Source organism: Entelurus aequoreus, linkage group LG25 (assembly GCF_033978785.1).
Source record: "Entelurus aequoreus isolate RoL-2023_Sb linkage group LG25, RoL_Eaeq_v1.1, whole genome shotgun sequence".
In the NCBI taxonomy this organism is placed as follows: Eukaryota; Metazoa; Chordata; class Actinopteri; order Syngnathiformes; family Syngnathidae; genus Entelurus; species Entelurus aequoreus.
In genome coordinates, this window is record NC_084755.1 from 32,192,488 (window position 1) to 32,264,576 (window position 72,089).

The following is a 72,089-nucleotide window of genomic DNA, read 5'->3' on the forward strand; positions in this document are numbered from 1 at the left end:
GGTGCCTTCACAGATGTGTAAATGTGTAAATTACCCATGTCTTGGGCACTAATACACCCCCATACCATCACAGATGCTGGCTTTTCAACTTTGCGCCTATAACAGTCCGGATGGTTCTTTTTCTCTTTGTTCCGGAGGACACGACGTCCACAGTTTCCAAAAACAATTTGAAATGTGGACTCGTCAGACCACAGAACACTTTTCCACTTTGTATCAGTCCATCTTAGATGAGCTCGGGCCCAGCGAAGCCGGCTACGTTTCTGGGTGTTGTTGATAAATGGCTTTCGCTTTGCATAGGAGAGTTTTAACTTGCACTTACAGATGTAGCGACCAACTGTAGTTACTGACAGTGGTTTTCTGAAGTGTTCCTGAGCCCATGTGGTGATATCCTTTACACACTGATGTCACTTTTTGATGCAGTACTGCCTGAGGGATCGAAGGTCACGGGCCTTGCCACTTACGTGCAGTGATTTCTCCAGATTCTCTGAACCTTTTGATGATATTACGGACCGTAGATGCTAAAATACAAAAGTTAAGTTACAAAAACTTAGGTACAAGCTGGCTCATTGGATTCCACACTTTCTCCTTTTTCTTTTGTGGATCACGCATTTTTATTTCAAACCACCTCGGATACTATATCCTCTTCAAAATGAGAGTCGAGAACGCGAAATGGACATTCACAGTGACTGTTATCTCCACGACAATACATCGGCGAAGCACTTTAGCTACGGAGCTAACGTGATAGCACATCGGGCTTAAATGCAGATAGAAACAAAATAAATAAGCCCCTGACTGGAAGGATAGACAGAAGATCAACAATACTATTAAACCATGGACATGTAACTACACGGTTAATGCTTTCCAGCTGCTGTTGCTAACGATGCCATTGAAGCTAACTTAGATACGAGACCTCACAGAGCTATGCTAAAAACATTAGCTATCCACCTACGCCAGCCCTCATCTGCTCATCAACACCCGTGCTCACCTGCGTTCCAGCGATCGACGGAGCGACGAAGGACTTCACCCGATCATCGATGCGGTCGGCGGCTAGCGTCGGATAGCGCGTCTGCTATCCAACTCAAAGTCCTCCTGGTTGTGTTGCTGCAGCCAGCCGCTAATACACCGATCCCACCTACAGCTTTCTTCTTTGCAGTCTCCATTGTTCATTAAACAAATTGCAAAAGATTGACCAACACAGATGTCCAGAATACTGTGGAATTTTGCGATGAAAACAGAGCTGTTTGTATTGGGATACAATGTGTCCGAATACTTCCGCTTCAACCATCGACGTCACGCGCATACGTCATCATACATAGACGTTTTCAACCGGAAGTTTAGTGGGAAATTTAGATCCCCAGAGAATGAGAGCGCAGAGGGCACAAAAGAGACATCAGATCAAGAGAGATCAGAAGAGATTGAGGACAGTAAGGATGGAAATGTAAAAGAAATACAAATTTGGAACACAGAGACAGAAGAGAACATAGTGGAGATGAAAGTCCACAAGGGAAGAAGCAGAAGGCCAAGAGCCATCTACAGGTGCACTTTTAGAAATAAGTGGAGCGTAGATATGCCCTTCATCCCTGTAAGCACAGCCACCTCCCACTGTTGGTGCTCTACATGCAGACAGGAGGACAGCTGTGCCCATCAAAGAATTGCAGATGTCACAAGGCACATAAAACGCAAAGTACCAGAGAAGAGTCTACAGCCAGCATTGCGGCACATTACGGCAGCTCAGGAAGTCAAGGTAATGCATACTATTCTACTATACTATATAGTTATAGACATAATATAATATATCTGTATATATAATATACTCTACATATATTTATATATTCGCATATATTCGTAAATATGTTATATTCTATATCGCTATATTTGTTACAGCAGAGCATACATATACATATATATAATTTATATATATATACACTACCGTTCAAAAGTTTGGGGTCACATTGAAATGTCCTTATTTTTGAAGGAAAAGCACTTTAAACTAGTCTTAACTTTAAAGAAATACACTCTATACATTGCTAATGTGGTAAATGACTATTCTAGCTGCAAATGTCTGGTTTTTTGGTGCAATATCTACCAGAGGTGTGGACTCGAGTCACATGACTTGGACTCGAGTCAGACTCGAGTCATGAATTTGATGACTTTAGACTCGACTTGACAAAATGTAAAGAGACTTGCAACTCGACTTAGACTTTAACATCAATGACTTGTGACTTCACTTGGACTTGAGCCTTTTGACTTGACATGACTTGCTACTTTCCCCAAAACCTAAAGCTTAAAAAGTTATTTGGGAGCGCTCCGTATCTTTCATTTTATACGTGTCTGTCTATCAGTGTGTGTGCTGCGTGTCAGCTGGTGTGCTGTCAGTACAACAGCCAATCAAATTAAATCTACATTGTTTTCATCACACAGCATTCATCCAATCAAATTGCAGGACAACCAATGAACAAGAGTTGTCAAACAATGCGCCAGTGAGAAAGATTTATACCAAAGTTGGTTTCGTTCGGGTATAAAAACTACGACTTGGTCAACGAATTGCCGTATGCAAATCACGCAGTTGGAATATTACAGACGGAGACGCAACACCTTCCAACTTCGTTCGACATTTGAAGTTGCCCAAAGAAGGGTAAGTTTTGAATGTAAGCTAACGTTTATTGGCTAAGTAACATGACTTTTATTTGCTGTGTAGTTAAATCAGTGAGGCTGTAAACTCACTGCTAACGTCATAACCATAGACATCTTATAAGGGTACACAGCATCGAGCGCTACTGCCTACTGGCGCAGACGAGACGCGGGGCCGCCATCTTGGAGTGGTGATCCGCTCCACTCAGTGCAATTCATTTGGCAGGAGCAATGAACTGTCAACGCATTTAATTCATTTTACCTCACTGATTACCACTCATTTTCACGCGCTTTTTGTCATACGTGTAGCTATGATAACGGACACATGTTTTATTATTCATAGTTTGCTTAACAGTAATAGAATATTCTTATACGCTATAAGTGACCAGACGTCCGAGATTATAACTGGGAATATAATCCCAGAGAAGGGGAAAAAACGGTCAGCTATTTTTAAATTGAAGAAACAATATGATGACGTTATATATACATGCTACATAAACAATGTATGAATACATTAGATATCTATATATCTTATAGACCGTATCTCTGTTGCTGCAGCAGCAGAGAGTTTATTCTGTCTTGACACTTTGTATTGATATGTTGTATTACATTCTTCCCTTAAATGATAATGTTTACAGTGATTGTTATATATGTATTTTTTATGTATGTCGCTTTGGATAAAAGCGTCTGCCAAATACTTAAACATATATAAACACCTGAAAGTCTTTATATCGGCTAAAACCACCAATCTGTTTCACTGGATTCAGAATAAAACCAAATTCTGTTTTACCCAACAAAGTTAGTATTTGAATATTGTTACTTGAAGACTTATTCCTGGTTACAATTATACTGTTAAGAAAGTATTGTCTTATATTTTAATGCATTATAATCAATGGCGGCTGGTGAATTTTGTTTTAGGTGGGGCTGAAAGTTTGTAAACCAAACCCCTGTAGGGGCGTCATCCTCCCCCAGAAGATTTATTTGTGATTTTCACATACAAATATTGAAGATCTTTGCTCCTTCTCAACTCTGTGGTAATGTTAATTTCATAAAATACAACCAATAGTACATTAATGTTAAATCTTACTTGTGAAAAGTAATCCCCCGATTCCTATTTTCAACAGTCCGCTCATTTGAGCAGGAAAACGAAATCTTTGTTTTCTACCTGTCAACTGTCAGTTTAGGCTGCTCGCCGGCTCCTCATCACCACTTCAAGATGCAAATTGCTCGCGTCATAGCAACCAATATTGCGTCTACTTATAAGATGTTTATGGTTATAACGTCATTTCAAACACGGCAATATGTTGCGTCCACTGCAGTTTGCTACCTTATTCATACTTTTTGTCAAGTGATTTTTTAAGCAGGGTTGCATGAGGTACCTACAGGTAACGTTACGTTAGTCAATGTATCACACACAGTAACATAACGTTAGACGGCGGTCAGCAGCACCGCGTATTTTAGCCACCTACAAAAAGACAAACATAGTCAAATAAAGGTCAGTTAAAATATATACTATATTAAGAATATGTGTACATATTGCATAGGGCCCTGACATCTAAAAAGTACAACTCTGTTCATTGTTATGTTCATGTATTTGTTATGTTTTTCAAGTGTACGCACACATCAACACACATACAGTATGAGATGAGATCAATGAGATAAGGTAAGAACAGAATAGAAACTGCTGTGGAACTAGTTACAATGCAATATGCCATGGAAATACAATGTTAACACTTTTGTACAAATAAGTACAGTTGCACTTGTTTTTGCAAATGTGTTTATTCTGTAAAGGAATGAGTTAAATGTTTAAAATTGTTTAAACTATTAAAATTACTGGTTAATAGTGCTATTATGAATTGCAATGTCAGTACTATTTTCTTTCCTGCTATTTCAAATGCACTTGTTTTAATTAATAAATACAGCGGTTTAAAAGCATACACAATCTGTGTAAAAATATTAGTCTGTGGTCAAAAGGACTTGAAAGGACTCGAAACTCAAAATGCAGGACTTGTGACTTGACTTGAGACTTTCCAGTCTTGACTTTGGACTTGACTCGGGACTTGCCTGTCTTGACTCGGGACTTGACTCGAGACTTGAGGGCAAAGACTTGAGACTTACTTGTGACTTGCAAAGCAATGACTTGGTCCCACCTCTGATATCTACATAGGTGTATAGAGGCCCATTTCCAGCAACTATCACTCCAGTGTTCTAATGGTACAATGTGTTTGCTCATTGGCTCAGAAGGCTAATTGATGATTAGAAAACCCTTGTGCAATCACACATCTGAAAACAGTTTAGCTCGTTACAGAAGCTACAAAACTGACCTTCCTTTGAGCAGATTGAGTTTCTGGAGCATCACATTTGTGGGGTCAATTAAACGCTCAAAATGGCCAGAAAAAGAGAACTTTCATCTGAAACTCGACAGTCTATTCTTGTTCTTAGAAATGAAGGCTATTCCACAAAATTGTTTGGGTGACCCCAAACTTTTGAACGGTAGTGTATATATATATATATATATATATATATATATATATATATATATATATATATATATATATATATATATATATATATATATATATATATATATATATATATATATATATATATATATATATTTATATATATATATATATATTTATATATATATATATATATATATATATATATATATATATATATATATATATATATATTAGGGCTGCGACTAACGATTAATTTGATAATCGATTAATCTGTCGATTATTATTTCGACTAATCGATTAATAATCGGATAAAAGAGACAAACTACATTTCTATCCTTTCCAGTATTTTATTGAAAAAAAACAGCATACTGGCACCATGTTGTGGACATTGGGGGTGCAGCATACACCAATAATAACACAGAAATGATCAGATCAGAACTGAATCAGATATTGTACACGTTTCTGTTGTGAATAATAAAGGATTCATTTTAGGCTGCCTCTGAATAATAGCATGAAATATTCCAGCACCTTCATAACGTTTAGTTATATTAAAGCGTCACTCAAATCTAAATATATTTATATAGCTTTATCGGCCCGGCTACATTGATCCATTATGAAACCAACCTGAGATATTTCTGTCCGTTACGTTTATTTCGAAATTGGTAAGCGTGCGTTTTCTCTCTCGAAACAGAGTCAAATGTGCCGGAGAAACATTATCAGCCCCGCGTTGCAACAAAGGCATAACTTTAACGCTACTCACAAAAAAGCTGAACTCATGAATGCTTGTTGCCACTATGGACTTAAAAAGTTACGTACTGTGAGTTCTTCCCTTCATCCATGGCTCCAACATGTTTCCTTTTCAGGTGCTCCTGAAGCTATGTTGTACTTCCGTGCCATTTTGCAGGAAACGGTCTTCTTTGAAGTCTTTAAAGTAAAGTGTTCCCACACTTTTGACGACTCAGGTCGTACACTTTTCTCCATTGAAGCAATAACCTCAAGATGTTTCTCCGCTAAACTATCGGTAGTGTTTTCCTGCGCCATTTTTCGAATGTTTCCAGACGGCGTGGTCACGTGAGCTGCACATGACACATCATTGGCTAGCTTACGCCAACTCATGAGACGTAGCCTCAGCACCGTCCTGGCGCTGTTTTGTACTGTTTTTGATTATTGTTTCTCAGCTGTTTGTAAATGTTGCAGCATATAAATAAAGGTTTATACAAAAAAAAAAGAGCCTCCGCGCATGCGCATAGCATAGTTCCAACGAATCGATGACTAAATTAATCGCCAACTATTTTGATAATCGATTTTAATCGATTAAATCGATTAGTTGTTGCAGCCCTAATATATATATATATATATATATATATATATATATATATATTATATTTACAATACAATACGACAACAATCACAGGGCGAAACAAATGGTGTTATTCTGCACTAAATGTGTCACTGTATTCACATTCAACTCAGTATGTCGTGTCTCCAAATAGCCGACAATAAAATGATGAATTCATTTTAATTGCCACTAATTGTCTTCACTGAACAAATGACGGACTGAGCACAGCCCAGTCTTGCCCAGGCGGAAGAAAAAGTAGTTCCCATCAATCGTGTTTCACGTAGACCAGATCTCAATGACTTAGTTACTTTACACCGTGTTCTTCATAATGTCGAACTGCATCAGGAGCCCCCATTGACACGTGGTTGAATTGTGGATTATTGATGAGCCTTTTGTTTGCTGTTGTGTATTGCTGCACCATGTCGAGGCAATTTGGAAGTGCAGTTGGACGTGGCTTTACATCAACATTTACTTGTACGTATTTCACTGCTTTTATTTTGTGTGTGTGTGTGTGTGTGTGTGTGGGTGGGGAAAAAAGAACATTTCATTTGAATTTTGTTGTATTTCTGTGAACTGTGTTTAAAAAAAAAGTCAAGAAACAAATGTTTAAAAAAAAACAAAAAACAGTTGGGACTCAAGAAATAGCTAATCTCACCTGATAGTTGACAAATGTCAAGTTACGGATTGTAGTTGAAGTATAGTAAAAAAACGGCTTCTGTTAGAATACAACATTACATCTGTAACACACACACACACACACACACACACACACACACACACACACACACACACACACACACACACACACACACACTTGGATTTGTTACTTTCTTGAGACCTCCGAAAAATGCCTACATATTTAGGACCACCCTTTCTACATATATAAAGTCTTTTGTTTGTTTTACAACAATAATAATTTATACATACTATGCAAATATAATAAGATAAGCTTTTAGTTAATTAATTTTTTTTAAATTTTTTTGTTTGTAATTGGTTGTTAATCTTCATTATTTACTTCAAGTTATTACAGTATGTCTGTATATACATATTTATTTAATTTTTTTTTAATTAATTTTGGCCAAAGGGGGCGCGTTTCAATTTCTTACACACACTTGTTATTACATATGTTGACCAGTGGGGGAGCACTTCAAATTTTTACACACACTTGTTATTTCATATGTTGACCAGAGGGGGAGCACTTCAATTTTTTTCACACACACTTGTTATTTCATATGTTGACCAGAGGGGGAGCACTTTTAAAACTGACCACAGTCAATTTGAAAAAGCCCTCCTTTTTGGGACCACCCTAATTTTGATAGATTTCACCACCAGGGGTGCAAATGAGACATTATCTATGATGGTTTTCCGTATTGGGACCATGATTTATGTCATCACTTGTTCACACCTCCTCATATGGAAGGTACTTTTCCTTGTTGATGTAGTTAATTAATTTTTTTTAAATTTTTTTGTTTGTAATTGGTTGTTAATCTTCATTATTTACTTCAAGTTATTACAGTATGTCTCTATATACATATTTATTTTATTATTTTTTTAAATTAATTTTGGCCAAAGGGGGCGCGTTTCAATTTCTTACACACACTTGTTATTACATATGTTGACCAGTGGGGGAGCACTTCAAATTTTTACACACACTTGTTATTTCATATGTTGACCAGAGGGGGAGCACTTCAAATTTTTACACACACTTGTTATTTCATATGTTGACCAGAGGGGGAGCACTTTTGAAACTGACCACGGTCAATTTGAAAAATCCCTCCTTTTTGGGACCACCCTCATTTTGATAGATTTCACCACCAGGGGTGTAAATGAGACATTCTCTATGATGGTTTTCCGTATTGGGACCATGATTTATGTCCTAACTTGTTCACACCTCCTCATATGGAAGGTACTTTTCCTTCTTGATGTCTCATGAAGGGTAGAAATACAAGAACACACACACACACACACACACACACACGCACACACACACACACACACGTATTCATTCACAGGAAAATCACATCAACAGATTACAAGTCCACATGGACAAAGCTTAGCACATATCGTGGGTGTGAGTGATTTACTTGAAATGTTTACCCCTTTTTGAACTCTGTGAACCTCTGGCTAGGAATAAGTATCAATTACATGTTACCGGATACCCAAACACAGACTTTTGAGACCATGCCAGTGCTTAACTGTGCCCAAACTGATACTTTTTATAATAATAATGATAAAATACGAATAAAAACATTATATAGAATACATAACAATTAATATAAATGTATTTAAAAATGTGGCATGCAAGTTGAACAGATTAGTAATTGAACCACTTCATTACATGATATCACCGGTACCAAAATACCAAAATTATTTCGATACTTTTCTAAATAAAGGGCACCACAAAATATGGCGTTATTGGCTTTATTTGAACAAAAAGTCTTTACATATGTTTCTCTTTGCAAGTTTGTCCTTAAATAAAATAGTGAACATACTAGACAACTTGTCTTTTAGTAGTAAGTAAACAAACAAAGGCTCCTAATTAGTCTGCTGACATATGCAGTAACATATTGTGTCATTTATATACCTATTATTTTGTCAACATTATGAGGGACAAACTGTAAAAATAGATTATTCGTCTACCTGTTAATTTACTGTTAATATCTACTTACTTTCTCTTTTAACGTGTTCTATCTACACTTCTGTTGAAATGTAAAAATCACTTATTTTTCTGTTGTTTGATACTTTACATTAGTTTTGGATGATACCACACATTAGGGTATCAATCGTTACAGGATCATACATTGGTCATATTCAAAGTCCTCATGTGTCCAGGGGCATATTTCCTGAGTTTATAAACATAATATAATTTTTTTTTTTTAAACAAAAGATGATGTTGTGATGACAAATTATTGCTGTAATCATAGTAGTATTGACTACATACGCTCCTGTACTTGGTATCATTACAGTGGATGTCAGGTGTAGATCCACCCATGGCGTTTGTTTACATTGTGACGCCGGTGAGCTACGGTGTGTAGTGAAGCATGTTTAGCTATTCCTCTTCTTACAGGGATGATACTTGTAAGAAACATACTTTATTTGTCGCCATGGAGACGAGGATTAGTGATTTAGAAGTAGCTAAAACACTGCAGACTGCGGCTGGTCTTTAAGCCATGTCTTAAAGCACCTCTTCCTGAGGGCGTTTCAGTGTTATAACTTCACCTTTCTCGTTAGTTTTTAAGCCAAAATGCGTCCGTTCTCCCTTTTCTGTCTACACACTGTGTCTGCTTGTAAGTACTCTGTGATTGTGCGCTGCCGAACATGCTCCTCTGCTCGTAAAACCAGCAATGACACGGCGTGACGACGACGGGGGGGCGCCTTTTCAGAGGCGGTAAAGCACCGAATATGATTCATTAGTATCGCGGTACTATACTAATACCGGTAAATTACCGTACAACCCTAGATTCAAAAATATGAAATAAAATCCACCAGCAGGAACACAAAGCGTGTGCAAGAGAAAACAACATTGCATGTGTTGTAATGTCCACGTTCAGAACTTTGGAGTTTGTGAATGCACCTCTTTAGCCGTGATTGGTGTAGCAGGGGTCACCAACGCGGTGCCCGCGGGCACCAGGTAGCCCGTAAGGACCAGATGAGTAGCCCGCTGGCCTGTTCTAAAAATAGCTCAAATAGCAGCACTTACCAGTGAGCTGCCTCTATTTTTTAAATTTTATTTATTTACTAGCAAGCTGGTCTCGCTTTGCCCGACATTTTTAATTCTAAGAGAGACAAAACTCAAATAGAATTTGAAAATCCAAGAAAATATTTTAAAGACTTGGTCTTCACTAGTTTAAATAAATTCATTTATTTTTTTACTTTGCTTCTTATAACTTTCAGAAAGACAATTTTAGAGAAAAAATACAACCTTAAAATTATTTTAGGATTTTTAAACACATATACCTTTTTACCTTTTAAATTCCTTCCTCTTCTTTCCTGACAATTTAAATCAATGTTTAAGTAAAAAAAAAATTTTATTGTAAAGAATAATAAATACATTTTAATTTTATTCTTCATTTTAGCTTCTGTTTTTTCGATGAAGAATATTTGTGAAATTTTTCTTCAAACTTATTATGTTTAAAATTCAAAAAAATTATTCTGGCAAATCTAGAAAATCTGTAGAATCAAATTTAAATCTTATTTCAAAGTATTTTGAATTTCTTTTAAAATTTTTGTTCTGTAAAATCTAGAAGAAATATTGATTTGTCTTTGTTAGAAATATAGCTTGGTCCAATTTGTTATATATTCTAACAAAGTGCAGATTGGATTTTAACCTATTTAAAACATGTCATCAAAATTCTAAAATTAATCTTAATCAGGAAAAATTACTAATGATGTTCCATAAATTATTTTTTAAATTTTTTCAAAAAGATTCAAATTAGCTAGTTTTTCTCTTTTTTTTTTCGGTTGAATTTTGAATTTTAAAGAGTCGAAATTGAAGATAAACTATGTTTCAAAATTTTATTGTAATTTTTTTCGTGTTTTCTCCTCTTTTAAACCGTTCAATTAAGTGTAAATATCATTAATTATTAATAATAACATAGAGTTAAAGGTAAATTGAGAAAATTGGCTATTTCTGGCAATTTATCTAAGTGTTTTTAAACTGGTAGCCCTTCGCATTAATCAGTACCCAAGAAATAGCTCTTGGTTTCAAAAAGGTCGGTGACCCCTGGTGTATAGTGACACATGTCCTGATGGACTAAAGGTTTGCATGTACTAAAACACTTGCAAACGTGATAGAACACGCCAGGCTGATCTACTAAACGTGTGCAAAGTGGATTGCGTCTCATAAGTGAGCAGAATAAGGCGTGCAATCCATTTTGTGTCTCGGTATTCATTAATATGCAAAATATGTGCTGACCATCAAAAGGCCCACAATACTGGGAGGAGAAATTGCAAATACAATTATATACAGCAAGCGCAGTGTGATTTATAAACACTCATTACCGTTTTTGGGAGCACGATTTTGCGTTTTATTTAGCACGTTTGAAGAGGACGCTCAAACTGACATAGTTCCGCACACACGAGAGGAGAAAGGAGTTCTCCATACGTAGGACGGAGAATCTTCCGTCCTACGTGTACGTTTTAGCATATTTGGGCGGTCAGAAATTTAAAAAAATATTAGACACATTGTCTATTCAGCAACATCCTTTTATAATTGTATAGCTGCAGGATGACTTCATTTAACCCTTGTGTGGCGTTCGGGTCCGCAGGACCCGTTTTCGTTTTTTATTTTGTGGCTTTTAATGCCTCACAATCAAACACGTTTATGTTAAAATACATATGTTTAGTATTTTTAACTAGGGCTGCAACTAACAATTAATTTGATCATCGATTAATCTGTCGATTATTACTTCGATTAATCGATTAATAATCGGATAAAAGAGACAAACTACATTTCTATCCTATCCAGTATTTTATTGAAAAAAAACAGCATACTGGCACCATACTTATTTTGATTATTGTTTCTCAGCTGTTTGTACATGTTGCAGTTTATAAATAAAGGTTTATTAAAAAAAAAAAAAAAAAAAAAATTATTAAAAAAAAAAAAAAAACCTCTGCGCATGTGCATAGCATAGATCCAACGAATCAATGACTAAATTAATCGGCAACTATTTTAATAATCAATTTTAATCGATTAGTTGTTGCAGCCCTAATTTTAACGTAAAAGTGTTTGATTGTGAGGCATTAAAAGCCACAAAATAAAAAATTAAAACAAAAAATAGTCTCAGGGTACATTAAACATATGTTTATTATTGCAATTTTGTCCTTAAATAAAATAGTGAACATACAAGACAACTTGTCTTTTAGTAGTAAGTAAACAAACTACTTTTAAAAAAATTCATATTATGTTTATAAAGTCAGGAAATATGTCCCTGGACACACGAAGACTTTGAATATGACCAATGTATGATACTGTAACTACTTGGTATCAAATTGATACCCTAATGTGTGTTATCATCCAAAACTAATGTAAAGTATCAAACAACAGAAGAATAAGTGATTATTACATTTTAACAGAAGTGTAGATAGAACATGTTATCGGTAGGTCGTGAGTTCATACCAAAGACTATAAAAATGGGAGCCATTTCCTCCCTGCTTGGCACTCAGCATCAAGGGTTGGAATTGGGGGTTGAATCCCCAAAAATGATTCCCGGGCGTGGCCACCGCTGCTGCTCACTGCTCCCCTCACCTCCCAGGGGCTGATCAAGGGTGATGGGTCAAATGCAGGGAATGATTTCGCCATACCTAGTGTGTGTGTGAGACAATCATTGGTACATTTAACTTAACTTAGAGAAAGTAAGCAGATATTAACAGTAATGGAACACGCAGATTAATAATTCATTTTCTACCACTTGTCCTTAATAATAGGTAGATAAATGACACAATATGTTACTGCATATGCCAGCAGCTAAATTAGGAGCCTTTGTTTGTTTACTTACTACTAAAAGACAAGTTGTCTAGTATGTTCACTATTTTATTTAAGGACAAACTTGCAATAAGAAACATATGTTTAATGTACCCTAAGACTTTTTTTTGTTAAAATAAAGCCAATAATGACATTTTTTGTGGTCCCCTTTATTTAGAAAAGTAATAATAAAATAATAATGAATTACATTTGTAACGCACTTTACATTTGTTGAAATCTCAAAGTGCTACAAAGTATAAACATTTAAAAAATACAAATAAAAATAGAAAGTTAGAATATATAATAAAAAATTAAAATAGAAATGAAATCATGACACACACTAGATCAGTGGTTCTCAAATGGGGGTACGCGTACCCCTGGGGGTACTTGAAGGTATGCCAAGGGGTACGTGAGATTTTTTTTAAATATTCTAAAAATAGCAACAATTCAAAAATCCTTTATAAATATACACTACCGTTCAAAAGTTTGGGGTCACATTGAAATGTCCTTATTTTTGAAGGAAAAGCACTGTACTTTTCAATGAAGATAACTTTAAACTAGTCTTAACTTTAAAGAAATACACTCTATACATTGCTAATGTGGTAAATGACTATTCTAGCTGCAAATGTCTGCTTTTTGGTGCAATATCTACATAGGTGTATAGAGGCCCATTTCCAGCAACTATCACTCCAGTGTTCTAATGGTACAATGTGTTTGCTCATTGGCTCAGAAGGCTAATTGATGATTAGAAAACCCTTGTGCAATCATGTTCACACATCTGGAAACAGTTTAGCTCGTTACAGAAGCTACAAAACTGACCTTCCTTTGAGCAGATTGAGTTTCTGGAGCATCACATTTGTGGGGTCAATTAAAGGCTCAAAATGGCCAGAAAAAGAGAACTTTCATCTGAAACTCGACAGTCTATTCTTGTTCTTAGAAATGAAGGCTATCCCACAAAATTGTTTGGGTGACCCCAAACTTTTGAACGGTAGTGTAGGTACCGGGACAACATTAGTCCCAAATAAACTCAACTCAACAACACGCAGTCCATGTAGAACGAAAACACGCCTCGTAATAGCACGTGCTATTTTATAGATAGCACACAAGGTATTTAGACCTTAGTAGATCAGACCCGACGTGTGTTGCTAACGTGGCAACATCCAAGGGCGCATGCTGTGTTGGAAGTGTCGGGGTTGTCGAGCTCGCCAATCCGGTTTAAAAAAAAAAGAGCGTTATATTCTGCACGCTTCTGTCGGGACGCCAGACGACTTACAAGACACGACTTGCACGGTGTCATCTTCAAAACTGAAAAAAAACCCCGTGGCTGCATTTAGCACCCCCGGTGAATGATGCATGTCCACATGATGAAGATGTCAATATTTGCAGAGTGAAACCGGCCTTCCTATATTACCATCCATATGACCCGGAGGCGGGTGATTATGCAAGCAGGCTACATGAGGACACGGGCAGATACACGGCAACGCACACGTGCCAACAACACCCACTAGGTCAAGGTCAATGCAGTTTTATGGAGAAACACTATCCCACGTATCGCACACAAACATACACATGTTCCGGCCAGACGGCGAGCATAGCTATGTGAGTGACCTTGTGCGCCGCACGCTGTGCCAGCAGCTGAGCCAAGATCAGAATATTGAGGAGGACAGTGGGAGGCGGCATGGTCAACGTTTGGGGGGGGGGGGGGGGGGGGACGGAGAGGCGCAAGGACAAACGCATGAATCATTCTGAGAAGGGAAAAAAGTTGGAACGCGTGATATTAATGTATCACACATTTGCTTGCTCTGCAAAAAAAAAAAAAAGATGTACAAATGTCCAAAGTTCCAAAGTCCAGTGGCCAATATGGAGAGAAGATAGCTGCGGATGTAATAGGCAAGTGTTCTAAGTCAGTGGTTCTCAACCTTTTTTCTGTGATGTACCCCCTGTGAACTTTTTTTTTTAACTCAAGTACCCCCTAATCCGAGCTAAGCATTTTTGGTTGAAAAAAAGAGATAAAGAAGTAAAATACAGCACTATGTCATCAGTTTCTGATTACAGAAGCTACAAAACTGACCTTCCTTTGAGCAGATTGAGTTTCTGGAGCATCACATTTGTGGGGTCAATTAAACGCTCAAAATGGCCAGAAAAAGAGAACTTCTTTAAAGTTAAGACTAGTTTAAAGTTATCTTCATTGAAAAGTACAGTGCTTTTCCTTCAAAAATAAGGACATTTCGATGTGACCCCAAACTTTTGAACGGTAGTGTATATTTATAAAGGATTTTGAATTGTTGCTATTTTTAGAATATTTTTAAAAAATCTCACGTACCCCTTGGCATACCTTCAAGTACCCCCAGGGGTACGCGTACCCCCATTTGAGAACCACTGATCTAGTGTGTGTCATGATTTCATTTCTATTTAAATTTTTTATTATGTATTCTAACTTTCTATTTTTATTTTTATTTTTTAAATTTTTACACTTTGTAGCACTTTGAGATTTCAACAAATGTAAAGTGCGTTACAAATGTAATTAATTATTATTTTATTATTACTTTTCTAAATAAAGGGGACCACAAAAAATGTCATTATTGGCTTTATTTTAACAAAAAAAAGTCTTAGGGTACATTAAACATATGTTTATTGTATAACAGTGCAAAATATTGCTAATTTGTTATGGTCTTTCTTGGACTATTTGGGGAAAAAAAGATATAAAAATAACTAAAAACTTGTTGAAAAATAAACAAGTGATTCAATTATAAATAAAGATTTCTACACATGGAAGTAATCGTCGACTTAAAGTGCCCTCTTTGGGGATTGTAATAGAGATCCATCTGGATTCATGAACTTCATTCTAAACATTTCTTCACAAAAAAAGAAATCTTTAAAGGCCTACTGAAACCTACTACTACCGACCACGCAGTCTGATAGTTTATATATCAATGATGAAATCTTAACATTGCAACACATGCCAATACGGCCGGGTTAACTTATAAAGTGACTTTTAAAACTTCCCGGGAAATATCCGGCTGAAACGTCGCGGTATGATGACGTATGCGCGTGACGAAGTCAGAGTAACGGAAGTTATGGCACCCCGTAGAATCCTATACAAAAAGCTCTGTTTTCATTTCATAATTCCACAGTATTTTGGACATCTTTTGCAATTTGTTTAATGAACAATGAAGGCTGCAAAGAAGACAGTTGTAGGTGGGATCGGTGTATTAGCAGCGGACTACAGCAACACAACCAGGAGGACTTTGTTGGAGCGCTAGCCGCGCTAGCCGCGCTAGCCGCCGACCTCACCTTGACTTCCTACGTCTCCGGGCCGCCAAACGCATCGGGTGAAGTCCTTCGTCCTTCTGCCGATCGCTGGAACGCAGGTGAGCACGGGTGTTGATGAGTAGATGAGGGCTGGCTGGCGTAGGTGGAGAGCTAATGTTTTTAGCATAGCTCTGTGAGGTCCCGTTGCTAAGTTGCTAAGTTAGCTTCAATGGCGTCGTTAGCACAGCATTGTTAACCTTCGCCAGCCTGGAAAGCATTAACCGTGTATTTACATGTCCACGGTTTAATAGTATTGTTGATTTTCTATCTATCCTTCCAGTCAGAGGTTTATTTTTTTGTTTCTATATGCAGTTAAAGCACGATGCTATCACGTTAGCTCGTAGCTAAAGCATTTCGCCGATGTATTGTCGTGGAGATAAAAGGCACTGAATGTCCATTTTGCGTTCTCGACTCTCATTTTCAAGAGGATATAGTATCCGAGGTGGTTTGAAATACAAATCCGTGATCCACAATAAAAAAAGGAGAGTGTGGAATCCAATGAGCCAGCTTGTACCTAAGTTACGGTCAGAGCGAAAAAAGATACGTCCATCACTGTCTCTCAAGTCCTTCACTGTAACGTTCCTCATCTACGAATCTTTCATCCTCGCTCAAATTAATGGGGTAATCATCACTTTCTCGGTCCGAATCTCTCTCGCTCCATTGTAAACAACGGGGAATTGTGAGGAATACTAGCTACTGTGACGTCACGCTACTTCCGGTACAGGCAAGGCTTTTTTTTTATCAGCGAGCAAAAGTTGCGAACTTTATCGTCGATTTTCTCTATTAAATCCTTTCAGCAAAAATATGGCAATATCGCGAAATGATCAAGTACGACACATAGAATGGATCTGCTATTCCCGTTTAAATAAATAAAAATCATTTCAGTAGGCCTTTAACATCAATATTTATGGAACATGTCCACAAAAAATCGAGCTGTCAACATTGAATATTGCATTTTTGCATTTCTTTTCACAGTTCTTTTTGACAGACATTTTAGTGAGGGTCAAACCGTCATGGCATGTTTGTATGGAGGAAACGCGGCCGTGACGACAGGTTGTAGAGGACGCTAAAGGCAGTGCCTTTAAGGCTCGCCCCCAATACTGTTGTCCGGGTGGTAATCGGGAGAATGGTTGCCCCGGGAGATTTTCGGGAGGGGCACTGAAATTCGTGAGTCTCCCGGTAAAATCGGGAGGTTGAAACCGATACCGATAATTTCCGATATTACATTTTAAAGCATTTATCGGCCGATAATATCGACAGGCATCTCTAAAAGAAATCATCGAAAAACATGACGAGGCTAACACAAAAGAAGTTCCAAAAAGGATATTTTATCTAACCTTGGCATGCGCATAAGAACACCAACTTGAATGCTTCCAACAGCAGCTTTTTTTATGCAAGTCTGTATTGGTGTATTGAAGTGTGCAAATGTACCTAATGTTGTGACCGGGTGAATCTATGTAACGTTTCTGAAGCTTATTTTCGATCTTGTCCGTAAAATAAAAATTGTGTTGATGACTTACAGATATATATTCAAACAGCGTACATTTTAAAAAGATACTTTTGAAGAGGGTGGGGCGTGGTTTCATTTGCAGGCAGACTCCAAAAACAGGTTACAAAATCTACACCAAAGTACATCCGATACATATTATCTAGACCAGTGACTGTGGTACGCCAAAGAACCACTTAACGTGCAGGGTTTTATTTTCCTATATTCAAACACAGTGTTACTGTTCAAACTGTGCGTAATGTTACAGTGGCCGAAAATATTAAATACACTTGTTAAATAAAACCCCTGCCTTGTTTTTAATGAATACTTAGGCCTACTGTGCAACTGTATTTCAATGATAGTCATGGCATTAAGATAGTGCATGCAGAGCCACGTCTTTTCTGAGGCGGTTCTTGGTGAAAAAGGTTTGAGAACCACTAATGTAGACCAGTTGTCCCCAACCACCGGGCCGCGGCCGGGTACTGGTCCGTGGACCGATTGGTACCGGGCTGCGGCCGCACAAGAAATGTAAAAAAAAAAAAATAAATAATTATTTTTTTTAATTAAATCAACATAAAAAACACAATATATACATTATATATCAATATACATCAATACAGTCTGCAGGGATACAGTCCGTAAGCACACATGATTGTATTTCTTTATGACAAAAAAATAAAACAAAATAAATAAATAAAAAATCCCCCCCACCCCCGTCCGTGGGACAAATTTTCAAGCGTTGACCGGTCCGCAAGCAAAAAGGTTGGGGACCACTGATGTAGACCACTTTAAAAGCACGATACTTGGTAAAACGGTGGTGTTTTTAGCAGAATAATTTGATTTCAATCAATCAATGTTTATTTATATAGCCCTAAATCACAAGTGTCTCAAAGGGCTGATTTCAATTCATTTTAACGGGGAAGATTGATTTGAAATACGAGTGGTTGGGGTTACGAGCTGCATCCCAGAACCGATCAGAGTCGTAAGCTGAGCTACCAGCGTAACATACAGTATGTGTACAGTACACGTGGTAGTAAAACCCCCCCCACCGCCTTAGTTGGCTCCTCGCACAGTCAAGGCAAAGCCACCATTGACCCCGAGCTGGTGATGACGGCGAGTTCAGGACGCGGTCACACGCAGCTGGGGTGAAACCACTCACCCGGCACCGACCGGCAGGGAGAGCCGGCAGAGGGACGACTTCAAATCATGAGTTTGGTGCTGGTGGTTTTCGGGTACACTTTGATATGAGAAAAGTCTCACTTGGCCTCGTTCTAGGTCAGTCAAGCATGCCCAGTGTACTTTTATATTTTCCTCAAGAAATCAGCGTGTTGACTGCAGAGGGTATGATCAGAATGCAGACACATAAGAATCTATTGCACTCAGCAGTAGGGATGCACCGATCAATCGGACACGGATCAGAATCGAACAATTTTCGTGAAAAAGTACGTGGCCGGCATGGCCGATTAATGCCTTTCAATGCCGACCACCAAAGCCTATACTATACGCTACACTGCAAAAACTGAAATCTAAGTAAGATTAAATATCTCAAATAAGGGTGATATTTGCTTATTTTCTGTCTGATAAGACAGTGGTCCCCAACCACCGGGCCACGGCCCGGTACTGGTCCGTGGATCGATTGGTACCGGGCCGCACAAGAAATTAAAAAAAATAAAATAAATAAAAACAATTGTTTTTTTAATTAAATCAACATAAAAAACACAAGATACACTTACAATTAGTGCACCAACCCAAAAAAACCTCCCTCCCCCATTTACACTCATTCACACAGAAGGGTTGTTTCTTTCTGGTATTAATATTCTGGTTCCTACATTATATATCAATATAGATCAATACAGTCTGCAAGGGATACAGTCCGTAAGCACACATGATTGTATTTTTTAAGACAAGAAAAAGAAAAAAAAACATACCCATATATAGGGATGATGTTTGATAAGAAATTATCAAGTTCGAGTCTATTATCGAATCCTCTTATCGAACCGATTCCTTGTCGATTCTCTTATCGAGTCCAGATAGGTTGTTGTATATGGAAAAAAACACACAATATTTGGTTTAACAAAAGCTCACTTTTATTATATAAGAAAAAAATAAAATCTAATAAATAAATAAATATTGACTGTTACCCCCCTAAAAAAATAAAAAAAAATAAATAAACATTGACTGTTGTTACCCAAAGTATATTAAGTGGGATGTTTCAGAAAAACAAATATATACAGTAACACAAAAACAACCTGTCTCTGTGATCACTATAGGTGTATAAATAATAATATAGTGTTAAATAAAATCAGTCCCTTGGGCACAAAACTGAAAATAATACAACTCTCCAAAAAGTGCACTTCTGCTGCTATTTGACATAACTGTTTGTTATGATGCTTTGACATTTTTGCACTTTATTTCTTTATTGAAAGAAAATTCTATGAAGAGAAAAGTTGTTTGCAAATGTGGTTACAATGCTAAAAAATGAAAAGTTAAAGCTAAAAAAAGAAATACACTTTATTGAGTTAACATTATTTCTTTATAGGGGGAAAGATGAGATGTTATGAGCTAGGAATATAACAACTACACTACCCATCATGCAACGGGAGTGACGAGCATGCGCGGTAGCCCCGAAAAGTGTTGTTGCATGTCGTCACCCGGCAGCTAAGAATGAGGTTATGAGCGCGCTGTGAAAGTAAACGTCAAGAACTCAGCCAACACGCCTCGTCTGCATTATTTATAATTAGACAGACAACACATATACAGTGTGATTGTTTTGTTTACAAGGAAAGAAAAACAAAATTTAAAAAAGGGAGATGTCATATACTGTATGTACAGTATGTGCTGCGGTTGCTTTAAGAACGTTGCGACAGCTGCCGTAAAGGAGGTGCGTTGCTAGCCTGGTTGCTATGTTTCCGGTTGGTCGTAAAAGTGTTGGTCATGTGTTTGTACCCTGCTCAAATCTCTCAGTAAAGTTATTCATTGGATTATACCTTTTGTTTTGAACTATATTACACCTTGGAGCGCTTTTTCCGGTCCATTGTTTTTCCTGCTTTCCCTATCTCCGCCTAATAACTGAGCTACGTGACGTCATTTCTTGTGATGTCACACGGGGCATTTCTGGTCGGGACGGGATTCCAGGGATTCCAATAAAGAACCAACTCTTTTTCTTTACTATAGTGGTCTCGATAACGGGTACCGGTTCTCAAAAAGGGATTAGAGTCCGAGGACTCGGTTCTTTTCGTATCGAACAACCGGGAAAACCGGTTTCGAGTATTATCCCTACCCATATACGTATATATATATACACTACCGTTCAAAAGTTTGGGGTTACATTGAAATGTCCTTATTTTGAAGGAAAAGCACTTTAAACTAGTCTTAACTTTAAAGAAATACACTCTATACATTGCTAATGTGGTAAATGACTATTCTAGCTGCAAATGTCTGGTTTTTGGTACAATATCTACATAGGTGTATAGAGGCCCATTTCCAGCAACTATCACTCCAGTGTTCTAATGGTACAATGTGTTTGCTCATTGGCTCAGAAGGCTAATTGATGATTAGAAAACCCTTGTGCAATCATGTTCACACATCTGAAAACAGTTTAGCTCGTTACAGAAGCTACAAAACTGACCTTCCTTTGAGCAGATTGAGTTTCTGGAGCATCACATTTGTGGGGTTAATTAAACGCTCAAAATGGCCAGAAAAAGAGAACTTTCATCTGAAACTCGACAATCTATTCTTGTTCTTAGAAATGAAGGCTATTCCACAAAATTGTTTGGGTGATCCCAAACTTTTGAACGGTAGTATTTATATATATATATATATATATATATATATATATATATATATATATATATATATATATATATATATATATATATATATATATATATATATATATATATACTTCGGCGTCCTCCCACTTCCAAAGACATGCACCTGGGGATAGGTTGATTAGCAACACTAAATTGGCCCTGTGAATGTTTTTTGTCTATCTATGTTAGCCCTGCGATGAGGTGGCGACTTGTCCAGGGTGTACCCCGCCTTCCGCCTGAATGCAGCTGGGATAGGCTCCAGCACCCCCCCCCCCCCCCCCGACCCCGAGACGGTAGAAAATGGATGGATGGATAGTGTTTACTCGCCCTACATTCTATGACATAACCTAAAAACCACTGGCATGTTTTTCTACACGCCCATGTAGATGCATTAATAATTGACTTGCACATACTTTGCTATCAACATCTGTTTAAGTGGCTCTCTGCGCACTCACTTAAGTAACACCCTGTCACTCACACACATGATCCGGCGCTTCTTCTCTGCTCTGGCATGCACAAGGGTCCCCTAAGGCACTTCTTCTCAAACAGGATTCAAACCAGGTGTTTTGGCAGGAAACACAACGGAAAGTGAAGGTGCAGCAACACTAAGAATCCAACAGGAAGTAGACCCAAAAATAGGAGCGCCAGAACCAGGAATTGATGCAAAACACAGGAAAACAGCAACAAAGTCAAAACTGCCTTGTGGAACCATGACAGGATGCTTTAGATACAAAAAATAGGTCCGGTATTCAGCACACAAAATTCGACCACAATGTGTTTCGTTTTGTGGTCAAATCAAATTGGCCTTATTTACGCTCTTTGCCAGACGGAATTGTTCCTCGACGCCACGACTACTCAATTGCCGTCCGGTTCCAAACTTCATAAAACCACGAGAGTACTCCTGTTGCAAAGTACAGAGGAACTTTGCATTGACATTTAACCTTGCGAGCAAACTTGTGATTTACACCACCAAGGTGTTCCTCAAGGCAGCCTTTAAAGGCCTACTGAAAGCCACTACTACCGACCACGCAGTCTGATAGTTTATATATCAATGATGAAATCTTAACATTGCAACACATGCCAATACGGCCGGGTTAACTTATAAAGTGCAATTTTAAATTTCCCGCTAAACTTCCGGTTGAAAACGTCTTTGGATGATGACGTATGCGCGTGACGAAGCCAGTGAAACAGAAGTATTGGTACCCCATTGAATCCAATACAAAAAGCTCTGTTTTCATCGCAAAATTCCACAGTATTCTGGACATCTGTGTTGGTGAATCTTTTGCAATTTGTTTAATGAACAATGAAGACTGCAAAGAAGAAGGTTGTAGGTGGGATCGGTGTATTAGCGGCGGACTACAGCAATACAACCAGGAAGACTTTGACTCGGATAGCAGACGCGCTAGCCGACGCTAGCCACCGACCGCACGGATGATCGTGGTGAAGTCCTTCGTCCTTCCGTCGATCGCTGGAACGCAGGTGAGCACGTGTGTTGATGAGCAGATGAGAGCTGGCTGGCGTAGGTGGAGCGCTAATGTTTTTATCATATCTCTGTGAGGTCCCGTTGCTAAGTTAGCTTCAATGGCGTCGTTAGCAACAGCATTTTTAAGCTTCGCCAAGCTGGAAAGCATTAACCGTGTATTTACATGTTCATGGTTTAATAGTATTGTTGATTTCCTGTCTATCCTTCCAGTCAGGGGTTTATGTATTTTGTTTCTATCTGCATTTGAGCCCGATGCTATCATGTTAGCTCCGTAGCTAAGTTAGCTTAAATGGCGTTGTTAGCAACAGCATTTTTAAGCTTCGCCAAACTGGAAATTATTAACCGTGTAGTTACATGTCCACGGTTTAATAGTATTGTTGATCTTCTGTCTATCCTTCCAGTCAGGGGTTTATTTATTTAGTTTCTATCTGCATTTGAGCCCGATGCTATCACGTTAGCTCAGTAGCTAAAGAGCTTCGTCGATGTATTGTCGTGGAGATAAAAGTCACTGTGAATGTCTATTTCGTGTTCTCGACTCTCATTTTCAAGAGGATATAATATCCGAGGTGGTTTAAAATACAAATCCGTGATCCACAATAGAAAAAGGAGAGAGTGTGGAATCCAATGAGCCAGCTTGTACCTAAGTTACGGTCAGAGCGAAAAAAGATATGTCTTGCACTACATTCTAGTCCTTCACTCTAACGTTCCTCATCCACGAACCTTTCATCCTGGCTCAAATTAATGGGGTAATCGTCGCTTTCGCTGTCCGAATCTCTCTCGCTGCTGGTGTAAACAATAGGAAATAATGAGCAGTCCTTCCTCCGGTGTCGTCACGCTACTTCCGGTACAGGCAAGGCTTTTTTTTTATCAGCGACCAAAAGTTGCAAACTTTATCGTCGATGTTCTCTACTAAATCCTTTCAGCAAAAATATGGCAATATCGCGAAATGATCAAGTATGACACATAGAATGGATCTGCTATCCCCGTTTAAATAAAAACAATTCATTTCAGTAGGCCTTTAAAGTCCTCTCCTCTTTGGAAGAGACACCATTTTTTCTATGTAACTAAGGTAGCTTGTTTACTTCAAATGTGGTCAGTAGTCATTTGGTCAACTTCTTTAGTTTAGACTCAGTGCTGTATGGTGCCACATATTAACTCACAAACGCGCCTAGAAACAGACCCTACAAAATTAAAGAAAAACAACTGTCGCACATGTGCGGCAAAAAGATTTCAAACCTTTATCGCATTTTGCTCCAAAAATAAATACATCCAAATGTGATACAACTGTAGTAAAATGTTAACCTATCTGTATAATGTGATTGAAATAAAATTAAACCATATTGATTGATCACTCGCGCTGGGAGCTGAGTGTATCCCCCCCACACACACCTTTTGTGTTTTTGTTAGCTGAAGATTTGAGCATAGTTAAATATTGTTTTTTTTTTTAAAGATTGGAGATTATATTTGAGTTTTCTTATATTATTTCAAAGGCTTTTTCTTTTTTCTTATCTCAAAACACCTCTTAAGTCGGGATCCTGTTATGCAAAACTTACTTTTCTTACTTGTTGGTACCGTATTTTTCGGACTGTAAGTCGCTCCGGAGTATAAGTCGCACCAACCGAAAATGCAATAAAGAAGGGAAAAAACATATATAAGCCTCACTGGAGTATAAGTCGCATTTTTGGGGGAAATTTATTTGATAAAAGCCAACACCAAGAATAGACATTTGAAAGGCAATTTAAAATAAATAAAGAATAGTGAACAACAGGCTGAATAAGTGTACGTTATATGAGGCATAAATAAACAACTGAGAACGTGCCTGGTATGTTAACGTAACATATTATGGTAAGAGTCATTCAAATAACTATAACATATAGAACATGCTATACGTTTACCAAACAATCTGTCACTCCTAATCGCTAAATCCCATGAAATCTTATACGTCTAGTCTCTTACGAGAATGAGCTAAATAATATTATTTGATATTTTACGGTAATGTGTTAATAATTTCACACATAAGTCGCTCCTGAGTATAAGTCGCAACCCCGGCCAAAACTATGAAAAAAACTGCGACTTATAGTCAGAAAAATCCGGCACTTGTTGTTGTGTATTTGGGCTCCATATCAGTCCCGAAAATTGAAAAACAAAGCATTGTGGAGATATTATGCCCATTTGATTGTAGACTCTTACTGACACCTTGTGGCGATATGAAAATACTACGCATCATTAGTTTGGGCACTTCCGGGTTGGCAACGAGAAGTAGACAAGTTGTGTTAGCTCTTACAAGCCTCGGAAAAGATAAGTCTGTAAGTAAACTGTTTAACTTGTTTATGTAACTCAATATTAAGGTGGAAAGTGGTTAAATTTGATACTAAGATGTTTATTGAAAAACGATTTTTGTGCACTGTTTCAATGGATGTTTTGAGGACTTAAAATGGCTGCCAGTCGTGTATTTCCACCATCGAAATAGTTTCAACACTCAGAAGTATTTGTTTGATGATAGTACTGTATATTTGTGCGAAGCTAATATTTACATATTGTGTATTACATTTCAGTATGTTAATTGAATCACATATCTTATACATTTGTCATTGTGTGTATTTCAGTTTTAAAAAATAAACAATAACAGTCCAGTGCAAGACAAAAGTAAAGATAGGAAAAGACAAAGCAAGATCAACAACAATAAAGAGCCTAAATAGATTAATCTGCTTCGGAACTTTATTAGACGTCTTGGGTTGTTTGTTAGCTGTCTGCCTGTGTGTGTAGTTAGTATGTTCCAATAGCAGCGGAAGTGCACTTTTTTGGAGAGATGTATTATTTTCAGTTTTGTGCCCAAGGGACTGATTTTATTTAACACTATATTATCATTTATACACCTATAGTGATCACAGAGACAGGTTGTTTTTGTGTTACTGTATATATTTGTTTTTCTGAAAAATCCCACTTAATTTACTTTGGGTAACAACAGTCAATATTTATTTATTTTATTTGTTTAGGGGGGTAACAGTCAATATATTTTTTTTTTTATAAAATAAAAGTGAGCTTTTGTTAAACCAAATATTGTGTTTTTTGCATATACAACAACCTATCCGGATTCGATAAGAGAATCGATAAGGAATCGGTTCGATAAGAGGATTCGATGATGGGCTCGAACTCGATAATTTCTTATCAAACATCATCCCTTCTCCCACGGCACACCAGACTGTATCTCGCGGCACACTAGTGTGGTGGAAAAACACTGATTTGGGCTATTCAAATATGAGAGACTCACATTTTTGCAGTAGAGTGCTGTCATTGAGATGATCTTTGACTAGCTTTTGTGCAGAAGGTCCTTCCTTAATAACCACATAGCGCTCCTGTAGCTCTGACAAAACAAATATACAAACATTTAATTTAATAATCGATTCATGACATTCATAAATCGCATCAAAACAACTCATCAAAAATGAGTTTTTACAGGGCATAATAATGGACGACTCAAACTTCTGAACAATTAACAACCCCTACCTCCTTAGACAATATTAACTGCATCCAAAGGAAAAACAAAAGCACAGTAAGCGTCTTTATTCTATTTTTTTTTTCCTTCTAAAAGCCAAACAATGAAAGTGGAGAATAAGTAATAATCTGAGAGCTCAGAAGCTGGGTCAGGTAAAAATCACATGGCTGAGATTTTCTAACTCGTTACAAAAGCAGCCACTCTCGCCCTGGGATCTTAATGCAGGAGTAAATCCGAAGCAGGAATTAAAAAAACAAACACGTTACTAAACAAACAGCAAGTTGAGCCGAGTTACAAAATCATTTACCGTTTGCTTGTTGTGAACTCTCCAAAAAAACTTGCCAATAAAAACAAACCTTCTTAATGTGCACAACTGGATAGCTTAGGGGCTCAGACAGCAAAGTTCAGATTGTGCACTGCAAAAACTGAAATCTAAGTAAGATGAAATATCTCAAATAAGGGTGATATTTGCTTATTTTCTGTCTGATAAGATAATTCTTCTCACTAAGCAGATTTTATGTTAGTGTTTTACTTGTTTTAAGTGTTTTGGTCCTAAATGATCTCAGTAAGATATTACAGCTTGTTGCTGAGATTTGATGACCTATATTGAGTAAAACATGCTTGAAACTAGAATATCAACTGTTGCAAAGCTGTGTCATCAACATTCACAAGTATAAAACTGCTTTTTTAAAGTAATGATTTCTTACTTCAAGCATGAAAGAAAAAATCATGATGCCGAGCGCATATCATTATGTCAAGATAATGGCACGAGCATTTACTTAATTTAAGAATATTTTTCAACATATTGAGCAAAAAGGTGTCTTTTTCAGTGGCCCAGTGGTTAGAGACCGGTCTGTGGAACGCTCTCCCTGACCACCTGAGGGCACCACAGACTGTGGATGATTTTAAAAAAGGCTTAAAAAACTTTATTTTTTAAAAAAGCCTTTTTTTTTTAGATATATGCATACTAGTTCTAGCTATTTGGCTGTTCTAGTTTTTATTTTTATGTATTTTTTATTATCTTTTTATTTTATTTGTTTAATACACTAGCACTTTGAGGTTGTTTACTCAATGTAAAGTACTTTTTACAAATAAAATCTATAGGGATGTCCGATAATGGCTTTTTGCCGATATCCGATATGCCGATATTGTCCAACTCTTTAATTAACCGATACCGATATCAACCGATATATACAGTCGTGGAATTAACACATTATTATGCCTAATTTGGACAACCAGGTATGGTGAAGATAAGGTTCTTTTTTAAAAAATTAATCAAATAAAATAAGATAACTAAATTTAAACATTTTCTTGAATAAAAAAGAAAGTAAAACAATATAAAAACAGTTACATAGAAACTAGTAATTAATGAAAATTTGTAAAATTAACTGTTAAAGGTTAGTATTATTAGTGGACCAGCAGCACGCACAATCATGTGTGCTTACGGACTGTATCCCTTGCAGACTGTATTGATATATATTGATATATAATGTAGGAACCAGAATATTAATAACAGGAAGAAACAACCCTTTTGTGTGAATGAGTGTAAATGGGGCAGGGAGGTTTTTTGGGTTGGTGCACTAATTGTAAGTGTATCTTGTGTTTTTTATGTGGATTTAATTAAAAAAAACAAAAAAAACAAAAAAAAACCCAAAAAACGATACTGATAATAAAAAACAGATACCGATAATTTCCGATATTACATTTTAACGCAATTATCGGCCGATAATATCGGCAGACCGATATTATCGGACATCTCTAAAAATCTATTATTATTATTATTATTAGAGTGTCCGCCCTGAGATCGGTAGGTTGTGAGTTCAAACCCCGGCCGAGTCATACCAAAGACTATAAAAATGGGACCCATTACCTCCCTGCTTGGCACTCAGCATCAAGGGTTGGAATTGGGGGTTAAATCACCAAAAATGATTCCCCGGGCGCGGCCACCACTGCTGCCCACTGCTCCCCTCACCTCCCAGGGGGTGAACAAGGGGATGGGTCAAATGCAGAGGACAAATTTCACCACACCTAGTGTGTGTGTGACAATCATTGGTACTTGTAACTTTTTTTTCTACCAAGAAAAGTGCACTTGTTATTAGTGAGCATATACTTATTTTAAGGTATTTTTGGGTTCATTGTTTTACTTGTTTTGGAAAGTCTTGACAAGCCAAATTTTCTTGTTCTATTGGCAGATAATTTTGCTTAGTTTAAATAAAATACCCCTCATTTTTGTATCTTTTTTTCTTCTTTTTAAACACTGACTTTTTGCAGTGTGCTATGTGTTTTCTTAATAGGGAAATACCTTAATGTCTCTTGTATTCAGGTTACATGCTATCTTGCTTCCCCAGTAAATGAGCAACATCACCGGTCTATTAGTTTTTCAAAGCGCGGTTATCAATCACGGTTTTACGTTTCTTTTCATTTGAAACGTTAATACTAACGTTTATCATACCACGGTTTATCATTGACACGAAAACGTTTTCTGCTGCCGATGCCGATAGATTGCAAAGAATACGACAAAAATAATAGATTTTAGGAGAAAATGCTAAAAACTAGCGAAGCTATCTGTCCATGCAGCCAGTTAATTTTACTTGATAAGACATCCTAAATTAATATTTGTATATCTAAAAATTAGCATGACTTTTACGCTAAAAATAGGTCTTTCAGAGGCGGTATAGTACCGAATATGATTCATTAGTATCACGGTACTATACTAATACCGCTATACCGTACAACCCTAACCAACAGTTGCTGTTATATTATCCTCAATCTAACTTTTATTAATCCACTTGTTAATTTCATGGTCATAACTTTCTGAGGTAACTGGGGCTGCAGCTAATGTTAAAGAAAAAAAAACAACAACATATTTTTTAAACAAATCTTGTCAGATGTTGAAGTAATGACCACAATCTAAAGCTGCGCTGTACACACGCAGCAATAAATTCCAAACTTTTCCTCTTATCTTTCTTCCTGAGTGATTTCCTGAGAGGGGTCCATTCAAATTCATGATGTGTTCTTAAGTGGCCAAATTGTTTCCACCAGCTGTTCCACAATTGCTGAATGCCAAATGGTTAGCCCGTGCGTGTCTATCATACTTTGCATAAAAAACACACCCGTATTTCCCCAATATGCATATGTAAACACCCTTAATTCCGTAATATGCATAGGTAAATGCCTTTAATTCCCCATATAAAGGCACAATTCCGGCAGAAAAGCAGAACATCAAACACACGCAAAAAACACAAACAGATTACAGAAGAGACATTCATGTTATCCCGCGGGGGGAATACATTATGTCAAAACGCAAGTTTAAGAAAGGGGGGACTGCGGCGTTCAAATAGATATTCGTCACTTGGGGCAAATAGGTCTACATGGCCATCAAATATGCGCTCCCTCCCTAGCGGCATCTTGCAGTAGCAGCAAAATCATTGCCATTGTGTGCACGCACACGGTATTTTGAAATGTCTATATATTGCTCATGTTGCTATATGTCTGTCTGTCTGATCTATATCTATGTATGTACACTACCGTTCAAAAGTTTGGGGTCACCCAAACAATTTTGTGGAATAGCCTTCATTTCTAAGAACAAGAATAGACTGTGGAGTTTCAGATGAAAGTTCTCTTTTTCTGGCCATTTTGAGCGTTTAATTGACCCCACAAATGTGATGCTCCAGAAACTCAATCTGCTCAAAGGAAGGTCAGCTTTGTAGCTTCTGTAACGAGCTAAACTGTTTTCAGATGTGTGAACATGATTGCACAAGGGTTTTCTAATCATCAATTAGCCTTCTGAGCCAATGAGCAAACACATTGTACCATTAGAACACTGGAGTGATAGTTGCTGGAAATGGGCCTCTATACACCTACGTAGATATTGCACCAAAAACCAGACATTTGCAGCTAGAATAGTCATTTACCACATTAGCAATGTATAGAGTGTATTTCTTTAAAGTTAAGACTAGTTTAAAGTTATCTTCATTGAAAAGTACAGTACTTTTCCTTCAAAAATAAGGACATTTCAATGTGACCCCAAACTTTTGAACGGTAGTGTATGTATGTATGTATGTATGTATGTTAAGTTAAAGGCCTACTGAAAGCCACTACTACCGACCACGCAGTCTGATAGTTTATATATCAATGATGAAATCTTAACATTGCAACACATGCCAATACGGCCGGGTTAACTTATAAAGTGCAATTTTAAATTTCCCGCGCAACTTCCGGTTGAAAACGTCTATGTATGATGACGTATGCGCGTGACGTCAATCGTTGAAACGGAAGTATTCGGACCCCATTGAATCCAATACAAAAAGCTCTGTTTTCATCTCAAAATTCCACAGTATTCTGGACATCTGTGTTGGTGAATCTTTTGCAATTTGTTTAATGAACAATGAAGACTGCAAAGAAGAAAGTTGTAGGTGGGATCGGTGTATTAGCGGCGGACTACAGCAACACAACCAGGAGGACTTTGAGACGGATAGCAGACGCGCTAGCCGCCGACCTCACCTTGACTTCCTCCGTCTCCGGGCGGCCGACCGCATCTATGATCGGGTGAAGTCCTTCGTCGCTCCGTCGATCGCTGGAATGCAGGTGAGCACGGGTGTTGATGAGCAGATGAGGGCTGGCGTAGGTGGATAGCTAATGTTTTTAGCATAGCTCTGTGAGGTCCCGTTGCTAAGTTAGCTTCAATGGGGTCGTTAGCAACAGCATTGTTAAGCTTCGCCAAGCTGGAAAGCATTAACCGTGTAGTTACATGTCCATGGTTTAGTAGTATTGTTGATCTTCTGTCTATCCTTCCAGTCAGGGGTTTATTTATTTAGTTTCTATCTGCAGTTAAGCCCGATGCTATCACGTTAGCTCCGAAGCTAAAGTGCTTCACCGATGTATTGTCGTGGGGATCAAAGTCACTGTGAATGTCCATTTCGCGTTCTCGACTCTCATTTTCAAGAGGATATAGTATCCGAGGTGGTTTAAAATACAAATCCGTGATCCACAATAGAAAAAGGAGAAAGTGTGGAATCCAATGAGCCAGCTTGTACCTAAGTTACGGTCAGAGCGGAAAAAGATACGTCCTGCACTGCACGACGTATCCACAAGTCTTTCATCCTGGCTCAAATTAATGGGGTAATCGTCGCTTTCTCGGTCCGAATCGCTCTCGCTGCTGGTGTAAACAATGGGGAAATGTAAGCAGCCCTTCAACCTGTGACGTCACGCTACTTCCGGTACAGGCAAGGCTTTTTTTATCAGCGACCAAAAGTTGCAAACTTTATCGTCGATGTTCTCTACTAAATCCTTTCAGCAAAAATATGGCAATATCGCAAAATGATCAAGTATGACACATAGAATGGATCTGCTATCCCCGTTTAAATAAGAAAATGTCATTGTCACACACACACAAGGTGTGGCGACATTCGTCTGCATTTGAACTCATCACCCTTGATCACCCCCAGCTAAGAAAACATTGGTGAATACAAAAATCTCCTTAAAAACTTTGTAAGTGGGCCTAAGAACAATATTAGTCCTGCTGAATGGGGCCCAGTGTTAGCTATGATAATCATGCTCTCTATGACAACGTCTGAAAATGCCTTCTTTTTTTTTTTTATCTGATATTCTTTGCATTTGTGCCAATGCATCTACTGCGTACATCAGGGGTGTCCAAAGTGCGGCCCGGGGGCCATTTGCGGCCCGCAGCTAATTGTTTACCGGCCCGCCACACATTCTGCAAAAATTGCAAAATTGATAATATTGCAAAAAATTAAAAAAACATTTTAAAAAAATGGAATGAGGTGAAATCTAACAAGAAAAAAGTTGCAATGTTGACACAAAGCTGCCATGCAGGCTGTTTTTTTTTCTTTTGTCTTTGTTTATTTTTCTTTTTTTTTGCTATTGCAAAAAAAAAAAAAAAAAAGACAAAAAATCTATGTTATAATGAATTATTACTTAAAAAATATCACTTTAAAATGTTTTATGTGGAAAAAATATTGCATATATTGTGTGGTTGCCATAAAAAAAAAACATCAAAGTTTTATTTGACAAAAGAGCATAATACAAACAAAATAATAGTTCAAACGTAAAATCGACAGATATATCTGAAGTTAATCTCGTAATTTAAGTGTTAAAAGTTAAAAAAAAATAATAAAAATGTATCACTTTAAGAGTGGGGGACCTTTTGGATCCCAAATATATTTAGTAGGATTTTTTTTAACATTTCACTGTGATTACTCAAAAATATTAAAGAATTAAAATCAATGGTGTCCTGCATTATTGATCTTTTAGGGCTCGAATTACTAAATACTGCATATTTCAGTTTTACTATAAAAAACTAAGTTGTTTTTGACAGAAAAGGCATAAAACTTTTTTTTTTTTTTTTTTAAATTTATATCAACCTGAAGTTGATATAGAGGTTTACTGTAAGCGTTAAATAAAAAATAATGATAATTTGACTTATTTTTTACATTTTAATGACTGAGACCCTTTATGGTCTCCGGGAGCCCTAAAGGTTAAAAAAAAAAAATCCATATATTTTGTTAAGGTTTGAAAATGAAAAATATCAAAATGGCCCCCGCATGCTTAAATTTTTCCGTGTACGGCCCTCAGTGGAAAAAGTTTGGACACCCCTGGCGTACATGGACAGATCTGCGATAAACGGTCATATCAATACTGTAATCAGTGACACAATTAAATACATTTGAAAGGCGCTTTCTGCAGCTACAGAAACATCATTAGAGCGTCTCTGATGATCCGGGGACAAATGTTGTTCCCTCAAAGGACAGCAACGCTTTTATTGGCCGTTCAAGGTTTCAACCGCTTCCTTCTGGCTGTCAGAGCTGCCAATGTGCACACTTTTCCTGGACAGAAGCACGCTAACACACTTAACAGCCGTGCTTTTACTTTGTCATCGTCAAATTAAATTGTAAACATTACATTTATTCATAAACGTGACTAAGAATAAAGTAGCGGGTCTAAAACAAAGGCTGCAGACTTGACTACCACTAAAACCAGTTGGACCTTGGACCTACGGTGCAATGGCAAAAAGACCATTCTAACTGTCCATGAATTCCTGCACTGTACATTCTTGAGTGTCCAAAGTTAATGTTTGTTGTACTTGTAATGCGCTATGAAAACACACCGTGGCCGGAATAAATTACGGTATACCCAATTCCAGACATCCCCGAGCCTTTATATGCTGATAGTATATATTTGTACAGACCCCGTTTCCATATGAGTTGGGAAATTGTGTTAGATGTAAATATAAACGGAATACAATGATTTGCAAATCCTTTTCAACCCATATTCAGTTGAATATGCTACAAAGACAACATATTTGATGTTCAAAATCATAAACTTTATTTTTTTTTTGCAAATAATAAATAACTTAGAATTGCATGGCTGCAACACGTGCCAAAGTAGTTGGGAAAGGGCATGTTCACCACTGTGTTACATGGCCTTTCCTTTTAACAACACTCAGTAAACGTTTGGGAACTGAGGAGACACATTTTTCAAGCTTCTCAGGTGGAATTCTTTCCCATTCTTGCTTGATGTACAGCTTAAGTTGTTCAACAGTCCGGGGGTCTCCCTTGTGCTATTTTAGGCTTCATAATGCGCCACACATTTTCAATGGGAGACAGGTCTGGACTACAGGCAGGCCAGTCTAGTACCCGCACTCTTTTACTATGAAGCCACGTTGATGTAACACGTGGCTTGGCATTGTCTTGCTGAAATAAGCAGGGGCGTCCATGGTAACGTTGCTTGGATGACAACATATGTTGCTCCAAAACCTGTATGTACCTTTCAGCATTAATGGTGCCTTCACAGATGTGTAAGTTACCCATGTCTTGGGCACTAATACACCCCCATACCATCACAGATGCTGGCTTTTCAACTTTGCGCCTATAACAATCCGGATGGTTCTTTTCCTCTTTGGTCCGGAGGACACGAAGTCCACAGTTTCCAAAAACAATTTGAAATGTGGACTCGTCAGACCACCGAACACTTTTCCACTTTGTATCAGTCCATCTCAATGAGCTCAGGCCCAGCGAAGCCGACGGCGTTTCTGGGTGTTGTTGATAAACGGTTTTCGCCTTACATAGGAGAGTTTTAACTTGCACTTAAAGATGTAGCGACCAACTGTAGTTACTGACAGTGGGTTTCTGAAGTGTTCCTGAGCCCATGTGGTGATATCCTTTACACACTTATGTGATTGTTGATGCAGTGCCGCCTGAGGGATGGAAGGTCACGGGCTTAGCTGCTTACGTGCAGTGATTTCTCCAGATTCTCTGAACCCTTTGATGATATTACGGAGCGTAGATGGTGAAATCCCTAAATTCCTTGCAATAGCTGGTTGAGAAAGGTTTTTCTTAAACTGTTCAACAATTTGCTCACGCATTTGTTGACAAAGTGGTGACCCTCGCCCCATCCTTGTTTGTGAATGACTGAGCATTTCATGGAATCTACTTTTATACCCAATCATGGCACCCACCTGTTCCCTATTTGCCTGTTCACCTGTGGGATGTTCCAAATAAGTGTTTGATGAGCATTCCTCAACTTTATCAGTATTTATTGCCACCTTTCCCAACTTCTTTGTCACGTGTTGCTCGCATCAAATTCTAAAGTTAATGATTATTTGCAGTTTGAACATCAAATATGTTGTCTTTGTAGCATATTCAACTGAATATGGGTTGAAAATGATTTGCAAATCATTGTATTCCGTTTATATTTACATCTAACACAATTTCCCAACTCATATGGAAATGGGGTTTGTACCATGAATTGATACGTGGACCCCGACTTAAACTAGTTGAAAAACGTATTCGGGCGTTACCACTTAGTGGTCAATTGTACGGAATATGTACTGTACTGTGCAATCTACTAATAAAAGTTTCAATCAGTCAATCTTTTGGGAATCTCACTTACTGTTCGGGCTGCACAAAAATCCTAGAAAAAAACCCGCAAAAACAACAAACATAATAAGATAACACACCATTTAAATGACGATTTACTTCATTTGGTAAGACTTTAGTATGGGGAACATATTCACCATTAATTAGTTGCTTATTAACATGCAAATTACTAACATATTGGCTCTTAATTAGTCATTATTAAGTACTTAATAATGCCTTATTCTGCATGGCCTTATTATAACCCTAACCCTCTAACCCTAACCAAATAACTCTAAATCAAGTCTTTGTTACTCAGAATATGTTCCCCATACTAAAGTGTTACCCTTCATTTTACTGAACGAGATGCGGCAAAGCTTACCGCTGCGATTTTCCTCATGCGACACCCACTCAGCGATCCTCGCTGGCCAGGGCGAGTTGACTCTGCTTCCCTGGTTGTACCCGCCCACTATCATTCATCCGCTTTCGGAAAGAGCGACTGCATTAATTATTCCACTTTTCTTTGAACTTGTCTTCATTAGAAGCATGACTGCACTGTCCGAGTGAGTGAATTTGCCGCGTTTTGTACTTGATGGATTATTTCCAGTCTTTTCATTCATTGTCCTTCCGGGACCTCCCATTAGGAATAAATGCGAGACCGTCGGAAAGTTTCTTTCGAGCAGAACAATACGAAGTCTATTAATGACGATAATAATAATGCGTGAAAGAAATGTGTCCCGGAGAACCGCGATCTAAATTCAACGTAGGAATCGGGAATCACATTTTTGCGTACATTTTGTCTACTTTAATTTAAATGTTCAGTACTTTTGTGTAGAACAACCACCGCATGTTGTACTTTGTTGTTTTAACGGGATCTGAATATGAGTACAAAATTATAACTATAGGTTGGTTGAACTTGGAATGCCAAAGAAAAATCAGATGACAGATGATCAGAGGAACACTAAATAAATGTCATGATCCGTGGTCCGGATCATGTTTTGTGTATTCTGTTTGTTTTGGACTCCTTTAGTTCCTGTTTGTGCACCTCCTGAGTTTAGTCATGATTTTCACCTGCCTCTGTTTTTCGGGACACAGCTGTTTGTAATCAAGAGACACAATTTAAGCCTGCCTTGGTTGATCACTCGTCCTGGCTTCTTTATTTGCGTCACGCGACTGCTACGTAAGTTTTTGCTTGTCTCCTAGCCCCTGCTAGTGATCATAGTCTGTGCTAAGTTGTAGCCTTAGCTTCCGATGCGCTCGGCACCTTATCCAGTCGGTTTGTTTTCTGTTTTGTACCTAGTCTGTGTTATTTTACTATTAAATCAAGTCCTTACCTGCAAGTCCTGTCCGGATTCGTCCTTTTGCATCCTGGCAGAACAAACCCCGCTATCATCATGCGACCCGATCGTAACAATAAACAAGTTGTTCCATTTTAAAGATGTGGTGCAGATTGATCCAAATAGTTAACATTTGCCAAGCTTAAGTTTTGGGAAATACAAATATTCACTTACTCATTTTCTACCCCTTGTCCTCTTATGGATCGCAGGTGGACTGAAGCCTAACAGAGTTAGTTAGTGACACTCACTCGCACTTTTAGGCAATGTTCTCTCTAAAATATGTCTCAAATTTACCTAACGTGCATATTTAAACACACACAAGCAGGTGATAAAATATAACCTCCCCAGGCTAAATGCAAACTCAGATCCTGTATGAAATACAAACATGTAAATGTACTTAATACCACTTCTATCAACTGGCACTAAGAAATGTACTTTGATGTCTTGACGTTAACATTTATTCAGTTCTGTGTCACCCACAATACTCATATCTCTAATGGGCTCACAAAAAATACCACAAATGTAACATGTCTTTTGATTTTTAGTAAGAATACATACTTCTAGACAACAAATACTGTATGAAAAACAACATGATAGAATGTTGTTGCTTGTTTATCATTCTGTGTTTACTAACAAGACATCATGGCGGAGCCAAAGCCGAGTTTCTTAACATGGAGATAGTCTCACTACTTTTCTTTTGTCGAGCACAAACAAAATAACCTTTTAGTTAAATGTAAGTTGTGTCCTGGATCAAAGATCCCATCTACTGCCCAAAACAGCAATTCAAATCTGCTGAAACAGCTACAAAAGCAACATGCTTCGACGAAGCTGGTAAAGAGAGACACAGACTCCGATGCCACTTCACCGGCTGGATTTTAACGGAGGGACTGCTAGCCAGGACAACATTGATAGAGCCCATTGCAGCGTATGTGCTAGAAGACATGCAGGATATTTCTACAGTGAAGTCACCCGTTTTCAGGCAGCTAATTAGCATGATAGCGGGCGTTAAACAGCAAATGGCACGAAAACCTTTTCCACGTACCTGGACACAGTGGACAGTGAGTACATAAACATGGAAAGCGAGCTAAAGAAGACACTCCAAACTCTGCCTCTGCTCATCATTCAGCACTGAAAGTACACACACTCTGTCCATTCTCTTATATACTCTTTAATTCTAGACTTCTAGAGTGTTGATTATCACATCACTATAAATGTATAGACTATAAAGTTCACAAACATAAAGAGGGATCCTAGTGGGCCAGGCCAATCTTTCCCTTTCTCTAAACTAAAACTGGGGAAATGCGTAGTGTTCTGGGCTTCACTGAAGACATGATTTTATTTCACAATTCCTTGAGAGAAAAAAACGCCTGGTTAGGCGTCTGAAATTAGAGACCTCCTTTTCACCAATTAAATTGCCTGAATTCAAGCAGTAGAAAAAACCAGGCGCCGTTCCACCGCGACGTGGAGGTGTAAAGTCAGCTGCCATCTATTCACGACCCCTTTGAAAAGGCGTGGAGGGGTAGGAAGTTTAATCTCAATCTAAAGAGAGCTGAGAGAAAGCAAAGAACAGGAACTGTTTTTGAAGAAAATACAAGCACACTTGATTTGCATACGTGGGAATGCTTTGATGCAATACCCGTCCTTGAGGTCTGATATCCTTTGATCAGGCGCGTACGAGATTAGGTTCGACACATGAGCAAACGAATTTTGTCCGGGCGTCAACTTCATCAGTGGCGTGGTTGACATCTGAGACACAACCCGTCGTATGGAATAAATAAATATTGATGTTGTTTAACTGGATTACAATGAAAGAGCATTCAAAGGAGGACAATTAAAGGACAAGGCAGGATGTTGACTACCTCATCAAGTCCAGGGTGTTCCTTCTCTTACCAAAATGGGTTCGCTTAAAAAATGACCTTGACCTTTTTTGACGACGTAAATTGGGAAACCCTAAGGGATAATTTCTGTGACACATCGTGTGTTGTAGTGTTGTCAAATTCACCATTATCGATGTCTAGCCACTAGGGTTGTACGGTATTCCAGTGTTTCCCACACATTCATTTATTTGTGGCGGCCCGCCACCAAAGAATTACGTCTGCCACAAATTTTTTTTTATTTTTTTTGTATTTTTTTTTGTGTCCTGTCCAGCTTCTCAGGCAAATCATATAGTTGATGTAGATGCCCATATAGGCTGTTCAGATTTACTTTACAAAAGAGAAGTGTAGGATACTTCTCTTGTTGCCTTATTTGTATTTGACCACTACTGTTTTCTGTTTATTTGTTACTGACTGGCAGGACACCTCTGCCTCTGTTTCACTTTATGTTGCTGGTAAATAATATGGTTGTAGTAGTAGTAGGCTAAAGTTAAATTATTTAGTATGCACTAATTAAAGGGGCAGAGCTTTAAGAGACATTTTAGGTTTTCAATTTTATAAGATATATTTTTGTAAGAACCACAATTAATAAATATATTTCAGTGAATAACTTATTGTTCAAATCTGTATATAAATATGTACATAAAGTGTTGTAATTATATTGTAAAATGGATGGATGGATGGACGTTTAAAACAAAACTGTTATTATTAATTAGTAAGTATACATTTTTTGAGCCTTTTTAGAGAAAATCATATCATTGTAGTAAATTATGCAAATTACTCGATGATGTCACGGTGACCACGCCCATAGCCACGCCCCCACCGCCACAGGTATCATGGCAGTTTATGGGAAACACTGTATTCATATTGGGTACGATACCACCTCTAAAAAGTACCGGTCCAACTCTCCACCCCCGCACCCTCTTTTTTTAACGGGCATGACGGCGCGTCGTCGTCACACCAATACTTTGCTGCTTTTACGAGCAGAGGAGCATGTTCGGCAGCGCACAATCACGGAGTACTTACAAGCAGACACAGTGTGTAGACAGAAAAGGGAGAATGGACGCATTTTAGCTTAAAAACTAAGAATAAAGGTGAAGTTATAACACTGAAACACCCTCAGGAAGAGGTGCTTTAACACATGGCCGCAGTCTGCAGTCTTTTAGCTACTTCTAAATCACTAATCCTGGTCTCCACGGCGACAAATAAAGTATGTTTCTTACAAGTATCATCCCTGTAAGACGAGGAATAGCTAAACATGCTCCACTACACACCGTAGCTCACCGGCGTCACAATGTAAACAAACGCCATGGGTGGATCTACACCTGACATCCACTGTAATGATACTAAGTACAGGAGCGTAACTAGTCAATACTACTATGATTACATCTAGAGATGTCCGATAATGGCTTTTTTGCCGATATCCGATATTCCGATATTGTCCAACTCTTAATTACCGATTCCGATATCAACCGATACCGATATATACAGTCGTGGAATTAACACATTATTATGCCTAATTTTGTTGTGATGCCCCGCTGGATGCATTAAACAACGTATATTGAGGTGGGTGGGGTTGGGGGGGCGGGGTTTGGTGGTAGCAGGGGTGTATATTGTAGCGTCCCGGAAGAGTTAGTGCTGCAAGGGGTTCTGGGTATTTGTTCTGTTGTGTTTATGTGACCTGTATGGCTGTTTACAATGTAAACAAACGACATTGGTGGATCTACATCTGACATCCACTGTAATGATACCAAGTACAGGAGCGTAACTAGTCGATACTACTATGATTACATCTAGAGATTTCCGATAATGGCTTTTTTGCCAATATCTGATATTCCGATATTGTCCAACTCTTGATTACCGATTCCGATATCAACCGATACCGATATATACAGTTGTGAAATTAACACATTATTATGCCTGGGGTGGGGCGTAGTTTGGTGGTAGCGGGGGGTGTATATTGTAGCGTCCCGGAAGAGTTAGTGCTGCAAGGAATTCTGGGTATTTGTTTTGTTGTGTTTATGTTGTGTTATGGTGCGGATGTTCTCCCGAAATGTGTTTGTCATTCTTGTTTGGTGTGGGTTTTACAGTGTGGCGCATATTTGTAACAGTGTTAAAGTTGTTTGTACGGCCACCCTCAGTGTGACCTGTATGGCTGTTTACAATGTAAACAAACACCATTGGTGGATCTACATCTGACATCCACTGTAATGATACCAAGTACAGGAGCGCAACTAGTCGATACTACTATGATTACATCTAGAGATTTCCGATAATGGCTTTTTTGCCGATATCTGATATTCCGATATTGTCCAACTCTTGATTACCGATTCCGATATCAACCGATACCGATATATACAGTTGTGAAATTAACACATTATTATGCCTGGGGTGGGGCGGAGTTTGGTGGTAGCGGGGGGGTGTATATTATTATATGCAAGGAATTCTGGGTATTTGTTCTGTTGTGTTTATGTTGTGTTATGGTGTGGATGTTCTCCCTAAATGTGTTTGTCATTCTTGTTTGGTGTGGGTTTTACAGTGTGGCGCATATTTGTAACAGTGTTAAAGTTGTTTATACGGTCACCCTCAGTGTGACCTGTATGGCTGTTGATCAAGTATGCCTTGCATTCACTTATGTGTGTGTAAAAACTGCATATATTGTGTGACTGGGCCGGCACGCTGTTTGTATGGAAGAAAAGCGGACGTGACGACAGGTTGTAGAGGATGATTTTAAGGCACGCCCCCAATAATGTTGTCCGGGTGGAAATCGGGAGAATGGTTGCCCCGGGAGATTTTCGGGAGGGGCACTGAAATTCGGGAGTCTCCCGGGAAAATCGGGAGGTTGAAACCGATACCGATAATTTCCGATATTACATTTGAAAGCATTTATCGGCCGATATTATCGGACATCTCTAATTACATCAATATTTTTTATCGTCACAAAATCTTTTTTCGTTTTTTTTTTAATGTATATTATGTTTATAAACTCAGGAAATATGTCCCTGGACACATGAGGACTTTGAATATGACCAATGTATGATCCTGTAACTACTTGGTATCGGATTTATACCCACATTTGTGGTATCATCCAAAATTAATGTAAAGTATCAAACAACAGAAGAATAAGTGATTATTACATTTTAACAGAAGTGTAGATAGAATATGTTAAAAGAGAAAATAAGCAGATATTAACAGTAAATAAACAAGTATATTAATAATTCTATTTCTACCACTTGTCCTTAATAATGTTGAGAAAATAATAGAAAGATAAATGACACAATATGTTACTGCATGCGTCAGCAGCTAAATTAGGAGCCTTTGTTTGTTTACTTACTACTAAAAGACAAGTTGTCTCGTTTGTTCACTATTTTATTTAAGGACAAACTTGCAAAAAAAAACATATGTTTAATGTACAATAATATTTTTTTTTAAAATAAAGCCAATAATGCCATTTTTTGTGGTCCCCTTTATTTAGAAAAGTATCGAAAAGTATCGAAATACATTTTGGTACCGGTACCAAAATATTGGTATCGGGACAACCCTAGTAGCCACACAGCATTAAAACAGGCACACACTGACTTCCGGTTCGGTGCCAAATAGGCTTCAAAATAAACACACGTCAATATTAACCTGGATTCCACCACAGCAAGTAACACAATTAGGGATGGGGCAGATCTGATCCAGTATCGCTATCAGATTCCGATACCAGCCTCGTTTACAGGTCGGAAATGTCCGATACCACGCACCAGGGCACTCCGTCTTTACCAAAATGTATCACACTTCTTTATTTACGCAAAACATGTTTTATACTTTTTTTTAAATCCAACTTTAATGCAATCAAATGCTTGTTTTTTTTAATTAAACTAATTACTGCTAAATGCAGGATATCAACTATACAATAGCAAGATCTGATAGCTCAGTTACAGCTCTTTTTATTACCAAATCTGTGTTATATGTGTTTTATGTTGCACAATTGCACCAAGAAAAATTCCTAGTTTGTGAACCCGTTCTCAAACAATGGCAATAAAAACTATTCTGATTCTGATTCAAACTGGTTTTCATTGAGGGCCACATGGCAGTTATGGCTGCCATCAGAGGGCCGCTTGTAACAGTGAATAATGTATGAATTTGCCTCTAGATTTTTATTATTAATTATATAAATTGTTTTAAGTAGACTGTCGATCTTACAGTAAAAACTTTACATTTACAAAATTTTACTGTCAAATATAGCATTTTTGGGGGGGTTTTTTTACAACATTTTGCGGTAAATGGAAAAACAGTACCCCTGTTTTTTGGAGGGTTTTTACGGGGGAAAAAAAAAACATGCAGCTTAGTTGCCAGAATTTTTGTGTGAAATTTAAATTTTTACAACATTATATTGTTCATGGAAAAACAGTACAAGTTTTTTTTTTTCATTCTGGCAACTTAACTGCCAGTTTTTCTACCGTAAAAACAGATGTATCGTTTTTCCATTTACAGTAATACACCGTTAAAAAACAACAACCGTAGATTTTACAGTCAAAAACTGGGCAGCTCAGTCAACAGAATTTTAAAGCAAAAAACAGTAGTATTATTTTTTCAATTTACCGTAATATGCTGCAAAGAACAACACAACATGTATTGATATATTTATTAAGTTGATGGGTAGTTTGCTGTAAATTTAAGTATTTTTATTTATTTTTATTTAAACAAAACATGTTTGGAAAGTATGATATTATATTTACAGTAATACACCGTTAAAAACAACAACCATAGATTTTACAGTCAAAAACTGGCAGCTCAGTCAACAGAATTTTAACGCAAAAAAATGGTTGTTTTTTTATTATTAATTATATAAATTGTTTTAAGTAGACTGTCGATCTTACAGTAAAAACTTTATATTAACAAAATTTTACTGTCAAATATAGCGGGTTTTTTTTTCATTTTTTACAAAATTTTACGGTAAATGGAAAAACAGTACCCCTGTTTTTTGGAGGGTTTTTACGGAAAAAAAAAAAAACATGCAGCTTAGTTGCCAGAATTTTTGTGTGAAATTAAAATTTTTACAACATTATATTGTTCATGAAAAAACAGTCCATGTTCTTTTTTTTTATTCTGGCAACTTAACTGCCAGTTTTTCTACCGTAAAAACAGATGTATCGTTTTTCCATTTACGGTAATACACCGTTAAAAAACAACAACCGTAGATTTTACAGTCAAAAACTGGGCAGCTCAGTCAACAGAATTTTAACGCAAAAAAAATGGTCGTTTTTTTCCGATGTACAGTAATATGCACAGAACAACGTACAATTTATCGTCATTTTTATTAATTTGATGGTTTTTTTTGCTGTAGTCAGGCATATATTTAAGTATTTATTTGTATTTAGACAAAAACATGTTTGGAAAGTATGATAATATACTGTAATATTTGTTGCAATATCGGATACTATTAAAATTGAAAAGGTATGCAATTTCAAGCAGTACATATTAGGGGTTAAACGGTACACAAACATTTCGGTTCGGTACGTACCTCGGTTTAGAGGTCACGGTTCGGTTCATTTTCAGTACAGTAAGAAAACAACAAAATATACATTTTTTGGTTATCTATTTACCAAATTTGTAAACAATGGCGTTATCCTTTTAACATTGGGAACACTATAATAATTCTGCCCACGTTAATCCACATTAAACTGCCTCAAATTGTTTAGATTAAATAAAATGACAAAACTTTTCTTCTACGTATAAAAAGTGCAACATTAAACAGTTTCAAGTCAACTCATCATGCTTAATTTATTACAGCATTTGGGAAGCCTGTAGTTGATTTATTATGTAAATGTTATATTTGTATCAACATGTGATAGCAGGGACCCTGCCATTCAAAACTAGGCTGCTCCATTACTAATGATTAATGTAACTATAGCTGAAAAAATGGTACAATAGCAATAGGAGAGACTATTCATCCCTGAACACCATGGAGTTCATGTAGGCTTAATGATGCACTTACATTATTATATCAACTATCAGAGACAGAAACTCTTCATTTAACATAATGTCCTTTTTTGCTGCTTCAACACAGCTCAATCAACACAGAAAAAGGTCAAGTGAAATAACAGAAAGACAGGGCTTTGCTGTCCGTAACACACACACACACACACATCATTTCCAGGTGTTTGCGGACCAGATAAAATGATGTCGCGGGCCAGATGTGGCCCCCGGGCCTTGAGTTGGACACTTGTGCTCTATTGGCTGTCTTTTTTTACACATGATTTATGCGACACTTCCAGATTTGTGAGCGTGTAATACAATATATGTGTGTGTAACTGAGGTGTGCCTACATTTAACCAACCACAGAAGACACCAAACAATTGAAACTAATCAGAAGCAAGGTACAGCTGAGGTGTGTGAAAGAGAGACGCCAAGACCCGCCTTATCTTGTTTCTGATTGGTTCAAATCACAGGTGTCAAACTCAAGGCGCCGGGGGCCAGATGTGGCCCGTCACTTCATTTTATTTGGCCCTCGAAATAATATGTATCAATAAAGTACTGTAACATTTCTTACGAAATGTATTCTTTCTTTCTATTTTGGGAGAAAAAAAGAAATTACTCCATGTAATCGCAAATTATGTTAACTTAAATATTGTCTAATTATGCAAAGATATATTATCAAACATTCAAACCATTTTTTAAATAGAAATAAATACTAATAATAATGATTTCAAAGCAAGTCGTCCATCAAATTGTGCAATGTAAAAGTAGCAATAGATTTCATGGTCAAATTGTGAAATTTAATGTGGTTTTTACTAGAGATATTTTCGGCCGATAAATGCTTTAAAATGTAATATCGGAAATATAATATCGTTTTTTTTTTTTTTTTTTTTTTTTTTTTTTTTTTTATTAAAGCAACATAAAAAACACCAGATACACTTACAATTAGTGCACCAACCCAAAAAACCTCCCTCCCCCCATTCACACTCATTCACACAAAAGGGTTATTTCTTTCTGTTATTAATATTCTGGTTATTTGGTCAGGTCAGGTCTTATCCCTGCTACTGGTAAAATGTAACCCAGTACAACCTGCCGCATGGGTAGATGGGACCCGTCAGCCCAGTAAGGCGACCCATCTAGGAGAAGGTAAACTCTGATCCAAAACCGCCCCTGCCTTGTGGCATACCTTTCTAGGGGAAGGCTTCGGGAGTAAACCCTGAGGAAAAATCCGGAGATGGAGTCCCTAAGGTGGTCCACTGCTGGCTACAGCGGTGTACTGGCAACTCCTGCGACACTGTTGGTGCCAAATTGTACCAGCTCTTGCTGCTCCTTTGGATCCATCATCAGTGTGTAGAGGGGGGTCCTGCTGCATGGGCAACAGCTTGACCTCCATACAATTCTGCCCTGGCTTGTGCCCTGGAGAGGTCACTCCAGCCTCGTGTCATAGCGTGGAAACAACAACGGGAAGCAACAGCCTACCGGTTATAAGCTACAATGTTCGATTGGCGTAGAGCATAGCGCCAGGGGTTGCTTCCGACGGTGGGAGAGATCCTTGAATTTCATTGGACAGCTACTGCCCACCTTAAGCTGGGCAGCCCCCAGCCAATTAGGTGCTGTCCCGCCACAGTCTGCCTTCCTCATTCGGTGCATGGGGATTAGGAAAAAACCGACAAGCAGACTGCAAGACCTGCACCAAGCAAGAAACAAAGTATGAAAAACAGGTGCCCAGTTCTAAAACTGGGAAGCTGGAATGTCCGAACTATGACACCCGGACACTCAAACGATCTCCAAGACATCAGTGATGCTAGAAAAACAGCTGTCATTAACAATGAGCTACTGAGACTCCAGGTAGACATAGCTGCATTGCAAGAGACCCGCCTAGCCGACTCGGGAACCCTCAGGGAGAAAGACTTTACCTTCTTCTGGCAAGGAAAGAGTGCCGGAGACCGCAGAGAGCATGGAGTTGGATTCGCTGTCAGGAACACCTTGTTAAAGATGGTTGAACCAGGAGACAAAGGATCCGAACGCCTGATGACACTCCACCTCCACACCTCTGATGTCCCAGTGACCCTAGTCTGCACATATGCTCCCACTCTAATGTCTACAGCAGAAGTTAAGGATACATTTTATGCCAACTTGAATGACGTCATCAAGAACATTCCCCCCAAGGAACATCTCATCATCCTTGGTGACTTCAATGCGAGAGTGGGTGCTGACCATGACTCATGGCCTTCCTGTCTTGGACACTTCGGAGTTGGCAAGGTCAATGACAATGGGCAACGGCTACTGGAGTTCTGTTCCTACCATAACCTTTGCGTCACCAACTCCTACTTTCAGACGAAACCACAGCACAAAGTGACATGGCGCCATCCCCGCTCAAAGCATTGGCATCAGCTAGACATGATCCTGATCCGACAAGCCAGCCTCAAGTTTGTGCTCGTTACTCGTAGTTACCACAGCGCAGACTGCGACACCGACCATTCACTTGTCTGTTGCAAGATCAGGCTACAACCAAAAATGTTTCACAACTCCAAACAGAAAGGCAAGCCCCGCATTGATTCCACCAGCATGCATCTTCCAGAGAAAGTAGAAGAGTTTGCCAAGTCTCTCAACAACATCCTATCTGAAGAACACCAGCACTACTCCGCCTCTGAGAAATGGGGCCACCTCAGGGAGGCCATTCAGAAAACAGCCCTTGCGACTTTTGGGAGGAAGATCTTCAAAAACAACGACTGGTTTGTTGCCAAGTCCAGTGAGATGACCCCCGTCATTGAAGCAAAGCGAACTGCCCTCGCTGAATACAAACGCTCCCCAAATGAGAAGTCCCTGCAAGCACTGAGAATTACAAGAAGCAAAGTGCAACAGACTGCAAGACATTGTGCCAATGAATACTGGCAACAACTCAGTGAATCCATCCAGTCTGCAGCTACCTCAGGTAACATCAGGGGGATGTACGAGGGCATCAAGACTGCTCTGGGTCCAACACAGAGCAAAACAGCCACCCTAAAGACCACCAGTGGGGAATATATCACTGACAAGGGCAAGCAGATGGACAGATGGGTAGAGCACTATTCAGAACTCTATTCCAGAGAGAACACTGTCGTCGCCTCAGCCCTTGATGCCATTGAACAGCTGCCCATCATTGAGGAATTAGATGCTGAACCAACACTTGCTGAACTTCACAAAGCGATCGACAGCTTAGCAACTGGCAAAGCACCTGGTACTGATGGCATCCCCCCAGACCTCATCAAGCGCTGTAAAGACACCCTCCTGCAGCCTTTGCATGATGTCCTCTGCCAGTGCTGGAAAGAGGGAGCCGTGCCGCAAGACATGAGAGATGCCAAGATTGTCACCCTTTACAAAAATAAGGGCGACAGGAGCGACTGTAACAATTACAGGGGCATCTCCCTCCTGAATATCGTAGGGAAACTCTATGCCCGTGTTGTGCTTGTCCGCCTTCAAAAACTTGCTGAGCGCGTTTACCCGGAATCTCAATGCGGCTTTCGCGCCAAGCACTCTACAGTGGACATGATATTCTCCCTACGCCAACTTCAGGAGAAATGCAGGGAACAACAGAAGCCCCTGTACATATCCTTCATTGACCTGACCAAGGCTTTCGACCTGGTTAGCAGAGAAGGGCTCTTCAGCATCCTACCCAAGATCGGATGCCCTCCTAAGCTCCATAGCCTCATTAGATCTTTTCATGACGACATGAAGGCAACCATCCAGTATGAGGGTAGCATGTCCAACCCATTTGACATTAAGAGCGGAGTCAAGCAAGGTTGCGTCCTTGCTCCAACCCTTTTCGGCATCTTCTTTGCCCTGCTCATCAATCATGCTTTTGGGACTGCAACAGAAGGGGTATATCTACGTACCAGATCTGACGGCCGACTTTTCAACCTAGCCCGTCTTAAAACAAGGACCAAAGTCCGTGAGACAATCATCCGGGACATGCTCTTTGCTGATGATGCCGCCATCATTTCACACACTGAACAAGAACTCCAGTGCCTTATGGACAGATTCTCCCAGGCCTGCAAAGACTTCGGGCTTACCATCAGCCTAAAAAAGACCAATGTGCTGAGTCAGGAAGTGGACACTCCACCAGCCATCACAATCGATGAGTACCAACTCAAAGTCGTACACCAATTTACATACCTGGGATCCACCATCAGTGACAATCTGTCCCTCGACGGTGAGATCAACAAACGTATTGGCAAAGCTGCCACAACCCTAGGGCGCCTCACGACCCGCGTCTGGGAGAACCGGAAGCTGACAACTCCTACCAAGATGGCAGTGTACAACGCCTGCATCGTCAGCACTCTTCTCTACGGCAGCGAAACATGGACAACATACTCCAAACAGGAGCGCAAACTGAACACCTTCCACATGCGCTGCCTTCGCCGCATCCTCGGCATCCATTGGAGTGACAAGGTGACGAATGCCCAGGTCCTCGAACGCGCTGGTCTTCCTACCATGTTCACGCTGCTCAGACAACGCAGGCTGCGTTGGCTCGGCCACGTGTGCCGTATGGAGGATGGACGTATCCCAAAGGACATCCTGTATGGCGAACTTGGCTCTGGCAAGAGATCTGTTGGCCGGCCAAAACTGCGCTTCAAAGATGTCTGCAAGCGGGACATGAAAGCCCTGGACATAAACACTGAACACTGGGAAGATGCAGCAGCTGACCGCAGCAAATGGCGCAGTGTCCTTCACAAACAGCTGAAGACTGGCGAGGAAAAGATCCATGCCACAGCCAATGAAAAAAGAACCAAGCGGAAGACACGCACTCCTGCAGTTGCGCCTTCCAGCTACATCTGCAGTAAATGCGGCCGTGTTTGCCTCTCCCACATCGGACTCATCAGCCACAGCAGGCGTTGTCGCTGAGTTTAAACTTGACCTCTGGACTGGCGCAGTTTCCATAGTCGTTACGACTGACGGAGGCCTGATGATTCTGGTTCCTACATTATATATCAATATAAATCAGTACAGTCTGCAAGGGATACAGTCCGTAAGCACACATGATTGTGCGTGCTGCTGGTCCACTAATAGTACTAACCTTTAACAGTTAATTTTACTCATTGTCATTCATTACTAGTTTCTATGTAACTGTTTTTATATTGTTTTACTTTCTTTTTTATTCAAGAAAATGTTTTTAATTTATTTATCTTATTTTATTTTATTAATTTTTTTAAAAAAGGACCTTATCTTCACCATACCTGGTAGTCCAAATTAGGCATAATAATGTGTTAATTCCACGACTGTATATATCGGTATCGTTTGATATCGGTATCGGTTGATATCGGTATCGGTAATTAAAGACTTGGACAATATTGGAATATCGGATATCGGCAAAAAGCCATTATAGGACGTCCCTCGTTTTTACAGCATTTTTCTCTAAATGAAAAAAAACAGTACTTTTTTTTACTGTAATAAACTGTGGTGCCGTTTTGGCATTTACAGTAATACACCGAAAAATCTACTGCTGTTGATTTGTGGGGGGAAAAAACAACAAAAACTGGCAGCTCAGGTGCCCAAATGTTACTGTAAAATTGCAGTTTCTTATTTACAGTAAAAAAAAACACAAATGTACATTTTACAGTAAAATTCTGGCAACTGAGCTGCCTTTTTTTTTTTTTTTTACCATAAAACCAGCAGTATTGTTTTCCCATTTACAGTAATATACACTACATTTTGAGGTGCAATTACTGTAACCTACCATATTTGTTTACATTTTAGTTTTTCTTTCAAATGGTGTAATAATAGTATTGTGTCGTATGCATGTTCCAAATAAACTGAGACTGAACTGAACTGAACAAAGAACACTGGTCAAGATGGGAATGTCGCCAGAAAAACTGGTCTCTACACTGCAAAAAGTTGCAAAAAATGAGGGGTATCTTATTTGAACTAAGCAAAATGATCTGCCAATAGAACAAGAAAATGTGGCTTGTCAAGACTTTCCAAAACAAGTCAAATTAGCTAACCTCAATGAACCCAAAAAAACCTGAAAATAAGTATATTCTCACTAATAACAACTGTACTACTATATGAGTACGTATTTTCTATTGTTTCATTGAAAATACAACAGCAAAGTCCATTTGGCTGTCATCTGTTTTAATTATGAGACACAATTGTGTCAAAGTCATGATTTTTTTTTCATGCTTGAAATAAGAAATGATTACTTTAAAAAAGTAGTCTTATACTTGTGAAAGTTGATGACACAGCTTTGCAACAGTTGATATTCTAGTTTCAAGCATGTTTTACTCAAAATAGGTCATCAAATCTCAGCAACAAGCTGTAATATCTTACTGAGATCATTTAGGACCAAAACACTTAAAGGCCTACTGAAAGCCACTACTACCGACCACGCAGTCTGATAGTTTATATATCAATGATGAAATCTTAACATTGCAACACATGCCAATACGGCCGGGTTAACTTATAAAGTGCAATTTTAAATTTCCCGCTAAACTTCCGGTTGAAAACGTCTATGTATGATGACGTATGCGCGTGACGTAGCCAGTGAAACAGAAGTACCGGTACCCCATTGAAGCCAATACAAAAAAGCTCTGTTTTCATCCCAAAATTCCACAGTATTCTGGACATCTGTGTTGGTGAATCTTTTGCAATTTGTTTAATGAACAATGGAGACTGCAAAGAAGAAAGTTGTAGGTGCGATCGGTGTATTAGCGGCGGACTACAGCGACACAACCAGGAGGACTTTGAGATGGATAGCAGACGCGTGTCGCTATGTGCATGTCACGTACGTAACTTTGGGGAAATATATGTTTCTTGCCGACTCTGATGGCGGCCGGGGTGTCGTCGAAAGCTACAACTCCCACCGCCGCCACCGCTCCGTAGTTAGCTTCAATTGTTAAACTTCGCCAAGCTGGAAATTATTAACCGTGTATTTACATGTTCATGGTTTATTGGTATTGTTGATCTTCTGTCTATCCTTCCAGTCAGGGTTTTTTTAAATGTAGTTTCTATCTGCATTTGAGCCCGATGCTATCACGTTAGCTCCGTAGCAAAAGTGCGTCAACGATGTATCCGAGGTGGTTTAAAATACAAATCCGTGATCCACAATAGAAAAAGGAGAGTGTGTGGAATCCAATGAGACCTTGTGCCTAAGTTACGGTCAGAGCGAAAAAAGATACACCCTGCACTGCCTTTCTAGTCCTTCACTCTAACGTTCCTCATCCGCGAATCTTTCATCCTCGCTCAAATTAATGGGGTAATCGTCGCTTTCTCGGTCCGAATTTCTCTCGCTCCATTGTAAACAACGGGGAATTGTGAGGAATCCTTCCTCCGGTGTCGTCACGCTACTTCCGGTATAGGCAAGGCTTTTTTTAAAATCAGCGACCAAAAGTTGCGAACTTTATCGTCGTTGTTCTCTACTAAATCCTTTCAGCAAAAATATGGCAATATCGCGAAATGATCAAGTATGACACATAAAATGGATCTGCTATCCCCGTTTAAATAAAACATATTCATTTCAGTAGGCCTTTAAAACAAGTAAAACACTCTAACATAAAATCTGCTTAGTGAGAAGAATTATCTTATCAGACAGAAAATAAGCAAGTATCACCCTTATTTGAGATATTTAATCTTACTAAGGTTTCAGTTTTTGCAGTGTGCAAAGCTGAAGAATTTAAAAATGTACGGAACTCATTTAGGATAAGTGGCAGCCGGTGAGTCGCCACACTTAAATCAAGCTGAGAGATTGCATGCTCAATTAGGCATTGGCATGATTACAGTTACCAGCCTTTCTTGAGGGTAAAAATAGCATTTGGGGGGGGGGGGGGGGAGATACTTTTTTTTCGCTACAAAGAGGGTCGGCGGTGCCAACTTGGCACTTTCACTTCTTCATTTGCAGCGGTCATCTTAGCAAACACTCAATTGCGTGGTGCAAAGGAAGAGGCCTCCTAAATGGGGAATACGCTATATTGCCAAAAGTGTTTGGCCACCCATCCGAATGATCAGAGTCAGGTGTGTAAAACCAAGCACTTAGGCACGGAGACTGTTTCTACAAACATTTGTGAAAGAATGGGCCGCTTTCAGTGATTTCCAGCGTGGAACTGTCATAGGATGCCACCTGTGCAACAAATCCAGTCGTGAAATTTCCTCGCTGATAAATATTCCAAAGTCAACTGTGGGCTTTTTTATATGAAAAGTGAAGAGTTTGGGAACAACAGCAACTCAGCCACCTAGTGGTAAGCCACGTAAACTGACAGAGAGGGGTCGGCGGATGCTGAAGCGCATAGTGCAAAAACTTTCTGCACAGTCAGTTGCTACAGAGCTCCAAACTTCATGTGACCTTCCAATTAGCCCACGTACAGTACGCAGAGAGCTTCATGCAATGGGTTTCCATGGCCGAGCAGCTGCATCTAAGCCATACGTCACCAAGTCCAATGCAAAGCGTGGGATGCAGTGGTGTAAAGCACGTCGCCACTGGACTCTAGAGCAGTGGAGACGCCTTCTCTGGAGTGATCAATCACGCCTTTCCATCTGGCAATCTGATGGACCAGTCTGGGTTTGGAGGTTGCCAGGAGAACGCTACATTTCGGACTGCATTGTGCAGAGTGTGAAATTTGGTGGTGGAGGAACTATGGTGTGGTGTTGTTTTTCAGGAGTTGGGCTTGGCCCCTTAGTTCCAGTGAAAGGAACTTTGAACGCTCCATTTTGGACAATTCCATGTTCCCAACCTTGTGGGAACAGTTTGGAGCGGGCCCCTTCCTCTTCCAACATGACTGTGCACCAGTGCACAAAGCAAGGTCCATAAAGACATGGATGACAAGAGTCTGGTGTGGATGAACTTGACTGGCCTGCACAGAGTCCTGACCTGAACCCGATAGAACACCTTTGGGATGAATTAGAACGGAGACTGAGATCCAGGCCTTCTCCACCAACATCAGTGTGTGACCTCACCAATGCGCTTTTGAGAAGAATGGTTCTCCGCAACCTTGTGGACAGCCTTCCCAGAAGAGTTGAAGCTGTATTAGCTGCAAAAGGTGGACCGACATCATATTGAACCCTATGGGTTAGGAATGGGATGGCACTTCAAGTTCATATGTGAGTCAAGGCAGGTGGCCAAATACTTTTGGCAATATGGTGTATATAAAAATCATGTCCACATCACAGACATGCTGACAACGTTCCAGACAATGACGTGCTTCTTGTTTACGTCAAATAATAGGCGATATTTATCCATCCATACTGTAACGACCTGCTGGCGGTAATGTTTTATGTTTGTGTGCTTTTGATTTGATACCTCATTTTTCCCATGATCACAAACACACCGGAGAATGAAGAAATGTTGTGTGTCCGGAGAAGCACATAGACGGAAGTGTTTGCAAGGGAGTTAAAACCTGTTGGAATTGGGCCGTTTTTTTATCGTAAGATTGGCAATAAAAGTTAAAATTAGCGTCAGACTTTGTGTGACTTCTCCCGGGGGCTACAATACATTATAAAAACAAAAACAAACAAAAAAACTATTATTTTCAAGGTGTGGCGGCGATGAAAATGCCATGGAGGTGCGCCACATTCACTTATTGTGTCCAGTTTTGGAGCGGGCCCCTTCCTCTTCCAACATGAAGGTCTATAAAGACATGAATGACAGAGTCTGGTGTGGATGAACTTGACTGGCCTGCACAGAGTCCTGACCTGAACCCGATAGAACACCTTTTGGATGAATTAGAACGGAGACCGAGAGCCAGGCCTTCTCCACCAACATCAGTGTGTGACCTCACCAATGCGCTTTCTTATAAACACACTCCGCAACCTTGTGGACAGCCTTCCCAGAAGAGTTGAAGCTGTAATAGCTGCGAAAGGTGGACCGACATCATATTGAGCCCTATGGGTTAGGAATGGAATGGCACTTCACGTTCATATGTGAGTCAAGGCAGGTGGCCAAATACTTTTGGCAATATAGTGTACATGCGATGGGTCGCATTCATCCGACCAGAACATCATCAAAAAGCGTCAGAACTATTCGCCGAAATAAAAGGTCATAAAATAAACAGTTTACAACGGAGCAGAAAACAGGCGAAAATAAAATGTTTTAGGAACTCACGTGAAAGTTCCACTCCTGCTGTCTAGGACTGCTCACCCACAGACATGCTCTTCGAGCAGACATCGAAGGAAACTATCCCATAAACCTTCTTAATCTTACGGGGGGGTCCTCTCCAAGGTTTCTCATAGTCATTCACATCGACGTCCCACTGGGTTGTGAGTTTTTCCTTGCCCTTTTGTGGGCTCTGAACCGAGGATGTCGTTGTGGCTTGTGCAGCCCTTTGAGACACTTGTGATTTAGGGCTATATAAATAAACATTGATTGATTGATTGATTGATTGATTGATTGATTGATTGATTGATTGATTGATTGATTGATTGATTGATTGATTGATAAAAAAAATAGGGTTGTCTTGATACCAATATTTGGCAAATGTATTTCGATACTTTTTGATATTTTTCAATACTTTTCTAAATAAAGGGAACCACAAAAAAATGGCATTATTGGCTTTATTTTAACAAAAAATCTTAGGGTACATTAAACATATGTTTATTATTGCAAGTTTGTCCTTAAATAAAATAGTGAACATACAAGACAACGTGTCTTTTAGTAGTAAGTAAACAAACAATTTATTATTTATTTATTTATTTATTATTTTATTTTTATTATTTATTTTATTATATTATTTTATATTATTTATTATTTTATTATTTATTATTTATTTATTATTGTGGGGCATTTCTCATTCTTTTATTTTGTCAAAATTATGAGGGACAAGCTGTAAAAAATGTATTATTTATCTATTTGTTCACTTACTGTTAATATCTGGTTATTTTCTGTTTTAACATGTTTTATTTACACTTCTGTTAAAATGTAATAATCACTTATTCTTCTGTCGTTTGGATGCTTTACATTAGTTTTGGATGATACCACAAATTTAGGTATCAATCCGATACCAAGTCGTTACAGGGTCATACATTGGTCATATCCAAAGTCCTCATGTGTCCAGGGACATATTTCCTGAGTTTATAAACATAATGTACATTTTTAAAAAGGAAAAAAGATTTTGTGACGATAAAAAATTACAGTAGTATTGACTAGATACGCTATTGTACTTGGTATCATTACAGTGGGGTTGATTGGCAACACTAAATTGGCCCTAGTGTGTGAATGTGAGTGTGAATGTTGTCTGTCTTTCTGTGTTGGCCCTGTGATGAGGTGGCGACTTGTCCAGGGTGTACCCCGCCTTCCGCCCGAATGCAGCTGAGATAGGCTCCAGCACCCCCCCACGACCCCAAAAGGGACAAGCGGTAGAAAATGGATGGATGGATCATTACAGTGGATGTCAGGTGTAGATCTACCCATGGCATTTGTTTACATTCAGGCGCGCTAGCTTTTGTTAGCGGTGACGCCGGTGACGCGGGGATTAGTGATTTAGAAGTAGGATAGACGTTAGCTGCTAGCTAGTTAGCCATGTCTTAAAGCATCTCTTCCTGAGGGCGTTTCAGTGTTATAACTTCACCTTTATCTTGAGTTTTTAGACCAAAATGCGTCCGTTCCCTCTTTTTCTGTCTACACACTGTGTCTGCTTGTAAGTACTCTGTGATTGTGCGCTGCCGAACATGCTCCTCTGCTCGTAAAACCCGCAATGACACGACGTGCCGTCACGCTGGGGAACCGGTACTTTTCAAACAGAGTATAGTACCCTTTTTGGTTGATTAGTACCAGTACCGGTATACCGTACAACCCTACATACAACCCATGATGGCCATTTTGGATAAGTTATTGAATGTGTGTTGTCATTCAAATTACCCCAAAATTATGTGACTTGCCATCGTCTCCATGGCAGATCGCTGTTGATCTCTGGGGTTTTAAGGACACAGCGTGATGACGTAGTGGCTGGCTGTGAGCAGCTTGGTTCTCCACGAGCTTTCCAGGCACCGCGGTGACATCATTGACGTCTCGGGAGGCCGGAGAGCTTTGATATGTCGAAGGCAGGTGTTTTATTTTCCTTCGGCCGCGGCATATTTTGCAGGGCGTTTGAGGAGAGCGGCAACTGTGGCGTGGAAAATGTCATTCCTCTGAAGTGGTAAAGAAGTGCCGCACGATCTACGACGTGTTTGTTTACACCAGGGGTGTCCAAACTTTTTCCACCGAGGGCCGCACACTGAAAAATCAAAGCAAGCGGGGGCCATTTTGATATTTTTTATTTTAAAAACCAATACAATATATGTATAAAAAATATACATTTAGGCCTCCACTCAGGCTTGATCCCGGGAAACCCAAAGGGTTGTGGTAAAAAAAATATTAAAAATGTGTCATTATTCAGTGTTATTATTTTTATTATTATTCAAGTTTTAAATCTGTAGATCAACATTAGGTCCATCTGTCAATACAACGGTTTTAAAGATTTAAGTTGTATGCTCTTGTTGTCAAAGAAAACCCTGTTTTTTTATGGAAAAAATACAAAATATGCAATATTTTCACACAATAAAAATTTCAAGTGGAATATTTGAGATTATATAATAATAGGAGCCTTAAAAAGGTCAATAACTCATAACAACATTGATTTTAATTCGTTATTATTTTTTTGAGCAATGACACTTAAAAACAAATCACACTAAAATGATTGAGGATACAAATAATTATAGTGTTAAAAAATAAATTATTATTTTTTTTTTTACTGTTTACTTTTAACACAATAATCTCGAGATCAACTTCAGATCTATCCGTCAATTATACGTTTTATTGTTGTTTATGTTTTTCGTTTGTTCGTTTTAGGCCCTTCTTTTAAAAAAAACAGCTCCGTTTTTTTATATGGCAAACACAAAATATGCAACATTTTCCCCCAAAATATCTCAAATGTGACGTATTTGGAGCCTTGAATAGGTCAATAATTCATAATGACATTGATTTTGATTCATTATTATTTTTTAAAGAAAGAAACAGCCTGCATGGCAGCTTTGTGTTATTAGAGTAAACATTGCGACATTTTCTTCTTACATTTCACCTGTTTGCTCTTTTATACCACTTATCATGTTTTGAATTTTTTTCAATCGTATTTTTAAAATGTGCCGTGGGGCCGTTAAAAAATGACCTGAGGGCCACCCCTGGTTTACACTGTAAACCAGGGGTGTCAAACGTAAGGCCCGTGGGCCGGATCAGGCCCGTGAACAGGTTTTATCCGGCCCGTGGGATGAGTTTACTAAGTATAAAAATGAGCCGAAATTTTTGAATGAAAGAAACTGCTGTTTTAATTGTGTCCACTAGATGTCACAATAGCAATTATTTGTGTCTTTCTAGATTATGCTACATATGTAAAAAAAATTAAAAAATATACCACACGATGTAAGCAAACTACATAAATAACATCCTGTAATTTGATTTTTATATTATTTTTTTAATAATAATAATAATAATAGATTTTATTTGTAAAAAGCACTTTACATTGAGTAAACAACCTCAAAGTGCTACAGTGTATTAAAAAAATAAAATAAAATAAATAAATAAATTAGAAAAAATAAAAAGATAATAAAAAATAAATAAAAACTAGAACAGCCAAATAGCTAAAACTAGTATGCATATATCTAAAAAAAAAAAAAAAAAAGGCTTTTTTAAAAAGAAGGGTTTTTAAGCCTTTTTTAAAAGCATCCACAGTCTGTGGTGCCCTCAGGTGGTCAGGGAGAGCGTTCCACAGACTGGGAGCAGCGGAGCAGAAAGCCCGGTCTCCCATTGTTCACTGAAGTTGTCTTTATTTTTAAGTTATCGTGCCGTGATTTTACCGGTCCGGCCCACTTGGGAGTAGATTTTTCTCCATGTGGCCCCCCATCTAAAATGAGTTTGACACCCCTGCTGTAAACTCATGGTAAGTTTACAACCGCCTATTTTGAGCCATTTTGTTATGTAGCCGAATTCATCGGTGTGAAATCGTAATACCGACGCGATAATATCATGCATACCTAGTTTACACCAGTCTTTGTAATAACATTGTATGCTGTCCGCCCTGAGATGGGTAGGTCGGGAGTTCAAACCCCCGGCCGAGTCAAACCAAAGACTATAAAAAATGGGACCCATTACCTCCCTGCTTGGCACTCAGCATCAATGGCTGGAATTGGGGGTTAAATCACCAAAAATGATTCCCGGGCGCGGCCACTGCTGCTGCTCACTGCTCCCCTCACCTCCCAGGGGGTGAACAAGGGGATGGATCAAATGCAGAGGTTAATTTCACTACATCTAGTGTGTGTGTGTGTGACTATCGTTGGGACTTTAACTTTTACGAGTAATGTAATTAATTACTTTTAGGTCCGTTAGAACGCCGTTAGCGATAGCTTGATGTAACGTGGAACGCCACTTTTGATGTTGTTTTATGTCGACAACAATACGGCATCGTAAGTGCAGGAAAAACATTTTTTTTACTCGTGAAAGAGACGAGAAGCACCGCACCAAAATGAACCCGATGTCAAATAGGAGGAGGCCCCATCACACTGTGACACAGCAGACGACGACAAGCGCACACAATGGGAATAATGAACAAACAATTGAATGTTTGGAGTGCCATCCAAACAATACCCCGTTTGTTGACAAGAGGATATGACAGCCATGGAAGCACACTCAATCTCCTTATCAAGCGGAGGTAACACAATCCGGTGAAAAGGTTCAAAAGAGCGAGCGTCACATCAGTCTGCCGCTGCTAACTGCTTATGCTAACAAACACAACTCAGTTGAAACCCTCGATGACGTCACACCAAACTAGGCAACCTTTTTAAAAAAGGCACACACGCGCACCAACTGTGCTCTCATATGAAACGTCTCTCAACTGCATATGCCAGATATTTGAAGTTTTTGTTTTTTTTAACCCTTGTGTGGTGTTCGGGTCTGTGGGACCCGTTTACATTTTTTATTAAAAAGAAAAATGATACAATTAATACATTTTTCAAACTGAGACTCACTGACTTTGGCTTATTTTCTGTGAGGAACATATATCAGAATACATATTTAATGACCACACACCATACACCCCCCCTACACATTTCTATTACATATAAAGCAGGCCTAGACAGGAGGAGGACAGAGTGTAGGTACACAGAACATCAGAGGGTCAAATGTGCGAGAAAATGAGAGCAGACCGTGTTGACAAACAACACGCTGGCTGAGTAACAACAATGTGAACACTACACAAGGGTTAAATAACTTTTACTAGTAATTAATCAAATTCATTAAAGAGTGATTCCGTTAGTAATTCGATTATTTTCTGTTAAAGCAGGGGTCGGCAACCCAAAATGTTGAAAGAGCTAATTTGGACCACAAATACAAAAAAGTAATCTGTCTGGAGCCGCAAAAAATTAAAAGTCTTATATAAGTGTTCTAATGAAGACAACACATGATGTAAGTATCTATATTAGCTATATTAGCCTACTATCAAAATGACTATGTGTCGCAGGCTGACGCAAATCTTCATTGACAGAAATGTAATATTTATTCTACACATTTTTACAACAATGGAAAACAGTAGTAAAACTTTTCAGAGGGTGAGATAACTCCTGGAAATGACTGTTGGAATGGCCAAAGGTATAAATGTGTGTGTCCAAGTTTAAGGGAACGGCAGGCTGTCTTCTTCTAATGGATTTATCACAATCTTTGCAAGTTGGGTAACTAATGTTTGCTGTGGTCTGGAACAACGTGGCACACAAACAACTATCAGAAACGCAGCCAATATTACATACAGATAATGTCTCATGAAACATGGACAAATAAACTAAATAAACAGAGGACATAAGTAAAGGAAAGTAAATATACCTACAAACGAGGCATAACGATGCAATATGTACATACAGCTAGCCTAAATAGCATGTTAGCATCGATTAGCTTGCAGTCATGCAGTGACCAAATATGCCTGATAAGCACTCCAACAAGTCAATGACATCAACTGTATATCAATACAGTCTGCAAGGGATACAGTCCGTAAGCACACATGATTGTGCGTGCTGCTGGTCCACTAATAGTACTAACCTTTAACAGTTAATTTTACAAATTTTCATTAATTACTAGTTTCTATGTAACTGTTTTTATATTGTTTTACTTTCTTTTTTATTCAAGAAAATGTTTTTAATTTATTTATCTTATTTTATTTGATTCATTTTTTTAAAAAGTACCTTATCTTCACCATACCTGGTTGTCCAAATTAGGCATAATAATGTGTTAATTCCACGACTGTATATATCGGTTGATATCGGTATCGGTTGATATCGGTATCGGTAATTAAAGAGTTGGACAATATCGGCATATCGGATATCGGCAAAAAGCCATTATCGGACATCCCTAGTTGTAACAGAAGTATACAAGGTAGAAGCCAAACTTTCGTATACTCTTAATATCCAATTATATTAATATAATGTGTGCTTGTATGCATACATATATGTATGCTTTCGGCCCTCAACCACATTTTTTTAGCCCAATGCGGGCCCCAAGTCAAAATGTTTGGACACCCCTGTTGTACACGCAAAATTGCACCCCTATTTACTATCGCCACACCGCAAGGCATGCTGGGTACCCCGCAGTTCTCTTTCTCAACACCTCACACCAAATTTAGCAAGTTTGTGACATTAAACAAAAAGGCCAACTAGAAACAAAGTTTATTTTTTCATATTTTCCATATGCATTCGTCAAGCAATTGCGTCACGGCCAATTATGCAAATTACACCATTGTCTATATCGTGCAAAATCAGCAGGGGATGAAGACTTTATTTCCTGCAACACTAACAAATCAACATGTTTAAAGCCAAACTGGCAAAACCACCAGGAAAGGAAAGCAGTTAATCATTTTCATTGCATTTCTTTCCGCCCTCTCTTTTGTTTTGTTTTTTTGTTCCCCTCCTTGTTGTTTAAATCATACTTCATCCGCTAAAAGTTTCACAAGCCTTTTACTGACAGGCTGTCTGTTTGCCATTTGTACTTGGCAGGAAGAAAGCCTTCCTGCTGCAGAGAAACCACATAAGCTGCAGCCAGAGAGCATCATCATACTCAACCCGTCGCCTTACCATCCACCTTTTACCGTCCAATCAACACAACGTGATGGAAAAAATGTGAGTACGCTCCTCACATTTCTGCAAAGTTTTTTGTCTTTTTTTTACACAAGACAACACTGGAAAAAATGACACTTCAATGCACTCTCAGCGTTGGCGTTAACACACTTTTTGTGTCATTTTTACCGATCATCGCATTCCGCCGACGTTTTGTTTACCGTGTTTTCCGGACTAATTTTATTGACATTTTTGATTCAGGATATCCCATGTACAAATAAATAAAGCGCATACTTAGTCAACAGCCATACACGTCACACTAAGCGTGGCCGTATAAACAACACCAACACTGTCATAAAGCTGTGCCACATTGTGACACCATACTAAACGACAATGACAAACGCATTTCGGGAGAATATTTGCACCGCAACACAACATAAACACAACGGAACAAATACCCGGAATCCCCTGCAGTACCAACTCTTCCGGGACGCTACACTATTTTTTTTTTGGTACAGGGTGTAATTATAAGTGTGACCAGTAGATGGCAGTAAGAGAGACACTTTTTGTGTCTTTTTACGCATTGAAATCAGAAAGGACCCGAAATCCCGGAAGAACGCAGGTTTTTTTTACTAAACAACAATGACAAACACATTTCGGGAGAATATTTGCACCGCAACACAACATAAACACAACGGAACAAATACCCGGAATTCCCTGCAGTACCAACTCTTCCGGGACGCTACACTATTTTTTTTTTGGTACAGGGTGTAATTATAAGTGTGACCAGTAGATGGCAGTAAAAGAGACACTTTTTGTGTCTTTTTACGCATTGAAATCAGAAAGGACGCGAAATCCCGGAAGAACGCGGGTTTTTTTTACTAAACAACAATGACAAACACATTTCGGGAGAATATTTGCACCGCAACACAACATAAACACAATGGAACAAATACCCGGAATTCCCTAAAGTACCAACTCTTCCGGGACGCTACACTATTTTTTTTTGGTACAGGGTGTAATTATAAGTGTGACCAGTAGATGGCAGTCAAACATAAGAGATAAGCGTTGGCGTTGACGCACTGTTTGTGTCTTTTTTACGCATATCAGAAAGAACGCGAAATCCCGGAAGAACGTGTTTTTTTTTAATCTATTAATTTTTACCGATCATCGCATTACACCGACGTTTTGTTTACCGTGTTTTCCGGACTATAAAGTTGAGCTTACCTACCTCAATGCAATCGGTGCATCGGTAAGGGGTGATAATGGCTTTAAGTTGAAGATGACAGGAAATACTGTCATTCTGTATTTTCATAACTCATTTTATTGAAATTTTTGATTTAGGATATCCCATGTACAAATAAATAAAGGGCATACTTAGTCAACAGCCATACATGTCACACTAAGCGTGGCCGTATAAACAACACCAACACTGTCATAAACCTGTGCCACATTGTGACACCATACTAAACTACAATGACAAACACATTTCGGGGGAATATTTGCACCGCAACACAACATAAACACAACGGGACAAATACCCGGAATTCCCCGCAGTACCAACTCTTCCGGGACTCTACACAATTTATTTTTTTGGTACAGGGTGTAATTATAAGTGTGACCAGTAGATGGCAGTCAAACATAAGAGAGACACTTTTTGTGTATTTTTACGCATTGAAATCAGAAAGTACGCGAAATCCCGGAAGAACGCGTTTTTTTTTATCGATTAATTTTTACCGATCATCGCATTCAGCCGACGTTTTGTTTACCGTGTTTTCCGGACTACAAAGTTGAGCTTACCCACCTCAATGCAATTGGTGCATCGGTAGGGGCGATAATGGCTTTAAGTTGAAGATGACAGGAAATACTGTCATTCTGTATTTTCATAACTCATTTTATTGACATTTTTGATTTAGGATATCCCATGTACAAATAAATAAAGGGCATATTTAGTCAACAGCCCTACATGTCACACTAAGCGTGACCGTATAAACAACACCAACACTGTCATAAACCTGTGCCACATTGTGACACCATACTAAACAACAATGACAAACACATTTCGGGGGAATATTTGCACCGCAACACAACATAAACACAACGGAACAAATACCCGGAATTCCCTGCAGTACCAACTCTTCCGGGACTCTACACAAATTTTTTTTTTGGTACAGGGTGTAATTATAAGTGTGACCAGCAGATGGCAGTCAAACATAAGAAATAAGCGTTGGCGTTGACGCACTTTTTGTGTCTTTTTTACGCATATCAGAAAGAACGCGAAATCCCGGAAAAACACGTTTTTTTTTTATCTATTAATTTTTACCAAACATCGCATTCCGCCGACGTTTTGTTTACCGAGTTTTCTGGACTATAAAGTTGAGCTTACCCACCTCAATGCAATCGGTGCATCGGTAAGGGTGATAATGGCTTTAAGTCGAAAATGACAGGAAATACTGTCATTCTGTATTTTCATAACTCATTTTATTGACGTTTTTGATTTAGGATATCCCATGTACAAATAAATAAAGGGCATACTTAGTCAACAGCCATACATGTCACACTAAGCGTGGCCGTATAAACAACACCAACACTGTCATAAACCTGTGCCACATTGTGACACCATACTAAACAACAATGACAAACACATTTCGGGGGAATATTTGCACCGCAACACAACATAAACACAACGGGACAAATACCCGGAATTCCCTGCAGTACCAACTCTTCCGGGACTCGACACAATTTTTTTTTTTTGGTACAGGGTGTAATTATAAGTGTGACCAGTAGATGGCAGTCAAACATAAGAGATAAGCGTTGGCGTTGACGCACTTTTTGTGTCTTTTTTACGCATATCAGAAAGAACGCGAAATCCCGGAAGAACGCGTTTTTTTTTTATCTATTAATTTTTACCGATCATCGCATTAGACCGACGTTTTGTTTACCGTGTTTTCCGGACTATAAAGTTGAGCTTACCCACCTCAATGCAATCGGTGCATCGGTAAGGGGTGATAATGGATTTAAGTTGAAGATGACAGGAAATACTGTCATTCTGTATTTTCATAACTCATTTTATTGACATTTTTGATTTAGGATATCCCATGTACAAATAAATAAAGGGCATACTTAGTCAACAGCCATACATGTCACACTAAGCGTGGCCGTATAAACAACACCAACACTGTCATAAACCTGTGCCACATTGTGACACCATACTAAACAACAATGACAAACACATTTCGGGGGAATATTTGCACCGCAACACAACATAAACACAACGGAACAAATACCCGGAATTCCCTGCAGTACCAACTCTTCCGGGACTCTACACAATTTTTTTTTTTGGTACAGGGTGTGACACCATACTAAACAACAATGACAAATGCATTTCGGGAGAATATTTGCACCGTGACACAACATAAACACAATGGAACAAATACCCGGAATTCCCTGCTTTCATGACGGGGGGGTCGCAGCTTACTGCGAGGTTTGTTCTCCCGGGAAGCAATCGGACTATTCCGGACAAGGCGTGAAGGTAGGAACATATTTAATTATTCAACTAACACTCGACGAAGTACAAAAAAAACCCAGAAAACCCGAAGGCAAAAAACTTAGGACATGAAACATGAAACTATAGACATGAAAACAACTAACCAAAATATGGCATGGACCAACTAGTATAACTGTGGAATCAGACATGGAACGAGCAGCATGAACTAAGCAATGACGCCAGGACGACTGACTGGCAAAGACAGGCTTAAATAATGGTCTTCTTGATTAGAGCAGGTGCATGTCCCAAACACCAGAGGCAGGTGAAACTAATAAGTCGCCATGGTAACTAAACAAACAAGGGAGCGCAAACAGGAACTAAAAGAGTCCAAAACTAACAAAAACATAATCCAGACCACAGACCATGACACCTGCAGTACCAACTCTTCCGGGACGCCACACTATTTTTTTTTTTTTGGTACAAGGTTAAATTATAAGTGTGACCAGTAGATGGCAGTCAAACATAAGTGATAAGTGCCAAGTAAACAACACCAACATTTTAAAATATAGAACATTACACACGGCGCTAAAAAATCTACCAAAATAGTAAATATTTTAGTGCCCTTTCTAATATAAAGTAGTGTAAAGTTCTTACTTATATCTGTCAGTAAACTCCCCATGAAAGCGCTAAAACCGGTGCAGTGAGTTTACATTATTCACGTTTATGACAACCTTTTTCCAAAACACAATACAGAATGTAAGATAGAACAGGATAATGCATCCATTTATCATTTGTTTTCAAAACGCTTACAATAAAGTGGGTCCCCAAAAATTTGCTGTGGGACCCCATTTTTATGACTTGATGGGGTCCCTGGGACCCCATTTGGAAAATTCCTAGCGCCAACACTGACTCTAAAAAAAACATCCAAAAACCTCCATCAACATTGTATATACACACTGTACCGAATTTTTCGGACTATAAGTCGCAGTTTTTTTCATAGTTTGGCCGGGGGTGCGACTTATACTCAGGAGCGACTTATGTGTGAAATTATTAACACATTACTGTAAAATATCAAATAATATTATTTAGCTCATTCACGTAAGAGACTAGACGTATAAGATTTCATGGGATTTAGCGATTAGGAGTGACAGATTGTTTGGTAAATGTATAGGGGAAATGTATTTGATAAAAGCCAACACCAAGAATAGACATTTGACAGTCAATTTAAAATAAATAAAGAATAGTGAACAACAGGCTGAATAAGTGTACGTTATATGAGGCATAAATAACCAACTGAGAACGTGCCTGGTATGTTAACGTAACATATTATGGTAAGAGTCATTCAAATAACTATAACATATAGAACATGCTATACGTTTACCAAACAATCTGTCAGTCCTAATCGCCATTTTTGTTCAGCCCTTCTCAGTTTTTATAAGTTGCCGCCAATGTTCAAATGATCCATTTTCATAGGTACGGAAGTAGTAGCAGGTAGCATCTTTTTTTCCCCACAATGCACTTCTGCCATGACCCGCCCCCGCCGAATTTGTATTGGTTGACGTGTGTGTTCGACGATTGCTGATATACACCTAGTCTCTTACGTGAATGAGCTAAATAATATTATTTGATATTTTACAGTAATGTGTTAATAATTTCACACATAAGTCGCTCCTGAGTATAAGTCGCACCCCCGGCCAAACTACGAAAAAAACTGCGACTTATAATCCGAAAAAATACGGTAGTTCAAAATTCAGCGGCATGTGTCCTGACGAAGACCAGAAGGCGGGCCCACATTACACCAGTTTTAAAAATCTCTGCATTGGCTCCATGTGTGTTTCAGTATCAAATTTAAAGATTCTTCTTATAGTTTATGAATGTTTTTATGGTATTGGGCCTTCTTGTCTTTCCGATTCGCTTTTTAGCCTATGAACCTTCGTGGACCCTGAGATCCTTCGGCAATCATCTAATTATTCCAAAAGTCAAGAGACAAAGTCACGGGATGGCATCTTTCCACTATCATGGCCCCCCGTCTATGGAACAGTTTGCTGGACGAACTTAGGGCTGCAGACAACGTTCATGTTTTAGGGGCAGGCTTTTACCTAATATTTATTCATTTTATTGAAGTCATTCATACTTTACTTTTTATCTTATTAGTTATCCAAATAAAACTGCATCCTCGAGCCTGCTGTCCTGGTTAACTACATAACTATTACGCGATTGGTAACCGTTCTTTGAAAAACTCAGGGACTGACTTATGCCAGCTTGCTGTAGCTAAATGCTAACACGAGAACAAGAGACATTAACGTCTTTCCCCATTAATATAAGACAAACCCCAATTTAAACATTCATGAATACATTTCCGTCTGATCAACTAAGACATTCAATTGTGAACATTGAACCTACAAGCTGTGCTCTCTTAGTGTCTCTCAGAGTGATCGTTCTATAATCAGAGAAGTCCGAGGTGTTTTTACGGTGGGTTCAAGGGCCACTGAACAGAGAAGGACACCACGACCGCCAGAAATAAGAAATGATACTAATGTATTTCAATTGTTACGCACTTTTCATTTAAATAAGTCTTCAAGTGTTATGGTACAAACCAATAATTACAACAGTAAAAGCTTAGCCATTAAAACAGATACAATACTAAAACACTATCAGCAAAGCATAATCACAAAACATGCAAAATAGAGCGTTTTCTTACAGCATTATTTTAGTTATTTCAAAAGAAATAACTTGGTCAAAAGGTGTCAGTGTGTATACAAGTACTTTTTAAGCATATTCAACAATACAGCGATAATAACGAAGATCGTGATAATGTTGGTCACGATAACCGTGACATGACATTGTCATATCGTTACATCCCTGGTTGTTCGCAATCACATCCGGAAATCGGAAATTAAGGGAGTACGTTACTGCATGCATCAAAAGCTAAAGGAAGAGCCTAATATAGAAATGATTCTAATGACATATAATGATAATAATAACATGCAATATAATCCAAACTGCAAAAATAATAGATATATAATCAAATCAAAGCTCCTGAATTTACTTTATATTTATTTTCATCTTCATATGTTTTACTTGTATTTCATCTTTTATTGCTACTCATGGTTCTTGCTATTTTGCTAATTTTAATATTTTTACTTTCCAGCATTCCTCCTGTGATAGTGTTATCTCACCTGTCTCCTCTGTACTCAGCCATGCATTCACTTGTTCATTTATGCACATACGTCTGTGTGTGTGTTTGGTGTGGGGATCTGGGTCATTGTTTTGAAGTATGTGAAGCACTTTGTGTTGACTTAATGAAAAGCGCTTTATATAAAAAAAAAAGTTTGACTGATTGATTGATTGAAAGTCACCAGCTCAATGACAATATAGCAGCATAAGGTAGTGAGTGCTTTGTGATCAATGGACCACTAAAAATAGATCGTCTGCGTAAGAGCTTATAATAACAATATCGCTAACACTAATATTCAGGTCACGAGATGTAGATGGAGTATTGTTGGCAGTTTAACCCTGTAACACCCCTTGTTGTAAAATTACAACGTTACCTTTAACCATCCTAAAAAACAATCTATTATATATTTTTTTTTTTTACCACATTTACATAGTCATTGGGTCCTATTATTCAGTCTCACAAGGCTATTGGATTGTACATTTGTTTATAAGTCACGCCTTCTGACAATGAACTCACACAACCTCTCAAGGTTTCCTTCGAAGAACATCTATTTGTTTCATTGGACTGGATTCATCAGATTCAAGTAAGTAAACTGTCTTTCATATTTTTTTTGGTTGTTATTACAATGTCTATACCAGGGGTCACCAACGCGGTGCCCGCGGGCACCAGGTAGCCCGTAAGGACCAGATGAGTCGCCCGCTGGCCTGTTCTAAAAATAGCTCAAATAGCAGCACTTACCAGTGAGCTGCCTCTATTTTTTTAATTGCATTTATTTACTAGCAAGCTGGTCTCGCTTTGCCTGACATTTTTAATTCTAAGAGAGACAAAACTCAAATAGAATTAAAAAATCCAAGAAAAATATTTTAAAGACTTGGTCTTCACTTGTTTAAATAAATTCATTATTTTTTTTACTTTGCTTCTTATAACTTTCAGAAAGACAATTTTAGAGAAAAAATACAACCTTAAAAATTATTTTAGGATTTTTAAACACATATACCTTTTTACCTTTTAAATTCCTTCCTCTTCTTTCCTGACAATTTAAATCAATGTTCAAGTAAAAAAAAATTGTTTATTGTTTAGAATAATAAATACATTTTAATTTAATTCTTAATTTTAGCTTCTGTTTTTTCGACGAAGAATATTTGTGAAATATTTCTTCAAACTTATTATGACTAAAATTCAAATCTAGAAAATCTGTAGAATCAAATTAAAATCTTATTTCAAAGTCTTTTGAATTTCTTTTAAAAATTTTGTTCTGGAAAATCTAGAAGAAATAATGAGTTGTCTTTGTTAGAAATATAGCTTGGTCCAATTTGTTATATATTCTAACAAAGTGTAGATTGGATTTTAACCTATTTAAAACATGTCATCAAAATTCTAAAATTAATCTTAATCAGGAAAAATTAGTAATGATGTTCCATAAATTCTTTTTTTAAGTTTTTCCCCTTTTTTTTTCGTTCCAATTTTGAATTTTAAAGAGTCGAAATTGAAGATGAACTATGTTTCAAAATTTAGTTGTCATTTTTTTCGTGTTTTCTCCTCTTTTAAACTGTTCAATTAAGTTTAAATATCATTAATTATTAATAATAACATAGAGTTAAAGGTAAATTGAGCATATTGGCTATTTCTGGCAATTCATTTAAGTGTGTATCAAACTGGTAGCCCTTCGCATTAATCAGTACCCAAGAAGTAGCTCTTGGTTTCAAAAAGGTTGGTGACCCCTGGTCTAGAGCATGTAGTTATTGTGGAACAGATGCATCAAATTTCATTTAGAGCTTGTTATATAATTGTTGCAATTATACAACACTGGGTGAATGTGGTTGTCAAAACGCTGGCTTGTTGCAGTGGGCTCCAACAGGTTGTATTCCCTCCACTACATCACTGGCTGAAGTCTTTTCTCTATACATGGTAAGTATACATTCTACCCTTGTGTATAGGCGTAATACAGATGCATTGGTAGCCACCTCGTACTTGCCGTATTTAACGACTTGGAATGCATCTTGTCTTACATACGGATTGTGAATGATAGGCAAAATTCCCCTTAATCGCTGGTAACTTAAGTCAGAATGCCCTCAATATGTCCAAGCTGATTCAATATTTTGTGTGGCTATCATTATTTTTTCCAGCACTTGAGCCCTAAAGCTTCACAGGTTGCCTCTGGAATCCTCTTCTATTCCTCCACGATGACATCACGGCTGGAAAATTGTAGCAGCCACACAAAATATTGGCAATTCCAGCGCAATTGGGACCTTTTCACTTCAGGGTGCTTGTGGCCAGAGCCTTAGACGACCACAGAAGTGTGCTGACCTATTCCAATACATTTGGCCATGACGCATGTGCATGTGATTGCAACGGAAGCTGGAGAAAAGAGGAATATAACGTTTTGAGTAAACACACATTAATTGTGTTGCTTCTATCGGTTACTTCATTTGATGACAGATATCAGGGCTTTTAGGCTTGGTGAGTAGAGGGATACAAACTTTAGGAGTCCAAAACAAACAGAAAACACAAAACATGACCAGGACCACGGATCATGACAGAGAACATCCCAGTAATCAAACTAAAGACTTTATAAACAATTTGTGACAACGTTCACGACACATCGCCTGCTGCAAAACATCAAATAGTTTTCTACTTTGCTGTTTACTTTTAGTGTGGGGACAAGTGTCTCCAATATTGTCCACACCTGTCTCCATCCAAACAGCAGTGCGCTCTTAAACGCACGGCGGGAGGCGAGGAGACTTGACGTTAAACCAAGCGCTTGGCTCCGTTTACTCCGAGGGGAAATCTTCGCAGCAAAGTCGATGTCTTTGGTCCGCCATGATTATCCAGCCAAACGACGCTAGTGCGCATGCGCCTGACTTTGTGTTGCCTGAAATGCATTAATAAATGAAGTTTTTTCGGTAATTAAAAAATTAGACAGTATTACTAACCGTCACTAATCATCATTACACCGTTTGCCGTTACATCCCTCGTCCACTAACAAGTAAAAAGTCTACGGCAAGTAGTAATGTCCAAAAACATAACTGAGACGAAGCAGAAGAACGAAGAAGAGACATGGCGACGACGAGTAAGAAGAAGAAGTACGCTTGCAAGTTCCAAAATGATGGGAAAAAATGATTTCAGTTCATCCAGGACAGCTCGAAGGGGAAGGGGTATGCTGCCTGCACATTTTGTAGATCATACTTTTTTGTGTGTGTATATGTGTGTAAATAAATGAACACTGAAATTCAAGTATTTATTTTATTTATATATATATACATATATATATATATATATATATATATATATATATATATATATATATATATATATATATATATATATGTAATTATATATATATATATATATATATGTAATTATATATATATATATATATATATATATATATATATATATATACATATATACATATATATATATATACACATATATATATACAGATACATATATATATATATGTATACATATATATATACACACACATATATACATATACATATATATATATATATATATACACATATATACATATATATATATACACATATATATATACAGATACATATATATATATATATATGTATACATATATATATACACACACATATATACATATACATATATATATATATATATATATATATATATATATATATATATATATATATATATATATATATATATATATATATATATATATATATATACATATATATGCATATATCTATATAATAAAATAAATAAATACATATATGGCTAGAATTCACTGAAAGTCAATATTTAGTTTATTTATATACAGTGGGGCAAAAAAGTAGTTAGTCAGCCACCCATTGATTGTCAATGGGTGGCTGACTAAAT